Consider the following 62,676-nt stretch of genomic DNA (forward strand, 5'->3'; position numbering starts at 1 on the left):
TCTATTCATTTGTTTTTGGAGGCACCGGTCTACCACCAAACTGCCTTTTACCACTGATCAGCTGTAGGGCGGCCCTTTGAAGCCCCGCAGCAAGAGTTTAAACAGCTTTTTTCCCTATAGCCCATCAGCTGGAACTCAGGAAGCAGCAATAGATTGGGTGTGGGGCCAAATAAAAGGTAAGAATAACGCGGGGAGGTGGGGGGGGCAGAAACGGTTCGGTGATGTCATATCGTCACTGCTACCGGCTCGGCCGAACTGGGAGGAACCCACCACTGGCCTATATCAGTGATGGCTAACCTTTTCCGGACCGAGCGCCCAAAGTGCGCACGTGCGCCCGAACCCCCAAGATGCAATGCATGTGCCCCCCACACACACAGCTGACCCCCCCCCCGCATGCCACCCCCCCTTGCGTGTGGCATAGACCCGACAACCAGCTGGCCCGCTGGAGGCACGCACACATGCACGGCGGAGCTGAACTGGGGCGATGGCTCGTGTGCCCACAGAGAGGGCACTGTGTGCTACCTGTGGCACATGTGCCATAGGTTTCCCACCACGGGCCTATATGAAGATTCTCAGTCATCCAGGCAGTAGTCGTCCCAAAGGTGCTTTTTTCAAAAGGCAACTGGACTTTTTTTTGTTGAAAACCTTTCACTTCTCATCCAAGAAGCTTCTTCAGCAAAACATTTTCAAGAAAAAAAAAACGAAATCCAAGTTGCCTTTTGGAAAAAGCATCTTTGGGACCCACCTATAATATCATACAAGGGGCTGAGCTATACAGGTAGTCCTTGACTTACAATAGTTCATTTAGTGGCCAAAGTTGCACTGAAAAAAGTGACTTATGACCGTTTTTCACAGGTACGAAGCATCCCCATGATCACATTTATTTATTTATTTATTTATTTATTGGTTCGATTTATATGCTGCCCTTCTCCGGAGACTCAGGGCGGCTTACAATGCGTTAAGCAAGAGTCTTCATACTTTTGTATATATCTGCCCATTGACAAAAATACGGCTGATTCCGGATCTCCGCACTTTCCGTAAGGCCCTGAAGACGTTTTTATTTCAGCAAGCCGGCCTGGCCTGAATAGGTTTTATGGGTTAGTTTTTTAATTGTATAGCTAGGGGTTTTAAATTGGGAGGCCGTTTAATTTAATTTATTTTTAATTATCTTAACTTCTATATTGTATGTTATTTTAATTCTCGCTGTTCACCGCCCTGAGTCCCTTTGGGGAGAAGGGCGGGATATAAATTTAATTAATATAATAATAATAATAATAATAATAATAATAATAATAATAATAATAATAATAATAATAATAATAAAAAGTGGGGGAGGCAGGAAGATGGGAACTGCTTTGTCTTTAAAACATGTTTCTCCATTTCTCAGCCAGGGAAACATAATATTCTGCCTTTTTAATATTTCCTAAAATATTTCATTCTTCTAGGAAAGGGGTGGGTGCTAACTTCCTACAATAGAATAGAATTCTTCATTCTTTACTGGCCAAGTGTGATTGGACACCCAAGGAATTTATCTTGGGTGTGTAATCCAGGTGAAGTTACCTGACCGTGCAAAAAGGGTTGCCAAAGTCTCACACACAGCCCTTTTAAACTGGGAAAGCATTAAAATAATAATAACAACAACAACAACAATAATAATTGAATTCAACAGGTGGAATCGACCTTGGCTGTTTCAGCGGGGCTCCAAGGGGTTAAATCCAGAGAGGCAGGGAGTCCCGCGTCCTAGAAAGGCCGAGCAAAGCGGAGGGTTTGCCGGGTTTGCCGGGAGTCTTTTGCAGCCGGACTGGTGGGGAAAAAAAAAGGGGTTGAGATCGCCGTGCATGGGGGGAAAAGTGAGTGGCGCAGCCCAGGGGAAGCGGGGCTAGGAGGGGGGATTCCTCACCCCCTTCCTTCCTTCCCCCCCACCAGCTGGGATCCCGGTGGGCCGTTTGCTCCGGGAAAAAGCCCCCTTTCCCCCCCTTTGCAACATTGGATCTTCGCTGCGCTTCTGCTCCAGGCTGGCTCGGTTCTGCCCAGCCAAAGCGCGGCGGGTTTACGATCGCGACCCAGCTCATCCCGAGGGCGCCTGGTTGGGGAAAGCTGGGGCAGATGTGCCCTCTGGAAGGCGGGCACAGGTCCCCGGCCTGGAAAAGTGGTGTGCAAATTAATTGTGTGTGTGTGTGTATACACACATACGCATGCACGCATGCACGCATGCATGCATGATGGATTTGGAGACGATTAGGACAAGCACCACGGTTTGCAAAAACAGCCCAAAGTTCAAAGGAAGCAGGGAGTCAAATATTTTGGGCATGTGCTTTAAGCAGATGTCAAACCAAACACAAACCAACCCACCCAATTTATGAGAGAGAGAGAGAGAGAGAGAGAGAGAGAGAGATGATAGGGATGGATAGATGGATGGGTAGGTAAGTAGGTAGGTAGGTAGGTAGGTAGATAGAGATGGATGGATGGATGGATGGATGGATAGATGATAGATGATAGATAGATGATAGGGATGGATAGATGGATGGGCGGGTAGGTAGGTAGATAGATAGATATGGATGGATGGATGGATGATAGATGATAGATGATAGATAGATAGATAGATAGATAGATAGATATGGATGGATGGATGATAGATGATAGATAGATAGATAGATAGATAGATAGATAGATGATAGATAGATAGATAGATAGATAGATAGATAGATAGATATGGATGGATGGATAGATGATAGATAGATGATAGGGATGGATAGATGGATGGGCGGGTAGGTAGGTAGATAGATAGGTAGATAGATAGATATGGATGGATGGATGATAGATGATAGATAGATAGATAGATAGATAGATAGATAGATAGATAGATAGATAGATGATAGAGATGGATGGATAGATAAATAGATAGATGATAGAGATGGATGGATGGATGATAGATGATAGAGATGGATGGATAGATAGATGATAGATAGATAGATGATAGGGATGGATAGATGATAGATAGATGATAGATAGATGATAGAGATGGATAGATAGATAGGTGATAGAGATGGATGGATGGATGGATGATAGATAGATGATAGATGATAGAGATGGATAGATAGATAGATAGATAGATAGATAGATAGATAGATAGATAGATAGATGATAGGGATGGGTGGGTGGGTGGGTAGGTAGGTAGGTAGATAGATAGATAGATAGATAGATAGATAGATAGATAGATAGATAGATAGATAGATTAGGCACTGGATCCTGTGAGGCTTTGCAGCGTTTCCAAGCTGCAGGGCTATCAAGTTAGGATCGGGCGCAGGTCACCTTGACTGCCTGTGGAAATCACTTGTGGCTCTTCCAAAGGGAGTCCGTATTTTCTTGGATCCCGTTTCCAGCTGTCCACACCATGGCTTCCTCTCCTTCCACCCTCAATCAACTATGGCCAAAATTGGGTGGCTTGGTTGGAGTTTGGTCCAGGGGTGAAATCCAAATTATTTTACTACCGGTTCTATGGGCGTGGCTTGGTGGGTGTGGTGTGGCTTGGTGGACAGGGGAAGGATACTGCAAAATCTCCATTCCCACCCCACTCCAGGGGGAAGGATATTGCAAAATCTCCATTCCCACCCTACTCCAGGGGAAGGATACTGCAAAATCTCCATTCACACCCCACTCTGGGGCCAGCCAGAGATGGTATTTGCCAGTTCTCTGAACTACTCAAAATTTCCGCTACCGGTTCTCCAGAACCTTCTGGATTTCACCCCTGGTTGATTGACATACCCAAAATATATGATTCCCTGCTTCCTTTGAAACTAAGACTGATGGGCTGTTCTTGCAATCCGTGGTGCTGGTCCTAATCCTCTCCACATCCATCATGCAAAGGCATCCATTTTCTTTGTCCTGCTCACTGTGTAAATTTCACAAGCTTCGGGGCTTAGCTGGAAACTGTTTGAGGCCGGTGTTTCTCAAGCTTGGAAAATTTAAGCTGGGTGGACTTCAACTCCCAGAATTCCTCAAATCGACATGCATGTGCAGAATGGCTGGGGAATTCTGGGAGCTGAAAGCCAGACTTCTTTAAATTCCCAAGGTTGAGCTGTATCTGGACAGCAAAACCTGTTTCTTCCTGTCTTTGCAGATATATCCAGCCCGGTACCAGGTGATAAGAAGCAGTGCCTTTGCAAAATTATAAATAAGCACATTAATTTTCATCATAGCCACTTTTCAATTTATACGTGCGATACCTAATTTCATGTTTGAAGCAAGGAGGAGTTGGGGGTTCTTTGAATAACTATGCATAGTTTTTTTTAATAGGCTCTGTAAATTTAATAATACAGCTTTATAATTTTGCCAACAAAATTTATTTAAGTTTATTTTTAATCATTGTGCCAAACTTTTTTGGGACTCTCTTCCTCGTGTCCCTCCCAGGTTGTTGTCCTTTGTCTCTGAATGTTCTGCCGTGTGCCGCCATCTTGGTGAAGATCTCCAAGGATGAAAATGGAAGAAGAAGGAACTCTTAGTTGTCTGCCAGGAGAACCGTCCAAACCAGCCGGAGAAATCCTTCACGGAGTTATTGTAGATTGCAAGACCAGAGTGGACTTCAGAGGACCAGGCAAATCTCTGGATGGAGATACAGGAAGATCATTTGGACAGGCCATCCTACCTCAGGTGAAGGGAGAATCAGAAGAGGATCTAACCCAGCACTGGGAAGTCCAATGGAAGACATTGTTGAGGACAATGGAGTCCTCTCACTCGGGCTGGGGAATGACCCATTTCCCAGAGGACCCTTCCTTGTGGGAAGACGCCAAGACCTTCCTGGGCTCCTTTGAGCAAGTGGCCAAGGCCTGTCACTGGCCCAGGGAGCAATGGGTAACCTGGCTCTTGCCCGCCCTCAATGGAGAAGCCAGGCAGGCCTTCGATAAGCTGGAAGCTGAAGACCGAGAGGATTATGGGAAAGTGAAGACGGCCATCTTGCGAGGGGATGCTCTGAGCAGAGAGAAGATTCGCCGGCGCTTCCGGCAGTTTGGCTACTGGCAGGCCGACGGGCCAAGGGCCGTCTATGCCCAGCTACGGGACCTCTGTCGCCAGTGGCTGAAGACCGAGAAGAACAGCAAAGAACAGATTGTGGAATTGCTAGTCTTGGAACAATTTCTGGCTATCCTTCCCCCGGAAATGCAGAGCTGGGTGTGTGAATGCGGCATGGAGACCTGTGCCGAGGCCGTGGCCCTGGTGGAGGATTTCCTCTTAAGGCAGCGAGAGGCTCCGAGGAAGGAAAAGCAGGTGAGTTGAACCTGTGGGCTGTGCTCTTCCACAAAACTGTGGGGTCTGCAAAGAGATGCTTCGGCTTTGAAGCAGGACAAGAGTTCGGATTTTGCATTTTCTATCAATGCACTCAGTCGTAGTACAAACCAAGTGGCGGTGTTTATGTATTGGTATATTTAAAAATATAGCCATTTAAAGTCTTGAACCAAGCCATCTTTTCATCAGCATCAAATGCAGATTGAAAGATAGTCCCCATTTACCAACTGGAGACTTGGTTGTTAAGTGAAGCCGTCACTAAATGAAACCACAAGTGAGATTGCAATCCGATTTTAGCTTTCCTTTCTTTGATAGACCTGTGAAGGTGATCCATGCAAGGATTGGTCATAAAAAAAATTTAGATACTATTGCAACTGCAAACAGTCACTAAAGAAGACAGTGGGTAAACAAGGATTACTTGTAATTTGGAACCACTGTGAATTTAGATTCTGACTGCAGGGCCTTCAAGTCTGTAATAAACATGGACAACTTGTGGTCTTTTCTGACGTGTTGGATTATTTCTCCCGTCATCCTTGACTCCTGGCCAGGACATTCTGGCTTTTGCTCCCAAATACTGGAGTTAGGAATGCTAGTATTGGGGATCTGATATGGATTTATGACAGGGTGGATAAAAATCAATGATTTTTTTTAAAAAATAAAAAAAATCAGATTTTTTTTTATTTAAATCGGATTTTTTTTATTTTTATCAAATTTATTTTAATAAAAAACTTTTGGGGTAAAAATATCGTAAGATAGTTTTCTATTTAAGATACATCAATAATTTAGTTTATTCAGCATGAAATGGAGCTTAGTTATGTAGCATGAGGCTGTATATTCTGCAACACTGGGACTATCGGTGAGTCAACAGTGGGTCAAAGGAGTAGCAGAGATGACAGTTGCTCGAGTTGATTTAAATCAAGCCTTTTTACTAGTGATTTAAATCATGATTTAAATTGTGATTTAAATCAACTGGATTTAAATCAAATCCACCCTGATTTATGATGTGATAAATGGCATTCTGATTTTACTGAGCCTCAGTGAATTTGATGTAATTGATTTAATGTTTTTATCTTTTGCCACCCAGAGAAAGCTGGGCAGCCATATAAATTGGAGAGAGAGAGAGGGAGGGAGGGAGTCGGGAGGGAGTCTGGATGATGGCAGCTGAGTTCCCACATCTGGAGGGTGCCAAATTCCGATCCTGCTTTTTCTGAAGGCAACTAGTTTTCTTCTTTTTCCTTGAAGACGTTTCGCTTCTCATTCATCCTGTCAGAATTGAAGAAGCTTCTTGGATAAGTAGTGAAACATCTTCAAGGAAAAACAAGAAAGCTCAGTTGTCTTTTGGAAAAAAAACACCTTTGGGACAACCATGACTTGGATGACTGAGAATCTCCATAGACATCCAGACTGATGGTCCATAAAATCCCAAAGGGTTGTTTGCACAGCTAATCCTCCCTTACTGACCACTCACTCAGAGACTTCCAAAGCTACAGCAACGCTGAATAAGGAATCTTACAATCGGTGTAGCTTTTGTAGTGTTCCCATGGTCATGTGATCTCAATTCTGGCACTTGGCAACCAGCGCTTATTTACAATGCTCACGGTATCCCACAGTCAGATGACTGACATTTATAATCTTCTCTGTTGGGTTCCCACAAGCAAAGTTACTGGGGAAGCCAAGAGGAAGTCGCAAGTCATGTTCACATCGCACTTAATAACCATAGGTGATTTGCTTAATGACCATAGACCAGTGATGGCGAACATTTTTTGGCACCGAGTGCCAAAAAGGGAGCATGTGCGCTCGTCTGGGCCACAACCCGGAAGAGGAGCTGCCCAGGGCGCATGCGTGCGACTGAAAATGAACTTCCGGTTTCAGTTACTGAACTTCCGGTTTCAGCCAGCTACCCTTCCGGGTTTCTGGCGAGCATGCGCACGTGATGATCAGCTGGCTGGTGCGCATGCTCACGCAGGAAAACGGAAGACCAGCACTTCTATGGGGATTTTGCAATATCCTTCCCCTGGAGTGGGGAGGGAATGGGGATTTTGCAGTATCCTTCCCCCGGAGTGGGATGGGAATGGAGATTTTGCAGTATCCTTCCCCCGGAGTGGGATGGGAATGGAGATTTTGCAGTATCCTTCCCCTGCCACGCCCACCAAGCCACACCTACCAAGCCACACCATGCCCACCAAGCCACGCCCACGGAACTGATAGTAAAAAAATTTGAATTCCCCCAGTGCAGCTGATGCTGTGGAGAGCGTGTAGCCAAATGCGACAGGGAGCGGTAATGTTTGAGCATTCCGAACCCATAAAAATGTCAGAAAACAAAAAAAATAAATAAATGCCGGTACCGGTAAGCGAATGACTTACTCTGCAAAATAAATGCCTTCTATTTCATATTTAAAATATTGATTTCTGAATTTGGGGTAAGAAAAGTTGGGGGAGAGCATTCTATACATGGGGAGGGGAGTGTCTTATACATGGAAAAATACGGGATCTACGACCCTTTAAAGGAGCTATGTCTTTTCCTGGAAAAGCAACAACCTTAATACATGTAGATCCATGAACTAAGCTTTTGCAGAATTTCACCTGATCTTCCAAAGAAGATCTCTAGGGTTCAGCAAACACCTCCTTTCTAGTTTCTAGTTTGGTGGAGTTCCAAGTACCAAGCATGGAAAAGGATCAGATTGTACTATTTAATGCCATCTGTGACTTGTTTCTTTTTTTATGGATCTCATAGGACATCTTGGAGGAAGCCCAGGCTGTTTACTCCTGGACTCCGGCTGAGCCCGGACAGAGATCCCTCTATGTCGAATCAACGCTGGAAGGCAGTGATGGACAGGCCACTTTGTTAGGTAAGGAGGATGCTGTGTTAGGTAAAGAGGATCCCAGTTCTCCGATCTATGGAGGGTCGTTAGCACTCTGTGATTCCTTCTCTCCCGTAAGAAAGCTGGAGAACTTCTCTTTTCCTGAAAATCACTGTTCTGACCTAGGCTTCCTGATATCGTAAAAAGCACATAATTAGTCCCCAAACCCCCCTTTTTTTTTTTTAATGGCTGAATTCCTTTCATTCACAGCACGTGCTGAATCACCAAGAGTTTATAAATAGTCCAACAGAAGTCTGCCACAGTCCTTCGGATAAGGCTGGTAAACACCCACCTTTATCTTCTTTGACACGCTGCCAAAGACCTAATTGGTAATTATCTTAGCAAGGCCACATGGAAACACAGAGTCAAAAATGGAGCTTCAAAGTACAAACCGACACCATCTACAATGTTGCTTCCTGCAAAGTGCCCACGTGCCTTTGCTCTTCCTTTATGTCTTATGGGAGGGGTCAATCATCTCCAACCCTTACTCCCGAGTCGTCCCTTTTGTTTTAACTGTTCTTGCCTTCTGGCAGCTCTGCACATGTGCACACTGGGAACAGGCTCCTCCTGTTCCTCTGCCTCTTTGATGTCTGACTCTGGAGGCTCTGGAGGCAGCACATACCTCCCAGATGGCCCTGGCCCCATATCTGCCTCCTACACAGAGCCCTCATCCAAGCTTTCCCCAGACCTTGATCTTCATTGTATCCCTCTGTTAATGCAGTTTAGGATTGCATTGGCTTTTTTGACTGTTGCTGCACACTGCTGGCTTATATTTAATTGGTTGTCCACTAAGACTCCAAGATTCTTCTCTGGGTTCCCCACGGTGCCTATTTAATTTGCACCCAGGCTCAGCATTCAGGAGGTGCAGTGTTTGCAATTCTTCTGTGACCTCATTTGCTTTCCCCATTCCCAAAGCAAACTTGCAGAAAGGCTCCCTTTTACAGGTTTCCCTCCATTTATGACCTCAATCAGACCAGCAAGCAAGCAAACCAGTTGTTAAGTGAATCATGACCTCTTTTTTTTTTTTTTTTGCTACGGTTGTTAAAATAAATCACTGCAATTACCAGTAAGTATCTTAATTAATTAATTTAATTTAATATCTCAGGGGCTGCCACAAAGAAGAGGGAGTCAAGCTATTCTACAAAGCACCTGAGGACAGGACAAGAAGCAATGGGTGGAAACTAATCAAGGAGAGAAGCAACTTAGAACTAAGGAGAAATTTCCTGACAGTGAGAACAATTAATCAGTGGAACAAGTTGCCTCCAGAAGTTGTGAATGCTCCAACACTGGAAGTTTTTAAGAAGATGTTGGATAACCATTTGCCTGAAATGGTATAGGATTTCTTGCCTAAGCAGGGGGTTGGACTAGAAGACCTCCAATGTCCCTTCCAACTCTGTTATTATATTATACACTGCTCAAAAAAATAAAGGGAATACAAGCAGAAGACATCTGAATGAAATGAAATAGCCTTATTAAATACTTTGTTCATTACATACAGTAGTTTTGTGTTCCCTTTAGTTGTTTGAGCAGTGTTATAAAATACTGTATGTAAAGAACAAAGTATTTAATAAGGCTATTTCATTCATTCAGATCTCGGATGTCTTCTGCTTGTGTTCCCTTTATTTTTTTGAGCAGTATATTATAAGTGAATCGTAGTTGTTAAGCAAGTCTGGCTTAACCACATTGACTTTACTTGTTGGAAGCTGGCTGGAAAGGTCACAAAACTTAGACTTAAGACTAACTTTATTGTCACATTAAATGTACCCTAATCAGCATACATTAAAATGAAATTTTATTGCACACATCTCTCAAAAGGGCCACCACTTCCAATATACACTACATACATACATGACAGAATAAATAAATAAATACAAAATTATCCATATACCCACAGGTATTATATAACACAGAGAAACAACACAGTCTAGTTTGGATGTACACTTGTACACGCAAGCGAAACGAATCTTGCGAGTTTACCAGACGGAGGGCATAGGGAACAAAGCTGTTACAGAATCTGGTAGTCCTGCTAGAAATACTTTGAAATCTCCTCCCAACTGAAGCAGACTATAAAAGTGGGTGTGAAAGTGGGTGTAAAAGGGGTCAAATGGTGATCATGTGATCCCTGGATTCTGCAACCATCCTAGATCCATACTGGTTGTCAAGCGATTGGATTTTGATCACGTGACTGTGGGAGTGCTGCGATGGACATAAGTGTGAGGGCTGGTTGTAAGAAGCTAACGTGGAATAAACCGGAGACCGGGGGTGTCAACCTCAAGGCCACCTTTGAGAGAAAATGAATCCATTTCTCATGAGAGAGACCCTGGGACTTCAAGGAATAAATACACAAGTCCTCCAAGCAAACCATTGTAGAGATACTGTGTGGGAACTAAAAAGGACATCTAGTCTAGCTCTTTGGCAAAGTCAGTTGCCTGCTGCTACAGGTTTCCTAAGAGACAGTATCATTAATGACAGTCCCAAAGGTGTTTTTTCAAGAGGCATCTGGACTTTCTTTTTTTTTTTTAAAAGATGTTTCGCTTCTCGTTCCAGAAGCTTCTTCAGCTCTGATTGAATTCCATTCCCCACCATCCAGTCAGAGTTGAAGAAGCTTCCTGGATGAGAAGCGAAACTTCTTCAAAGAAAAAAAACCAGCTGCCTCTTGAAAAAAAGCACCTTTGGGACAACCATGACCTGGATGACTGAGAATTTCCATAGATGTGATGTGATGTATTGTATTGTATTGTATTGTATTGTATTGTATTGTATTGTATTGTATTGTATTGTATTGTATTGTATTGTATTAGAATAGAATAGAAAAGAAAAGAAAAGAAAAGAAAAGAAAAGAAAAGAAAAAAAGAATAGAACAGTTGGAAGGGACCTTGGAGATCTTCTAGTCCAACCCCCTGCTTAGGCAGGAAACCCTACACCACTTCAGACAAATGGTTATCCAATCTCTTCTGAAAAATTTCCAGTGTTGGAGAATTCACAACTTCTGCAGGCAAGTTGTTCCACTGATTAATTGTTCTCACTGTCAGGAAATTTCTCCTTAGTTCTAAGTTGCTTCTCTCCTTGATTAGTTTCCACTAATCATTAACGGTATTTGTGTCCGTAGCTCATAGCCAAGGTGGCGCAGTGGTTAGAGTGCAGCACTGCAGACTACTTCAGCTGACTGCTAGCTGCAGTTTGGCAGTTCGATTCCTGACCCGCTCAAGGTTGACTCAGCCTTCTATCCTTCCGAGGTGGGTAAAATGAGGACCCAGATTGTTGGGAGCAATATGCTGACTTTGTAAAGCTTAGAGAGGGCTGTAACAAGCACTATGAAGCGGTATATAAGTCTAAGTGCTATTGCTATCATAGGCATTACTCAATGGCCATTCTGAGCTTAGATTAACAGGACAGGTGAGGTCAACAGATTCTTCTTCTTAAGGACTGAAATACTTGTCTACCATTAGAAATGTAGAAATTCACTCATATATCTGTATTGCTTTTTTGTCATCTGCAGAAAGTCCACTGTTACCCCAAAGTGATGTCTCTTGGCTGGGAGAGAAAAACAAGACATTTTTTCAGAGTTCAGAAGAAGGAACACCTCTAGGTAAATGGACATCTGCCTTCTTTAGCAATTTTGAATTGCTGTGAGATTTAAAAAAGTGAGTTGGGGGTTTTGTTCACGTTAGAGTCGGATGCCCCTGAATATGTATGTAAAATTATAGATTTTGTAACCCCTCGTAATTTGAAATCTCATGGTTATGCAAGAAGCCATGTGGCAGGAGATTAAATGCAGACCAAAATAGGATGTTAGAAAAATAATAAAACTCATAATAAAACTCTTCGTTAAACACTGCCACGGGTATTATGATACGCTCTAAGATGCAGAATATAAAATGAGATTAGACTGATTCATGGAAGATACGTTTATTAGTAATTCACAACCAGAATCAATGTTTAACTTAGGTAAGAAAATTTGAGCTGGGTTTAATCAATCAGGAAAGGTGTGAATTCCTGTGAATTCCCACTAGACTCTGGGTCTTAAAAATCCTTCTTTATCACTCCTTTTCTTAAAGCAGGGACTACTTGAAAAACTAAGCAGGCTCACAATAGGAAAAAAAACCTGACAGAATATTCTAATCACTCTGAAAATCCTGTATTTTTTTGTCTTGGGATTGGAGTTTGGAGTTAAGCAGGATTGCTCATGGATGGGAGACCACCAAGAAATCACAGGTCTGCTGATTAGATTGGAAAATTAAAAGAGTTTTGGATATGTCCATGAAATCCCCAGGAATCAAAAAGAGGTTTTGCCTATACACATTGTCTCCTTAGAACTAAATGTAGAATGGTCTTGGGGAATTGAATATTTCTGATTTAATATTTAGTGATACATACACATACATACATACATAATATGGTACATACATACACATTTTGAACGTCATTCTGTTACAAGGTGAAACACTAAATGTTAAATCAGAAATGTTCAATTTACTGGGACCATTCTCTATTTAGTTCTAAGGAGTCTTATGTATGTAAGGAAATCATGGCAGTTATTCAGTTAGTTATATGGTTGTTAAGTGAATCTGACGTCCTCCTCTGATGGTCAGTAACTGAACTGTTGTAAGTCAAGAACTACTTGTATTTCATTTTGGTGTCTCTCTCCCTGCTCCAGAAAGTGTCTCCAAGAAGGAAGATGGAGATGAAACACGTAAAGGGTTAGAAAGAGCCAGATGTGAAGCTCTGAGAGAAATCGCCTGGAATCCGGATAGTTCACAGATGCAGGAAGTTGATCAGGCCGGAGAAAAGGATAAATCTCTGTCAGATCGGACCACTGATGTGGACGAGATCTCAGTTCCTCAGGAAAAGCAGCGGAAGAAGAGGAAAAACCGGTGCCTCGTTGTTATCCCAGAGGAGAGACCCAGTAAAAACTCAGCTTTCGGGAAGGGGGTCCCCCTCCATCCAAGACTCCATAGCCGAGAACTGCCCCATAAATGCTCGGACTGCGGCAAGGGCTTCGGTCACAAAGCGAACCTTACGTCGCACCAGAGAGTCCACCGGCTGGAGAAGCTCTACGACTGCTCCAACTGCGGCAAGACTTTCCTTCGCAAGTCCATCTTGGATATGCACCTCAGGATGCACACGGGTCAGAAGCCCTTCAGCTGCTCCGACTGCGGCCTAAGCTTAAGCGCCCATTCGAGTCTCGTCAGGCATCAGCGGATCCACACCCGGGAGAAACCCTACAAGTGTTCCGAGTGCGAGAAAAGCTTCAGTCAGAACTCGGACCTGATCCGGCATCAGCGGCTTCACACGGGGGTAAAACCCTATCAGTGCCCTGAATGCGGGAAGAGCTTCAGTCGGGGTGACTGCCTGGCTACCCATCAGAAAATCCACGCGGGGAAAGAGCAAGGCGGGAATCAGACGGTAGCAAAGGCTTTTGTGATCAATCAAGTCCTCTTCAGCGCTTGAGAATTTTTCACAGGGGGCGGCAAACCCAGTGGTGGTATTTAGCTGGTTCTATCCGGTTCGGGCAAACCGGTAGGGGTGACTGCGGGATGCCCCCCCCAGCCGCACGGACGTCATGACGTCCCATTTTTCCACTTTTTCGAGGCTCTGCGTGTGTGCAGAGGGCCTTGCGCATGCACGGAGACGGGCAAACCCCAAGCGACGCTCACAAAAGCAAGAGGCGATGCCCAAATCTTTTTCAAAATAAAAGGGACACGGTTTTTCAGGAGCATGAGGTGGGGTTGGGGAGCACATTCCTAAATTGGCAGGACTGGGACAGCGCCTTGAATATGATATCGTTTAAATCTGAGGGCAGTTGTTTTTTTCTCTCATCAAAGAATCCCCTGAGAAATAACAAGTCGAACTTTTTTTTTTTTTTTTTTAAGACAGTGAGCGAATGCAGCTCCCACTTCTCCATCTTAATAAAGTTGTGTAAATGCTTGGATGGTAATAAAAAAGACTTTTCAGAGAAATCTTGCTCGTCGTAGCCAATGTATGCTTGTGCAGTAGAAGGCTGGCCTGGCCTGGAAACATGTGTGTCAGTGTTTCTCAACCTTAGCAACTTTAAGATGCGTGGACTTCAACTCCCAGAATTCCTCAGCCAGTAAAGCTCGATCACATAGTTTGGTAGCGGAGCATGGATATTCAGCTAGTAAATTTAATAAATCTAGAGTAAGCTAGCAGTGTGCTGGCTGTGTGTATGTGTGTGTGTACAAAGTACACAGCATGTACGTTACGTTGCAACAGAAATTCTAGGTATTTCTTGTAAACTTGCCAGCCAGCCACCGATGGCCCACTTTTACTTCCTGCCGTTCTTTCTGTGCAACAGACCGCAAGTCTGTTGTGGCCACAGACAATAAGTCTTCGGGGGCTGGTTAAAGCAGGGGCTTTCCCCTAAGGATTTTTTTAAGGTCTCCATTTGCCTGGTTATACTTCCGCAAACTACAATATGAGTTTTCCCCAAATCTGCTGCTACTCCTCCTGTACTTCCTTTTACTCATATATCTTACCATGACTAGCTATTACATCTCTTGTTTATTTATTTACTTATGAATGAAATCTAGCAATGCACTCAACAATACAGGTACTCCTCGACTTGCAACAGTTCATTTAGTGACCGTTCGAAGTTACAACAGCACTGAAAAAATGGATTTATTAGTGTTTTTCACACTTCTTTGCAGCATCCCCACGGACATGTGGTTCACATTTGGATGCTTGACAACTGACTAACCTTTATGACGGTTGCAGTGTCCCAGATTCATACAATCCCCTTTTGTGACCTCCTGACAAGCAAACAGGGAAGCCAGGTTCACTTAACAACTAGGTTACTAATTTAAGGACTGCAGGGATTCACCTAATAAATTAACAAATTTTACGAAAGTCGTAAAATGGGGAAAAACTCACTTAACAAATTACATCACTCTCTCAGCAGCAGCAGCTTTCCAGACTCCTTCAAACTGTATAAAAGTACCAGTAGAAGACCTCCAAGGTTCCAGCTTATTCTGTTCCTATTCCTATTCTATTTACTTTTATAAATCCTTAATTAAGGCCACACCTGGAATACTGCATCCAGTTTTGCTCCCAACATTACAAAGATGTTGAGACTTTGGAAAAAGTGCAGAAAAGAGCAACTAGGATGATTAAAGACCTGGAGACTAAAACATCTGAAGAACGGTTGTGGGAATTGGGTATGGCCAATCTAGAGAGAAGAAGGACTAGTGGGGACACGATAGCTGTATTCCAATATTTATGGGGCTTTCACGAAGAGGAGGGAGATCAATTTATTTTCCAAAGCACCAGAAGTCAGGACAAAAAGCAATGGGTGGAAACTAATCGAGTGTTGTCCCCAATTCGGGTCAGAGCCTGGTGCCGAAGCCAATGATGGACGCCAGACACAAGGTGCAGGTTTTCTTACTGCTTTTTATTGGAGTACTCCAAGGAAAAGGGCTCCTGGCCAAAATGCCAAGAACCAAGAACAAAGGATTAAGAAAGATTTATTTATTTATTTATTTATTATTAAATTTATATCCCGCCCTTCTCCCCAAAGGGACTCAGGGCGGTGAACAGCCGAGAATTAAAATAACATACAATATAAAAGTTAAAATAATTAAAAATAAATTAAACAGCCGCCCCAATTTAAAACCCCTAGCAATACAATTAAAAAACTAACCCATAAAACCTATTCAGGCCAGGCCGGCTTGCTGAAATAAAAACGTCTTCAGGGCCTTACGGAAAGTGCGGAGATCCGGAATCAGCCGTATTCCGGGAGGTAGCTCGTTCCAGAGGGCGGGTGCGCATTTTCACTAAAAGAAAAGGTGGGACAAGGCGAGATAATAAGAAATATCATCTAATAAACATTTTAATAATAATTCTACAATTTGTTCTATTGGTCTCTAGCTGTCCCTATTCCTAAGCCCATGATGGCGAACCTATGGCACGTGTGCCACAGGTGGCACGTGGAGCCATATCAGTGGGCACGTGAGCGTTGCCCTAGCTCAGCTCCAGAGGGTCTATGGGGGTGTGGGGAAGGCCAAGAAAGCCTCTGGAGCCTGGGCAGGGTGAAAAACGGGCCTACCGGGCGCATTGGGCCCACCATGCTATCACGTACCAAAAGTGAGGGGAGTGGGGGGGATCACACACGCATGCACAGGGGGGGCGTGGCGCATTGAATTATGTGTGTGGGCACGCACACACATGACCCCTCCATACTCCCCCCGTTTTTGGCACACAACGGCAAAAAGGTTAGCCATCACTGTCCTAAGCCTTGGCTAATGAATGCCCCAAGAGTTCTCTAATACACATTTTATTGGCTGCAGGCCATCTGTATTCCTAATTTTTAGCTGAGGCCTGCAAGTTGTCTAACTTGTTACTTTTATCAGCTTTCTAACTACCCAGAATTGTTACAAGATTTACACATGGCATATTTCCGGTAGATAAGCATTCTTTGTTCTTGCCAGACACACTCCGCAATTACAGGCTTCCTGATTTACTTTCAAGTGTGTGTCATGACCTGGCTTTATTTTAGCATGCAGGCCATCAAAGGGGCTTCTCTCCATCAAAGGAGAGAAGCAATACAATAATATGTATAACAGATAAAGAAATATATACAAGGGAACCACAAATATATGTAAAGATGGGGAGGGGAAAATGGTGAATTTTAAAAGAAGACCGATATGAAACTATTGTAAAATGGAAATTTATGTTTTGTGTGTGTTTCTGTTCTTGTTTTTTAAAGAAAAAATAATTATTATTTTTTTTAAAAAAGAGAGAGAAGCAACCAGGAATTAAGGAGTGAGAACAATTAACCAATGGCGTGAGTTGCCTCCAGAAGTTGTGGGTGCTCCATCATTGGAGACTTTCAAAGAGAGTAGACAGCCAACTCTCAGGGCTTCCTGCTTGACCAGGGGATTGGACTAGACTAGAAGACCTCCAAGGTCCCTTCCAGCTGTAATCTGATGGTAAATGTTGAATTCCTGAGCCAGCACAATGGCCCCTTTAATGACTTGTGGACTTCAACTCCCAGAATTCCTGAACCAGTGTGGCTCATAAGCATGGCTGGCTCAGGAATTCTGGGAGTTGAAGTCCACAAGTCATTAAAGGGGCCATCGTTCCCCACCCCTATTGCTCTATATGGCTTCTCTCCTTGACACCGTCCCCCCAAGTCCCCGCTTCTGAAGGAAAAGCGCCTTCTTTTGCGGCGGCTCCGCTCCGTTTCCTGAGGGCTGCAGAGCTCCAAACCCCTCCCTTCTCCTCCCACCCCCCTCCGGGCTCAAGCGCGGGGTGGGGGAGGAGGGCGACCGCCATGATCCCAAGCCCGTCCACGCTTCTCCCGGGAAAAGGGGCGGGTTTGAAGGGCATGAAAAGCAGACGAGTTCGGCTGCCTAGAATAGACGGCGGCGGTTTGTATATGTGTGTGTGTTTCTATGTCTGTGGGGCGCCGGGGGGCGGGGGCTGGGGAGCGAGCGCGCGCACACCCTCGGGGAAAAAGAGAGAGAAGGACCTTTTCCTGTTTCTCCGCGCGGAGCCGGAGGGCTAAGGCGCGCGCGCCAGGTGACAGCCGAGGGAGGGAGGGAAGGAGGAAGGAAGAGCCGCCCCGGGAAGAGCCTAGAGAAGTAACACCCCCCCCCGACTTCCCCCATTCCACCCTGTTCATATATTATACACCATTCGCGTTCGGGTCCGACGAGCCCGTCCGGCTGGTCCCGGCTCTGACCCGTTGCAACCCGTCCGGTCTCCCTCGACCCGCTCGCTGCCCGGTTCTTGGACGGTTCTTGGGACGGCCCTTCCCACCCACAAGTGTCCGCTGTGAGTGCGACGGCCGTCGGGTCCAAACAGGAGGGGATCCGCTGGGAGGGAAAGAATTAGGATGGGCGTTGGAAGGCTGCAATTGCATGCCTGCACACGTGTAAGTGCATGCCTTGGTGAGGCCGCACCTGGAACACAGGCAGTCCTCGAACTTACAACGGTTCGTTTAGTGACCGTCCAAAGTTAGAAAAAGCGCTGTAAAAAGTGACTTCCCTACCCCCACCCCACCCTTACGGGCCATTGCAGCGTTTCCCATGCTCAAGGGATTGACATTTGCATGCTTGACACAAGTGACTTGCCTGTATGACGGTTGCAGTGTCCCGGGGCTCATGTGATCCCCTTCTGACAAGCCAAGTCAGTGGAGAAGCCAGATTCGCTTCAGCGCCCTGTTACTAATTTTAACGACGGCAGTGATTCACTTAACAGCGGTGGCAAGATAGGTGGTAAAATGGGGCAAAAACTCACTGAGCGAATGCCTCGCTTAGCAGCATAAATTCCAGGTTATAAGTTGAGGACTCTCTGTACTGCATTCTGTTTTGGTCCCCAGATTACAAATGAAGAATAGTATAGGGATAGGGATAGGGATAGGGATGATAGGGATAGGTAAGGGTAGGGTAGGGTAGGGTAGGGTAGGGTAGGATAGGATAGGATTCTTTATTGGCCAAGTGTTATTGGAAACACAAGGAATTTGTCTTTGGTGCGTACGCTCTCGGTGTACATAAAAGAAAAGATACGTTCGTGAAGAATCATAAGGTACAACACTTAATGATAGTCATAGGGAACAAATAAGCAATCAAATCATATTAGGAAACAGTCAATATAAATCATAAGGATACCAGCAACAAGGTTACAGTCATACAGTCATAAGTGGAAGGAGATGGGTGATAGGAACAATGAGAAGATTAACAGTAGTGCAGACTTAGTAAATAGTTTGACAGTGTTGAGGGAATTATTTGTTTAGCAGAGTGATGGCGTTCGGGAAAAAAACTGTTGTTGTGTCTAGTTGTTCCGGTGTGCAGTGCTCTATGGTGTGGTTTTGAGGGTAGGAGTTGAAACAGTTTATGTCCAGGATGCGAGGGGTCTGTAAATATTTTTTATTTAAATATTTTTTATTTAAATATGTGAAGACTTTGGAAAAAGTGCAAAGAAGAACAACTAAGATAATAATAAAAAAAGGCCTGGAGACTAAAACATAGGAAGAACGGTTTGTAGGATTTGGGTTTGGCTAGTCTAAAGAAAAAAAGGACTGGGGGAGACGGACAGACGGACATGATTCTAGTATCTGAAGGGCTGTCACAAAGAAGAGAGGGTCAACTTATTTTACCATTAATAATGGTAAGATGGCAGCACTAAGTCTTCAGTGCTCCTGTTGAGGCTTTTTGGCACCTCTTGTGATAATCCATGGTGTGTTTAACTAAGTTTGCTCAATTCACTACCATATAGATCGCATGCGAACTTTAGGAGAGTTTGCAAATCACTCCCTATTAAGCCCAATATCAGTTGAGATGATCTGCAAACACCGTTTTTTTGCATCAGGATGGTCTAACCAGCCTTTTTTGTCTTCGTATCTGAAATATGCAAAGTGGCTCATTTACCTGAGCTACCTAGGCTAGCATCCCCAACCTTAGTTTTCTGCCATAGAGGAGTTTACAATGGCAGCTGGGATCTTCTTAATAGAAGAGAATTCTTTATTGGCCGAGCGACAAGGAATTTGTCTCCGGTGCAAAAGCTCTCAGTGTACATACAAGCAACCATTGATAAATCAGGATCATAATAATAAAATAATGGCTGCCTCCTCAGCATGTACTGCAGAGGAAACAAGTTGGGAGGAGGGAGGAAATCATCTTCTTTTTGGATGGATTTTTATCTTACCTTTTCCCCAAAAGCTCAAAAAGTTTGCCTTTTGTTGTATTGCCAAAATGTGCTTGTGAGGTAGGCTGAACTGAAGGAGTTGCCCCAAACCGTCCAATTTTGATGGCTAAAAATGAACCTGAACTTCGCTCTTCCTATTCCCCAGATCAACTTTCCCCAACAGGTACCCCTGTTGGACTTCAACTCCCATGATCCTTATCCAGCAATGTGGCATTTTAAGTGCTCCCGGCAGAGCATTCTGGGAGTTGAAATCTCTCACAGATAGCAGAAGATTAAGAGAAAAACTGCTTTTATTCTCAGAAGATGCTATTAGACTAACTCCACCAAGGCTCTGAGCATTGCAGACAGGTTTCCTCTCTGTGGAATGATGCTTTCTTTCACTCCCTTTGGATGACATTTTTATTCTGAATTTGTATAGAAAACCCCTGTATCTCTTTTGAGATAGGAAAACAGTGTCACAGGAAAAAAACGAGAGAGAGTTTTTCCACGGGGCATGCTGGAGGATTATCCAGCAACGTGGTTTTTGTTTTGAATGTACTGTCATTTTATTGTTCCAATTTTAACACAATTGCAAACTGCCAGGAGCCAGCTGAAGCTAGCAGTACATAAAATAAACAAGGAAAATACTGGACTACCAATATAACTTTTAAGCCACGAGCTTAAGACATATGGCTGTTTAAACGGCCTAGCCTGGACTGATGGGGTCTACTGTTTTAAATTGGTTTTAAATTGGTTTTAATTTGTTTTAATATGTTTTAATGTGTATTTATTGGGATTGTTTCGCTGACGTGAGCCGCCCTGAGTCCTTTGGAGAGAGGGCGGCATATAAGTCCAATAAATAATAATAATGATAATGATAATGATAATGATAATAATAACAATCCTCCTTCTAAAAATGTGTCATCGAAACAATGGATCACATCTTAAAAGTGCTTAGTATTGATAAATGTACAGTAATGAAGGTGGACTGCCTTGAACTCCTGAAGAAGTGAGATATAAATGAAATAAAACACGAATGTTGTCTATGGAGATTCTCAGTCATCCAGATCATGGTTGTCCCAAAGGTCCTTTTTTTTCAAGAGGCAACTAGACTTTCTGGTTTTTCTTTGAAGATGTTTCGCTTCTCATCCAAGAAGCTTCTTTAGTTCGAGTAAAGAAACAAAGAAACCAGTTGCCTCTTGAAAAAGCACCTTTGGGACAAGTAAGTGTTATTTGAAGTTCTTAATATGTGTTATTTGAAGTTCTGTGAGTTCTCCACTGCTGGAAGTTTTTAAAAAGAGGCTATAGTATACAGGATCTGGACTGGAGGATGGTTTGACTGATTTTCGTCTCCGTTACAGAGGGTTGGCTTGACATGCTGGTTGGGGAATTCTGGGAGTTGAAGTCCACATACCTTAAAATTGCGGAGGTTGAGAAACACTGGTTTACACGATCTTAGTGGCCCCTTCCAACTCCACAATTCAACCATTCTACCTTTTTCCATCATGAACGATAGAAAAATAAAACAAGTCAGTTTGCAAATGATTCTTATTATAGACTTCATTCTAACAATCTAACTTTCCACTCCATCATCTAGGTTGCAGTGGCGTATACACAAAGCTTAAAAATAAATCCAGTCAACCTTGGTGGGAGGTGAAGCATTCAGGAGTCCAGCTGAAAGACGATTGGGAACTGCAGCCCAACCGCATTTCAGGAATCGGCAAAAGAACACAAAATGGTAATGATCAGATTCACCTGGCTTCTCTTTTAAGCTTCAGTCCTAACTTTTAACATTGAGTATCAGTCTTTGTTTATTCAAGGCACCACGCAGAATCTCCCTCTTCCCGTTTTCTCCCCCACGACAATCTTGTGAGGTAGGCTAGGTTGAACGTGAGTGGCCCAGAGTCCCGTCTCCCCCCGAGCATCTGGGGCTGTGGTGGCGCAGTGGTTAGAATCCAGGACTGCAGGCTACTTCTGCTGACTGCCAGCTGCCTGCAATTTGGCAACTCGAATCTCACCAGGCTCAAAGCTGACTCAGCCTTCCATCCTTCCGAGGTCGGTAAAATGAAGATGTCAGCACTTCAAGCTGCATTTACTCTAGTGCTGACATAAGAAGGAGAGGCGGAGGCGTCTGGAAAGGGACGTTTGACTTTTCACCTACTTATTTTCCCTGGAGATAATATCCCCTAGGAGATGGGATGGGAGGGGGGAAATTCCTTGAGCTGGGGCAGTAGATTAGGGGTAGAGTGACTTGGAAGATGGCCAATGAGTGCAGGGGAGTGGGGAACGGAAAGGGAGGGTTTTGGGTCTGGAAGTCAGTGTTGGCTGCAATTGGAGTCGGATTCAGAATGTCGTGCTTAATAAATGGGAGTTTTACTTCAAAGATTTTGTTTGAAATGCAATTTATTTGAGACGACCTCGAAACCTGACAGAGGACCCAGATTGTTGGGGACAATAGGCTGACTCTGTAAACCGCTTAAAGAGACCTGTGAAGCGGTATATTCAGTGGTGGGATTCAGGCAGTTCTCACTACTTTGGGAGAACCGGTTGTTAACTTTCTGAGCAGTTTGACAAACTAATTGTTGGAAGAAATCATTAGGGCAGAGAATCGGTTGTTAAATTACTTGAATCCCACCACTGGGTATACACCATACTTTTTGGAGTATAAGACACACCTTTTTCCCCCCTAAAAGAGGGTGGAAATGTTGGTGCGTCTTATACACCGAATACAGCCATTTTTGGCGTCCCGAAACCCTGCCAAAAACAGGCCCGTTTTTTGCAAAAATAGGGCCTGCAGAGGGTTTGGGAGGCCTGCAGAGTGCTCCTGGGGGCTGGGGAGGGCAAAAATGTGACGCGTGGGGGATTTGGGAGGCCAAAAATGGGCCCGTTTTTCGCAAAAACAAGGACGTTTTTGCCCTCCCCAGTCCCCAGGAGCACTCTGCAGGCCTCCCAAACCCTCTGCATGCCCCGTTTTTGTGAAAAACGGGACGCACAGAGGGTTTGGGAGGCCTGCAGAGTGCTCCTGGGGGCCGGGAAGGGCAAAACTTTTTTTTTTTTTTTTTAATTTGATTTCTCCGGAGACTCAGGGCGGCTTACAATGCGTTAAGCAATAGCCTTCATACTTTTGTATATTTATACAAAGTCAGCTTATTGCCCCCACAAACTGGGTCCTCATTTAACGTACCTTAGAAAGGATGGAAAGCTGAGTCAACCTTGAGCCTGCTAAGATTCGAACCTACAGAAATTGCAGGCAGCTGTGTTAATAACAGGGTGCATTAAACCACTGTACTACCAAGGCTCCTTGTTTTCTTGTTTACCTCTTCGAAATCTTGGTGCGTCTTATACTCCGGTGTGTCTTATAGTCCGAAAAATATGGTAAATATAAATGCTAATGCTAAATGCTAATCTGTAGCCGAGATGGAAAGTAAAGTTGGGTTTTCCCTGTCCTAATCTGATCTCTCAGTTGTTGCCACCCAGTGGCAAATCTGAAAATATCTACCTGGTTTTTTTTTGTTTTTTTGTTTTTGTTTTTTTATGCTAAATAGGTTCTTAACTCAACTTTGCTGGCTGAATTTGGGCAGTTTTGCGGGAGTTTCTCATTGATTTCTTCTGCGATCTCTTTTCACGTCCCACAGCTCTGGATTCCCAGGGGCCCCCATCCAATAGCTGGATCCGACCTGGCTTCACTTCCACGCTCTAAACCGCCCCCCAAAACTTCTGCTCACTCGTTCCAATTACAGGTAGTCCTCGATCTACCTGTTAACGATCACAAAATTGAGCCCAAAATGTATATTGCTAAGCGAGAAATTTGTCTAGTGGGTTCTGCCCCCACGTTATGACTTTTCTTGCCACATTTGTTAAGTGAATAATTGTGGCGGTTCAATTAGTCACACGGTTGTTAAGTGAATCTGGCTTCCCCGTTGACTTTGCTTGTCAGAAGGTGGACAAACGGGATAATGTGATCCCGGGACACTGCAAGTGTCATAAATGTGAGTCAGTGGCTAAAGCATCCAAATGTAAATCAGGTGACTCTGGAGAAGCTACCATGGTCCTAAGTGTGAAAAATGGTCATAAAGTCACTTTTTGCAGTGCCATTGTAATTAAATGAACCGTTGTAAGTCGAGGACTACCTATACGTCACCAAATCATCGCATCCTCCCCTGTGTCTTTTGCAGCCCCCAGTGGCCAAAAATCATAGGGTAAATTTAGCCTGGTCCCAAAACTAAGTTGCCCGATTCCGCGTTTAAGTGGAGGGTGCAAGGCAGGTTGAGGTCTTTAGATCTGGCTGAATTTCTCTGTCATTGTAGGAGTCCAGAAGTCCAGATTGCTCCAACGCCACCCAGTCTTTCTGGGACTCTGAATTGGGGCTGCTGCGTGTCATCGTCAAAGAGGAAGATGACAGCGAAGAGGCCCTTCCGTCAGGTAAAGAGGAATAACACAATTTGGGGTGGGAGAACCGAGGGGTCTTGAATGTCCCTGAAATTCCTTTCTAGGCCAGGCTTAGCTTGGCTCCCTTGTGGGTTTCTGTTCTGCCCCAGCTACGGACCCCAAAGAACGCAGCACACATAAAGTCTGTTCAAACCTTAGTTTACTAAATAAACCAGTCTTTTACAACAACGGCTGTTAATTAACTGCATTAACAGCCGCCAAGAATTCGAAGACTAATAACTGAAAGCTTACTATGGTTGGCAGAATGCCCAGCAGCAATTTGCAGGAAGCTGATAAGATAAGCAAGACAAGACAGGAAGGTATGTGAACTAAGTTGTTCCCTGCAAATTGCTTCAGTCAGCGGTCCTCCTTAAATAGACTAAGGGAGTGGCCAATTAGCCCCAAGCCTTACTCTCGAGGAGACCTCCTCCTGAGGAGCCACTCCTGCCTTTTGGCAGCTATGTGCGCCCATGCATTGAGAAGAGGCTCCTCCTCTCCGTTCTCTTCACTTAAGGGAGCTTCTGGGGGTTCTGAAGGCCCTGGCTGAATCTCCACCTCTGGCACCACATCTTTTCCAGCCTCCTCATTGTCTGACTCGAGTGCCAGCTGCACAGGCTGCTGGCGCAGCACCACACCAGCCTCCTCGCTGTCTGAATCAGCTACAATCCGCACAGGCTGTGTACGGGCCACAACAGTTCCGTGGTCCATTTCCCTTGATAACACAATGCAGACATCCCTAATGCATTCAATTGGAATTTTAGACTTTCGCCAAAGTGATTAGAAAGTTGTTTACCTAATTATTTTTAATTATGCTTAACACCGTTCAGGAAAAGATGAACCTGAAATGTTTTACATTCATTTTTTTTCATTTTTTTCCTCCTGAAGAAGACTGGATGGCAAGATCAGCCACAGAGGGAGGTTTCCTCCCTGAAAGCTTCACTTCACAGCATCAGCTGAAACGTTCACCAGGAAGTTCTCAAGACAATAATTTTCCTCCAGTGGAAGTGGGTGAGTGTAATATCTACCCTCTTGTGAGGATATCCAAGAGATCAGCTCTCTATCCCGGGGAACTCATTCTCATGTCCAAGTTCGAAAAATTAGCTCTGGAGCCTGCAAGATTCAACAGAAAAAGCCAAGCAGAGTAGTATAAAAATAGAAATAATAGAAACAGAAATAATAGAAATGGGGTGGGATGGGATGAGATGAGATAGTTGGAAGGGACCTTGGAGGTCTTCTAGTCCAACCCCCTACTTAGGCAGGAAACCCTATGCCAGTGATGGCGAATCTTTTTTATGTCGGGTGCCAAAAGTGCGTGATTGTGCGTGTGTGTCCACACCCCTAATGCAATGGCCCCCCTGCGCAGGAATGTGCGACCCCCCCCCGCGCTCCCCCACCTTCCGCGCATGCGCGCAAACCCCCCGCGCCCCATTTTGGGCCTAGCAGGACTCCCTGAAGCCTCCAGAGGCCAGAGCCTTGGTGGTGCAGCAGACTAAAGTGCTGTTAAGTAACACCCGCTGCCTGCAATTACTGCAAGTTCAAATCTCACCAGCTCAAGGTTGACTCAGCCTTCCATCCTTCCGAGGTAGGTAAAATGAGGACCCGGATTGTGGGGGCAATAAGCTGACTTTGTACAAAAAAGAACACCGCTTTGGGGGGGGGGCAAGAGCCCTACTAAGCAGGTATATACAAAAGTATGAAGGCCATTGCTTAATGCATTGTAAGCCGCCCTGAGTCTCCGGAGAAGGGCGGCATATAAATCGAATTAATAAATAATAATAAAATAAAATAAAATAAAATAAAATAAAATAAAATAAAATAAAATAAAATAAAATAAAATAATAAAATAAAATAAAATAAAATAAAATAAAATAAAATAAAATAAAATAATAAATAAAATAAAATAATAAAATAATAAAATAAAATAAAATAAAATAATAAAATAAAATAAAATAAAATAAAATAATAAAATAAAATAAAATAAAATAAAATAAAATAAAATAAAATAAAATAAAATAAAATAAAATAAAATAATAAAATAAATGACCCGTTTCCAGACTTCTGGTAGACCTGTTTTTCGCCCTCCACAGGCTCTGGAGGCTTTCCTGGAGCTTCCAGGAGGGCAAAAACGGCCTCTCGGAGGCCTTCCGGAAGCTGAAAATGGCCCATTTCTGGACTTCCGGTAGGCCTGTTTTTCGCCCTCCCAGAGCCTCTACGTGAGCCCTGTACTTACCTGGCATCTAAAACAGGCCACATGGAGACTCCTGGGAGGGGAGGGGTGGCATGGGCATGCGCATACATCTCCCGCATGCGTGGCAGAGACTCAAAAATCAGTTGGCTGGCAGAAGGCCCGCGCATATGCGCGGCGGAGCTGATCTAGGGTGACGGCTCGCGTGCCTACAGAAATGGCTCCGCGTGCCACTTGTGGCACACCTGCCATAGGTTCACCATCACGGCCCTATGCCATATTCAGCAATAATAGTTGGATTCTTCCAATCGTGGCCTGGATTGTATCTTGGATTAAGACCAGTGTGGTTTGTTCTCGACTCAGAATGGCTGTGAAACTGATCACGGTGTGGGATGAGGTGCCTACAGTGCCTACAGTTCCAGCCATCAAATCTTTGCTTGAGAGTTTCTGTGAAGGGGAGTTCATATACAGGTAGTCCTCGACATATGACTGTTGTCAACTTGCAAAGCTTTCAAGTTGCCATGAGCAGGAGGGAGGGAGAACTGATAGAGCTGATTGATTTCCCTAGCTGAAGTGCATTCCATACATTCTTCCTGACTGCAATCAGAAGGAGGGTGTTGGATTTCACAGCCAGCCAAAGTGGTTAATTGGAGAATGTGATTTATGACATGGCTAGAGAGGAGGGGTGAGACAGGGTCATAGGGGAACGTAAATCTACGTGGGATTAGTTCTAACTGCATCCGAATATTGCCGAAATGGTGCTCCTAATAAATGACTGTATTTCTTTTGAAGTTCGGCTCATGGCTCATTAATTAATTAGGGCATCTTTCGGAAACTTCACAACTGTAATGGAGCCTGACCATTATGGTCATATGTTATAACAGTCATGACAAACCCAATATTATTACCTTTCTTGCAATGGTTGTTAAACAAATGATTGGCTGTAGAGTGACTGTAACAGTCATTAAGCAAAACACCATAGTCGTTAAGCAAACCAACAGTTCACTATAGGCGCAGTTTTGCCAAAAACTGGGAGTGTGGACTGTAAATGCGGCCGTGTCACCGATTGCCCGAAATTTGACCCTGTGACTGTGGAGGGGGACCCAACTGTCAGAACTTTGAATCCAGGTCCTAATTCCCTTTTTTAGGTTGGTTGTAACTCAAGGACTACCATAGAGGAAATGGCCTTGAAGGACAGAAGGAGGAGGAGGAGGAGGAGGCAGTGGTCAGATAAGAGGGACATGAGCCCCTGGCCAAGAAAGTAATTTGAGAAAACGTTTCGGGCAAGCCCCTCCCTAGTTCTTAAAAAGATAAAAGGCGGGAGAGGGAAGCCCACTCAAGACTTGCCAGATTATGTTATTGAGTGCTCCCTGAGCTTGGTTGTTTTCTCTAGACGTTTCATTACCCAGCTAGGTAACATCATCAGTGCTTCAAGGATTTAACAGATGAACAGAGTTGGAAGGGAATGGATCTAGGTCATTAGTTCAACACCCCCCTCCCCTGCCCAAGCAAGAGATCCTACACCATTTCTGACAAATGGCAGTCCGATCTCTTCTTGAAAGCCTCCAGTGATGAAGCCCCCACAACTTCTGAAGGCAACTTCTGTTCCATTGGTTGATTGCTCTCCCTGTCAGAAAATTTCTCCTTATTTCCAGGTTGAACCTCTCCTTGTTCAGTTTCCATCCATTATTCCTTGTCTGGCCTTCAGGTGCTTGGAAAATAGCTTGACCCCCTTCCTGTCTGTGGCAGCCCCTCAAATATTGGAACACTGTTATGTCTCCCCTGATCCTTCTCTTCACTAGACTAGCCGTGCCCAGTTCCTGCAACCGTTCATCGTATGTTTTAGCTTCCAGTCCCCTAATCATCCTGGTTGCTCTTCTCTGCACTTTTTCTAGAGTTTCAACATCTTTTTCATAGTGTGGTGATCAAAACTGGATGTAGTACTCTAGGTGTGGACTTACTAAGGCTTAGTTTATAGAGCGGTGTTAGTACCTCACTTGATCCTGATTGTATCCCTCTGTTAATGCAATTTAGGATTGCATTAGGATGATGAAAACAAAACATCTGCAAGAAAACCACCAACCTCAGAGGCACCAAGGGCCCCTCATTTCAATCCTGAGCTACAAATATTGTCCTTTATTGAATTCTGTTACTTTAACAGTAATCCTGGCCTGTAGGGGGTTGGCTTTTTAATCCGGTTATCTGACAGGGCCTAAAACCCAACCCTTTTCCAGACTCCTTTTTTTTTTTTCTCCTGCAGAAAACATCCAGATTAAGGAGGAGCCCGCAGAGGTGTCTGTAACGGTACTCGAGCATCCGAACACCGAAGGGACGAGTGCGAATAAGTGTGCCCTGTGTGGGAAGACCTTCAGTTGCAAGTCGGACCTCACCAGGCACCAGAGGACTCACACGGGCGAGAAGCCCTTCCGATGTTTCGAATGCGGGAAAAGCTTCAGTCGCGGCGATTATCTGATTTTGCATCAAAAGCTTCACCGGGGGGAGAAGCCGTACAAGTGCTCGGAGTGCGGCAAGGGCTTCTACCGAAGCACCCGGCTGATTTCCCATAAAAGGGTCCACCTGGCCGAGAAACTGTACAAGTGTTTTCGTTGCGGCAAGAGCTTCGGCGACGAGGCCAAGCTCGCCCAACACAAACAGGCCAAGCACACGAACGAGAGGCCGCACACCTGTGCTGAGTGCGGCAAGAGCTTCCGTCGGAGCACCCACCTCACCAGGCACCAGAAGATTCACACCCGCAAAGCCCGGTATCGCTGCCTGCAGTGTGAGAAGACCTTCACTTGTCGAAAGCATCTCCTGTCCCACGAACGGACTCACACGGGGGACAAACCGTACAAATGCCTGGATTGCGGCAAGAGGTTCAGTTTCAGCGGGAACCTCGCCTCGCACCTGAGAATGCACACAGGGGAGAAGCCCTACCTGTGCCTCGAGTGCGGGAAGAGTTTCAGCCGGAGCGCACACCTCACTTTACACCAGAGGACCCACACCGGGGAGAAGCCGTACACCTGCCTGGAGTGCGGGAGAGCCTTCAGCCAGAGCAGCAACCTCACGTCGCATCAGCGCATCCACACCGGGGAGAAGCCGTACGAGTGTCCCGTCTGCGGGAAACAGTTCTCGCGCGGCGACTCGCTGGTCTCACATCAGAGGATCCACGCCGCGGAAATCATCTGATCCGGGGTTTAAAGGGCATTTGGCGCAACGGGAGACCACTCTGCAATGAGCTTCAACTGCGAAGGAGGAAAAAAATGGGAAAGAGAGCTGACTCTCGTTTCATGTCAAATAATGTTTCAGAAGCTTCTTCGTTGTCATCTTTGGAGGTTGTGGTTTTCCCAAAGATGCTTTTGTCCAAAAGACAACTGGACTTTCTTGGTGGTTTTTTTTTTTTTCCTCCTTGAAAACGTTTCGCTTCTCATCCAAGAAGCTTCAGAACGGAAATTCTTCAAAATTGAATCTTCTTGGATGAGAAGCGAAACGTTTCCAAGGGGGAAAAAAACAACAAGGAAGTCCAGTTGCCGTTTGGAAAAGCACCATTGAGACCTCTTCATTTGTTACATACATGGACGAACAGAATTAGATAACTATAGTCAAGGATAGTGTGTTATATGTTATAGAGAAGGGGTGTCAAACTCGAGGCCCAGGGGCCAGATCCGGGCCGCGGGGTACTTAGATCTGGAAACAGCAAAGAATTGGCCCGTGATGCCTTTGCCAACAAAAACGGTGCCTGCAGCCCTCCCGAGCTCCATTTTTGCTGCTAGAGGGTTGCAGGACGCTGTCGCAGCCGAAAATGGAGCTCGCGAGGGCCGTGGGCAGCCTCCCGAGCCCCGTTTACACTGGCAGAAGGTTGCAGGAAGCCGTCGCAGCTGAAAATGGAGCTCGGGAGCCCATTTTTGCTGACAAGAGCGCTCAGGCCACCACAGGCACCCCTGACACAAGTGATGTCGAGCTGGCCACGCACCCCCTGCCCCCACCCCGAGATCAAACACAACCCTGATGCGGCCCTCAATGAAATCAAGTTTGACACCCCTGTTATAGAGGTATATAAGTATCTAAGCAATGACCTGCTGGATTGGACCATCTTCTTCGCCCAAGGAAGCCCTCAGGTCTCCCAGAAGATGGCCTTCAGAGGCAGCCATCCTGCCATCAAGACCAAGAGCCTTCCTTCGTTCAGTCGGTGATTTAACTCTCCTTCTCATGGATGCTCTGAAGTAGAGCACCCTGAGAAGGAGCATTCTATCTTAACGAACAAATGTATCTATCAATCTGCCGTCTGTTGAAATGTTATCGTAAGAACCTAAACTGTGCCCTGCTGGATTGAGATCCCTGGCCCATCTGATCTCACAGCTTGTTCTCCCAGTTGGTCCACGAAAACACCCAATGTCAGTGCTGGGACGCACTGGGTGAACCACCACTGATCTTCATGATGGCCTTCTAAGAGCCATAATCCACAGGGACTAGGTAGGTAGGAGACTGTTATGCCCCAAATCTCTTCGAACCCAGAGAGATTCCATAGTATCCATATTTTCTCTCTCTCTCTCTCTTTTTTTTTGGGGGGGTGGGTAAGTCAAAAGCTTGTTGGTTGTACAAGGGGCGGGGGGCATGCTATATTTTTTGGTCTCTTCCTACCAGGTTGTATGTCATATATCTATGGCAACCGATGAGACTGGCTCATCGGCCCACAAGCCATTTTGCAGTCCTAGGCAGTGGTGGGATTCAGCTGGTTCAGGCAAACTGGTAGTCAAATTGCTGGCTGGCTCTGCCCCTCCCCTCCTCTTCCAGGAGTCCCCACGCACCCCATTTTAGCTCCCAGGTAACTGCAGAAAGGCCGCCTAGGCCCAAAACGGGGTGCGGGGGGGTGTGCCCCCCCGCATCCCATTTTTACTCCCAGGAGGCTTTAGGGAGGCCGCCTAGGCCTAAAATGGGGTGTGGGGGGTGGCCCATTTTCACTCCTAGGAGGCTGCAGGGAGGCCGCAGGTTCAAAATGGGGCACGGGGAGGCGGCGTGCCCCCCCCTCGTGGCCAATTTTCATTCCCAGGGGGGTGCAGGAGGCCCAGTGCTGCCTGTCACACCCCCTGGCCACGCCCACCGTGGCCACGCCCACCCAGCCGGTCATTAGGGCAGAGAAACCGTTTTTAAATTATTTGAATCCCACCACTGGCCCTAGGGGTTAATGAACTATTATTGCTTTGTCCTTAAGGGGAGGTCTGCGGGTGATAATTTGAAAAATCCTCCTGATTGATCTTGAAGGAAGAATCCAGAGGTGATTGCTGGATTCTTGCGGAGCGTGATAAACTTGGTTGAAAATACGGAATAAAACATTACCTTTGTGGATTACACACATATGTATATGTATTATATATATATATAATAGTATATTATATATATAATATACTATTATATATATATATCCCACCGTCTTCCCAAGGAGACCAAAACAGGACACCCCTTTCCCCTGCTTTCTGGTGGGGGGGTTTCTTCTTAAACCTTAAACCACAACATCCCTGACAAGGCAGGCCAGACCAGACATGGAGAGAGAGAGAGAGAGAAAAGGGGGAACTGGCAGAGTCCCTTGGGAGTTGGGCGGCATAGAAATGCGACAAATAAATAAATAAAAACACTTTCTTTTCGGAAATGGTTGTGGGAATTCCTTGCTCTCCTGGTCCGACAGCAATCATTCTAATCTACATGTGAACCCAACCTTGATTTGAGATCCTTTTATCGCCCTGGAAAAGAAATGAATTTGAATCCAAACTATTAAGAGTTGAAAGGGACCTCCGAGGTCATTTAGTCTGACCCCCTTGCCCCAAGCTCTGTTGGAACATCTCTGACAGATGACTGACCATCCAGCCTCTAAAAGACCTCCAGTGAGAGAGACCCCACTATTTGGACGGTGCGTGTGGAGGCTCTTCCCACTGCCTGACAGGAAGCCGGGAGGCCGTGATCCCGTAAACCTAACTGTGAAGGGAATGTCTCTTCTAATACGGCATCATCACCATTTGGTCAATTCTAAGTAACATTTCAGCCTGCTTTCTAGCTTCCAAAGGTTGGAAAACCCACCCTCTTCCCTCCCGGTCCTCCATTTCATTCATTTCTTCTTTCCCCTAGTGCTCAAGGCAGCCAATTTGGTTTTCTTTCTTGCACCAACAGTTGTGCAAGGAAGACCGGGTTGGAAAGGAAGAAGCGGTTGTGAGTTTTAAGAATTTGACCCTGGATTTCCCCACCCCACCCCCAAAAAACCCACCAGAAATTTCAGCAAAGCTCAACTAGTGTTTCTAGAACTGTGATCCTCAAAGCATTTGAAGATGTTTTGTGAGTGGATCCCACAGTCCAAGAAAAAAAGGATTGCTTTTTGGATCAGTTTCTCTAGCCAAAAATATCCTTGCCATGACTGATGGAGGCAGACCTGAAAAACCAGGTTGAGGGGAATCAGAGAAAATTTTAACAATCTAAGGGTGTAAGGCTCAAATCAACACATTGGCTCTAAAAAGTGCATGTCTACACATTTCATGTCCGTGTCAAGAACGCTGAGGGCATTTAGCAATCCGTCTTGTATTACCGCGGTGTTAATCCAGTGTTATTTCACTACAAGGAAAGGGCTGGACAAGATGATCTCCAGAATCCCTTTCATTCTCTGAAACCTATTGTCCCCACTTCTTCCTCCATGCTGTCTAGACAAAACAAAAAGTTCAGGGGACTTTCCTGATTTTATTATATTATAGGTTATATAATTCTTGTAATTGTATTCTATTATCTATCCTGATGGCAGAGCTCTACGGAATGAAGCGCTTAAATTTGTAACATTTCATTGATCTTTTAACAGCTTTTCTCTAAACCATGTACTTATGAATTGATAAATAAAACGGAATCAAAACGTGGTCAGTTTGCGGGGGTACTATTTTTTTTTCCCCAATCATAAAATGTATATAAATATCCGTGGTTTCGGGGTGGAGTACCATCAGTACGCTGACGACACTCAGCTGTACATCTCCACCCCGGATCACCCCAACGATGCCCTTGAAGTGATGTCCCGGTGCCTGGAGGCCGTACGGATCTGGATGGGGAGGAACAGGCTCAGGCTCAACCCATCCAAGACTGAGTGGCTGTGGTTTCCGACGTCCCGATATAGTCAGTTGACGCCATCACTGACTATTGGGGGCGAATCATTGGCCCCCACGGAGAGGGCTCGCAACTTGGGCGTCCTCCTGGATTCACGGCTGTCTTTAAAAGAGCACTTGACGGCCGTGACCGGGAGGATTTTTCATCAGGTTTGCCTGATTCGCCAGTTGCGTCCCTTTCTGGATCGGGACTCTTTACGCACGGTCACTCATGCCCTTGTCACCTCCCGCCTGGACTATTGCAACGCTCTCTACATGGGGCTCCCCTTGAGGAGCACCCGGAGGCTCCAACTGGCGCAGAGTGCGGCCACGCGGGTGGTAATGGGAGCGACATGGCGTTCCCATGTAACACCTCTCCTGCGCGAGCTGCACTGGCTCCCGGTGGTCTTCCGGGTGCGCTTCAAGGTTTTGGTTACCACCTTTAAAGCGCTCCATGGCTTAGGACCCGGGTACTTGCGGGACCGCCTACTACCACCAATAGCCTCCCACCGGCCGGTACGCTCCCATAGAGAGGGGCTCCTCCGGGTGCCGTCAGCCAAACAATGCCGACTGGCGGCCCCCAGGGGGAGAGCCTTCTCTGTGGGGGCACCTACTATCTGGAATGAGCTCCCCCCAGAGATACGGAGGATCCCGGATCTGCGCACCTTCCGCCGCGCCTTAAAGACCTTACTATTTCACCAGGCCGGCCTGGCCTAATTTTCCCCCTCTTTTATAAAAGATTTTTAAAATTTTAAATATCTTTTAGTATTTATATATTCAATTTTAAATTGGTTTTAAAAGTTTGGGGTTTTAAATTTGTCAGGGCCAAAATTATTTAATTTGATTTTATTCTATTTTTTAAATTTTGTATTGTATGTGTTTTTATTGTTTGGCTGTGCACCGCCCTGAGTCCTTCGGGAGTAGGGCGGTATAGAAATCTAATAAATAAATAAATAAAATAAATAAATAAATGTATATTTTTTAAAAAATTGTTACATGCCCTGGGGACCTAGTGGTTAGCATGCAGTATTGCAAGCTTAATTCTTCCCACTGCCAGGAGTTCAATTCTGACTGGCTCAAGGTTGGCTCAGCCTTCCATCCTTCCGAGGTCAGTAAAATGAGGACCAAGATTGTTGGGGGGCAATATGCTGACTCTGTAAACTGCTTAGAGTGGGGTGTGTGTGTGTGACAAACTCAATTTCATTGAGGGCCACATCAGGGTTGTGTTTGATCTTGGGGGCGCCATGGTAAACGTGGCCAGTGTGGGCGTGGCCAGCTTGACATCACTTGTGTCGGCACCTGTGTTGGCCCTTGTGTTTTGCCAGTGAAAATTGGCTCAATTTTCAGCTGGGATGGCCCCCTGCAACCCTCTGCCAGCAAAAACGGAGCTCGGAAGGGCCTCCTGAGCTCCATTTTCGCTGGCAGAGGCATCATGGGCCAGTCCTTCGCTGTTTCCAGGGCAACCCCGTGGGCCAAATCTAATCACCCCATGGGCCGGATTCGGCCCACAGGCCTTGAGTTTGACACCCCTGGCTTAAGAGAGGGCTATATAAAGCACTATGACGCAGTATATAAGTCTAAGTGCTATTGCTACATGAACTACCAAGAGCCTTGGTAGTACAGTGGTCTAAGGCACCCTGTTATTAAGCTGGTTATTAAGACCAGATGCCTGCAATTACTGCAGGTTCAAATCTCACCAGGGCTCAAGGTTGACTCAGCCTTCCATCCTTTCTAAGGTAGGTAAAATGAGGACCCAGTTTGTGGGGGCAATAAGCTGACTTTGTATAAATATACAAAAGGATGAAGGCTATTGCTTAGCGCATTGTAAGCCGCCCTGAGTCTCCGGAGAAGGGCGGCATATAAATCAAATTAAAAAAAAAAAAATGGGGCTAGTAATGGACCAGATACCATCCCTGTGAGTTTCTCGAGCCAAATCTGCACTTAAGTGCAGACCAACAACTATCGGAATGTTATATTTCACTTCCCACATCCGAATCCAGTAAGAGAAGTGTGGTTAAAATCAATATAATTATGATAAAGATTCAAAATGCCATCCAAAGCATAAGAACGAAAGGAATGCAGCCTCCGGGATGAAATACTAGATGACCATGCAAAAACACATATATAGTATATTTTTTAAAAATTACGTTTATTGGAAAAACAGGACAGACATGAGTTAAAAGCAGCTATCAGGAGACAAATTCTGACAAACTTGCTGACCTGTAACACACACACACACCCCAACACATACACACACACATATATACAAACAGGCAATCTCAATGGGACTCGCATCACGGGAGAGCAATTTGGCTATAGAAGACAAAGTCTAATGAGAAATGTAGGCAATCCTCGACTTGCAGCCATTCGTTTAGTGACTGTTCCAAGACATTGAAAAACGCGACTCATGACCATTTTTCACACTTACGACCACTGGCAGCTTCCCCCATGGTCGCGCAGTTAAAAATTTGGGATGCTTGGCAACTGGTTCATATTTACGACGGTTACAGAGTCCTGGCGTTACGCGATCCCACACTTTTTGCGGCCTTCTGACAAGCAGACTCAGCGGGGGGGAGCCAGATTTGCTTAACAACCGTCTTAACCACTGCAGGGATTCACTTAACAACGGCAGCATGGAAGGTCATAAAATGAGTCAACATTCACTTAACTGGCCTAGAAATAGAAATGTTGGGCTCAGTTGCAGTCGTACCTCGAGGGCTACTTCTAAACTGGAATGGGAATTGTTGAACTTGCCAGTTTATTTTAATAAAAACACACGCTCCATTTTTTTTTTCATCCTGCCCCACCCATCCACCCCAATCCCCAGTGATTTTTGGTGCCACCAAGTGGTTTTCCACCTTCAGGTAACTAACTGTGTTTAGAGTCACTAAAACACGTACAAAGATGATTTCTTCTGAATTACAGAGGCGCCTTAACAGGCATCAGTAAAATTAAGATGGAGCCGTCACTGTGACAGAAGCCTTGCCTCTTTCTTTTAAAAAGTTTGTAATGGTGGCCCCCTTCTTGACTTTTTTTTTTTGACTCCTTTGCCCTTTTAAAGCCATGCCGACTTAGCAACTATCAATCCTGTCTAAAGCCTTTGGCAAAATCCTGCTTCATTATCAATTGAGGTTAATGTAGGCCGGTGTTTCTCAATTGTGGCAACTTCAAAATGGGGGTGGACTTCAACACCCAGAATTCCCCAGCCAGCCATGCTGGCTGGGGAATTCTGGGAGTTGAAGTCCACCTCCATCTTGAAGTTCTTCCAAGGGTCGCTTAGGCAAGATGCAACGGGGAATTCCAAAAATGACATCCTTTGAGACTTGAAGGAGGATGTTTTAGGAAGGAAAGAGAAAGAAAGGAGGAAGTTTACGTTTCAGAATAAGAGACGGAAGGGACCTCAGAGGTCATCTAGTCCAACCCCGTGCCCGGGCAATAGACTCTTATCCGGTTTCAAACAAATGGCTGTCCAGCCTCTTCTTTAGCGGCAGTGGCATTCTCCAAGGTTGAAATTGTGGGAAGGTGGCAACTTGTAAGGGAGAAAAAGAGAATGCCACTTAGCTGGAGAAGCCAAACAGGAACAGAAAACGGAATTTAGGAAATTAATGCCCCTAGAGTAGTGATTCTCAACCAGGCTTGTTTCTGTTTGTGCCATGAGATTGTCTTATTCTATTTTTTTTTCAATATTTCAATAGGGTGCCTGATTATTTTTACAAATGAACTCAAGGTGGTGAACCTATCCAACTCATCCTCCTTCTCTTATTTTATGTTTCTGCACCGAGTATGTTCAACGGTGGAGATCTTTTCAGAAATGTTCATAATTTCCCCTCAAAACCTTGTCAGGCTCAAGGTTGACTCAGCCTTCCATCCTTTCTAAGGTAGGTAAATTGAGGACCCAGTTTGTGGGGGCAATAAGCTGACTTTATATAAAATATACAAAAGTATGAAGGCTATTGCTTAACGCACTGTAAGCCGCCCAGAGTCTCCGGAGAAGGGCGGCATATAAATCAAATTAAAAAACAAAACAAAACCGGATCCTGGTGATAATGATGGTTACCCAATTCAGTTATGATCAGAAGTATTCAGCCGGTTCGGGAAAACCGGTAGCTCCAATGATCAGTTGGCTCCGCCCACCCGCCCCCATTTTATCCTGTCCTTTATTTCCTGCTTTGTAGGTCCTCTCAATTATGTGGCACAGCTGATTTCCCTCCCCCGCCACCTCGCTGTTCTATTTACCGTTGCTGACTTGGAAGGTAAGCAGCTGAGCTTCTAAATGCTCCATTTTCAATGCCGCGTGGAAGCACCTTAGGCACGTGCAAAGCGCACGCTCACCGAACCGGTTATTAAACCGGCAGCATCCCACTACTGGTCGTAATGACTTTTGGCGATTCTATGGACCAGGCCTCGCCACATCTTCCAAACTTGCGCTATTTGAGTTGTTCTACGCTCTGATTGGGGTCAGCTTTGATGGTGTCCAGCCGCCGTGTTCTTCGGCGGCCTGGTTCCCTTTTACCGCTAACTCCTCCAAACATCATTGCTTTCTCCAGTGAATTCCCCCACCTGACATGGCCAAAGTGAGCACTTAAAAATACAAGTAGTCCCCGACTAACAACAGTTCATTTAGTGACCGTTCAAAATTACGACGGCACTGGAAAAAAAAGCCGTTTTCCACACTTAAATCCATGGCAGCATCCCCACAATCATCTATAATGATTCAAAATCCAGACACTTGGCAACTGACTCGTATTTATGACGGTTGCAGTGTTCCAGGTCATGTTATCGCCAGTTGCGCCCTTCCGATAAGCAAAGACCACGGGAAAGCCAGATTTGCTTAACAATCAGGTTGCTAACTTAACAACTGCAGTGGTTCACTTAACAATGGTGGCAAGGAAGGTCATAAAACAGAGGGGAGAAAAAAATCACTTAACGTCTTGCTTAGCGATAGATATTTTGGGGTTAATTGTGATCCTAAGTCGAGGTCTACCTGTATAATATTCAACATTTTCTGGTGTGCCAGAGAAGTACTGGTATACTGAATACTATATGACAGCGATCCTGGCTTGGCCTGCTGCGGGGTGGCATGGGGGGGCAAAGGGGATGGTTCCGCAGATTCAAAAAGATTGAGGACTATCTCCATGGCACACAGGACGAGAGCAATTCAAATGGTGAGAAGAGGCTGGGAGGAAAGGGAGTTTAGTCTATTAAGAGTCCTCAGAAAGGGGTGTTCCTGGATTGGTTTTGCGTGTCAGCTGCACACTTCCCTGGGATTTTTCTAAACTTGTGATCAAAAACACAAAATCACAACGATGCACAGGGCAAACAATCCCAAGGATCTTCTTTGGGTCAACTGTAAGTTGCTTGGTGTATGGCATCCTTGGACTCCACAGATCAGTGTTTTTCAGCTTCAAGAGGCGTGGACTTCAACTCCCAGAATTCCCCTGCCAACCATGTCTGAGGGAATTCTGGGAGTTGAAGTCCAGATGTCTTAAAAGTTGAGAAATAGTTGAGAAACAGTTTTATGTCCTGTGCTATGGGTCACGTGACTAGAAGGGAGGGGGGGCTTAGAATGGAGGCCCAGAATCCTGCGAAATCTGCCGTTCTAAGCCCCTCCCTCCCTGATAGTCACATGACCCAGAACATATGAGAGAATTGGGAGGAAGATTATTCTTCTCTGGACTCCCCAACCTTATCTAGTTCATTTACAAACCTAATCTTTCTTTCATCAGTTTCTGCCCTCAATTTGGTGCCCAGCTGGTCCTTTTTCCAGAAAACAATGGTGCTGACGTATAATCTCCTTCACATAATTTCTTTCCCACCTTCCATTGGGTTAAAGCAAAGGCAACAGGGAAGAGCCAAGGATATTTGGTAAATCAGTGCATTTTTTACTGGTGACGTCGTTCTGTAAAACAGTGTTATCTCAAACGTGGCGACTTTTTAAGACGTGTGGACTTTTCACTCCCAGAATTCCCCAGCCAGCCATGTTGGCTGGAGAATTCTGGGAGGTGAAGTCCACATGCCTTAAAAGTTGCTAAGGTGGAGAAGCGCGGCTTAATAATCTTACGTTTGAGAAACACTGCTGTAAAAGTCAATATCCCATTCGGAAGATGGGGGTCCCGGTTTAATATGATCAGTGCCCTCAAACTGTTTTACCACTCTGTATATTTTATAGTTCAGGCTCTGTGTCCTTGGTGGATCCTTCCATAAAGACCAATTTGGTGTGTCCCCCAAATGTCCATACCAACTAAACATTACCATTCTCCCGCACCCACATTCCCCATGCTTGGATGACTAAGATTCAAGACACAACCCTCCAGCGGGGTATTCCTTCCCGTTTCCTATTTTTGCTTCTCGCAGTCATGGGACCTCTGATGTCTGGTAAGATTGGATCTTTGGCAGAAGCCTTGTCCACAGTCCGCGCACCGATACGGCTTCTCTCCCGTGTGGATTCTCCGATGGACAATCAGGTGTGCCCTCTGGCTGAAGCCTTGCCCGCACTCCACACACTTATGTGGTTTCTCCCCCGTGTGGGTTCTCTGGTGCACCACAAGGTGCGTCCTTTGTGTAAAACTCTGGCCGCACTCCGAGCAAGCGTAGGGTTTCTCTCCTGTGTGGATCCTCTGATGCCGGATGAGGTTGGATCTCTGGCTGAAACTCTGCCCGCACTCGACGCAGGTGTGAGGTTTTTCTCCCGTGTGGATCCTTTGATGGATCACCAGGTGGGCTTCCCAGGTGAAGGTTTGCCCGCACTCGGTGCACTGGTAAGGCTTCTCTTTCGTGTGGATTCTCTGATGAGCCACAAAGTTCTTCCTCCGATTGAAGGTCTTCCCGCAATCCAAGCACTGACGAGGCTCTTCACCGGCGTGGATTTTTTGATGGCGGATGAAATTCGATTGCCAGTTGAACATCTTCCCACACTTCATGCACTGATACGGATTGCCCCTCAGGTAAATCCTCTCGTGGCTCCTGTGGCCTGGCTCGAGGCTGATGCTTACCCCATGATCCAAGCTAGGGTGGTAGGAAGCCTTCTCCTCCGCGTGGACTTTCCGATGTTTAATAAGGTGCGGGCTCTGCCGAAAACATTTCCCACAGTCAAGACAGGCGAAGGGTTTTTCCCCGGTGTGAATCCTCTGATGGCTGATGAGGTTTGCCCTCTGATTGAATCTCTTCCCACACTCGGAGCACTTGTGAGGTTTTTCTCGGGTGTGGATGCTCTGGTGTCTCAGAAGGTTGCCCCTGCGGGTGAATATTTTCCCACACCTGAAACACTGATAGGGTTCCTCCCCCGTTTGGTCCTGTCTGACATTACCGGGCAGCTGATGGAGGGCATTGTCCCCCGTGTGAATCTTCTGATGCTTGAGAAGATTGGATTTCTGGCCGAAGCTCTTCTCACACTCGGAACATTTGTACGGCTTCTCCCCCGTATGGATTCGGAGATGCCTCACCAGATTGGACCGCTGGCTGAAGCTCTGCCCGCAGTCAGCACATTTGTGCGGCTTCTCGCCAGTGTGCAAGCGCTTGTGGATGATCAGATGTGCCCTCCACCGGAAACTTTTCCCACAGTCCGGACATCGGTACGGTTTCTCCCCGGTGTGGATCCTTTGATGCGCATTCAGGTTGGTCCTCTGGTTGAACCGCTTCCCGCATTCGAGGCATTTGTGCGGCTTGTCTTTTGTGTGGATGCTCTGATGCCTGAGGAGGTTGCCTCTCCGGGAAAAAATTTTCCCACACTTGAAGCACTGACAGTTGTTTTCTCCAAGGGAATCCCTGTCCAATCTCTTATGATTGGACCTCTGACCGAGTCTCTTCCCATTAGCCGAGCGTCGAGGTGGCTTCTCTCCCAAGTGGACACTCTGATGCTTGACGAGGTTTGATTTCTGAGTGAAGCTTTTCTCGCATTCCAGGCATTTGTAAGGTTTCTCCCCAGTGTGGACTCGGTGGTGTCGAACGAGATTGGAAACTTGGCTAAAACTCTGCCCGCAGTCTACGCACTGGTGGGGTTTCTCTCCGGTGTGAATCCTCTGATGAATGATGAGATTTGCGCTCCGACTAAAGCATTTCCCACAGTCAACGCAGGGATAAGGCTTCTCGCCGGTATGGAATCTCTGGTGTCGCATAAAGCTAGTTTCCCACTTGAAGCTTTTCCCGCATTTTAAGCATTGAAATGTCTTTCCTCCCACATGGGTTCTCTGATGCCGGTTGAGGTTGGATTTTTGAGTGAAGCCCTTCCCGCAAATAGCGCACATGTGTCTCCGCTTTCCTGTTTGCGCTTTGTCCTCCAAGACATGTTCCCGGGAGATCCCGTTCTCGCCGAGAATGGCGTTATTTCTTCTCTTGTCTATGGGGAATCTCTGCTCCCACCTTGGTGCCTCTTGTTCTCCAAAGTTTTCTTCCAGGACTTGAGTTTCAGCTTTTTCCAATAAGGCTTCAAACACGGCCTCTTCGTCCTCACTCTCCCACTTATCTGTCAAGATTGAAAGAGAGAGTTAGAAAAGCTAGAACTAAAAACAAGTCACAATGGTTGAAACAACACATATTCATTTTCTGCGCTAAGATCCTGTTTTTTCATTTATTTGTTTTACCATTCTAATGTGTGACCACAATCAGTTTTTAAGATAATTTAATCACAATTTGTTTCAGGGCAGTCAATTTTAATTTGAAAGTTAGTGGCTTCCTGTTTCCTGAGGCTTTGCATAATGTGAGAAAAAGGGATATATTTGGTCACCACAATGTGAAAAAGATGTTCAGACTCTAGAGTCTAGAAAGAATGCAGAGAAGAGCAACAAAGGTGATTAGGAGACTAAAACATATAAAGAACAGTTGCTGAAATTGGGGATGTCTAGTTTAATGAAAAGAAGGACTAGGGGTGACATGATAGCAGTGTTCCAATATCTCAGGGGTTGCCACAAAAGAGAGGGAGTCAAACTATTCTCCAAAGCACCTGAGGGTAGAACAAGAAGCAATGGGTGGAAACTAATCAAGGAAAGAAGCAACTTAGAACTTAGAACTTTAGAACTAAGGAGAAATTTCCTGACAGTTAGAACAATTAACAAGTGGAACAACTTGCCTCCAGAACTTGTGAATGCTCCAACATTGGAAATTTTAAAGAAAAGATTAGATAATCATTTGTCTGAAGTGGTGTAGGGTTTCCTGCCTAAGCAGGGGGTTGGACTAGAAGACCTCCAAGGTCCCTTCCAACTCTGTTATTCTATTCTATTCTATTCTATTCTATTCTATTCTATTCTATTCTATTCTATTCTATTCTATTCTATTCTATTCTATTCTATTCTATTCTATTCTAATTCTGACTTCTTTCATGGCTTCCTCAAGCCATGCAACGTGATTCTATTCAAATACCTTGTTTTTATTCTTTCAGTGCAAGATTCATTGTCCTACATCCTTCAGGAGACAAGCAATTTCTATTCTGAAAATTAGTGAGACAAACTGCAACTTTTAAAAAATCAAATCAGGGATAAAAAAATACGTGCTAGAGATTTACAGATCAGTAGCAAGCATTGATCTGATGTTGATATGGTCAGATATAGATCTAATTCTTAAACATATAGACTGTAATTCTAGGATTACTTATGCCCAGCAACGGCGAGAAAGTAAGAGAAAAAATAAAAAATAGAGTGTAAGACTGTCAGAGCTGACAAAGCTTCTTGGATGAGAAGCGAAAAGTCTTCAAACAAAAAACAAGAAAAGTCCAGTTGCCTCCTGAAAAAGCACCTTTGCGACACAATCATGCAGCAGAAAGTGTAAATCACAGTCACGTGACTTTGCGTTGCTGCAAATGGCCATAAATGAGGGTTGGCTGCTGAGTGCCCAGAATGCAATCATGTGACTGCGGGAAGGGAAACTTCAAATTCATATTGTAGAGTAGCCCTTGAGGAGGTTCATCGTAACTTCAAATGAAGTCTGGACAGCGGACATGGCAACACCCGAAGATGACAGAAAGGAAGAGAAAGAACTGGAAAATCGAGTCATTGCAGAGGACAGATTAACTTAATAGTCGTGGTGTTCACTTTACAATTGTGGCTGTTCACTTAGTGACTGCCACAAAAAAAGATCATAAAATCAGATGCGGTCGCATAGTGACCTGCTTAATGACTGGCATGACTTAGGGCCGCAATTCAAGGCTCAATGACGGTTGTAGGTTGAGGATAGCGAGATGGGCAGCATATAAACGTAATAAAAAAAATAACTAAAGAAATAAAGAAACAGACGGCAAAGCATCCGTACCCAGCCAATTGGCCTGCTCTTGTTTGATTTCCCGACAAGGCTGTTTTTCGCCAGCGTCATCTTCTCTCGAAAAACTCATCGCTACTTCTTCGAACTCTCCCAGCACCTGGAAGATAAAAAAAAGCAAGAACGTGGGTGGCTGCAAATCGGAATGAGGAAGGGAGCATCACCTGCTGGTTGTGGCCCTTTGGGGGATGTACGTGTGATGTCACAATAACACACGTATGAAGACGGTGGGTGTTTGCAGCACAACGGTGCAACCCGTTCGGTCGAGGGGAAAAAACTTCACCATAAACGCTGGAAACCTACTGAGTGTTTAGTGCAAGATCGGGAGATGTGGTGAGCAGCGTTTCTCAACCTTGGCAATTTTTGGGAGTTGAGGTCCACAATTCTTAAAGTTGCCAAGTTTTGTCTACACTCAAAAGAATGTGGGACAAGACCCAGGCCTGGGAAATATTAAACAGGCAGTAAGATCTGGAGAAAGACTGGAAAATTAATTCATGGGTGTCAAACTGGCGGCCCGCAGGCAGGATGCATCACACGCTGGCCACACCCACCTCCATTTTAGCGAAGGGGGGAAAAAAAAGTCGGAATATGTCACGTGATTATGCGAGTTTGACACCCCTGAAGTGGGAAGGTCAGAAAGACCGAAAGCTTTTCTGGTGAAGAGATCGGCTTGTTTACATTACATTCAGGCTGTTGGTTCACTGATATCCTTCAAGGGAGAAATTCAAAATTTCAGGCACAAAGTTTATTGCTGACTGGAAAGCTTTATAAACTTTTTGGGCGAAACAGTACGAAATGAACTTGTGATAGATGCTTTTGATTAGCAAAAAAATAATTACAGAAAAACGAAGAGCCTGCTATCACCACAGAATAAGAGGTAAAGTTATACTTATAATTGCTGTAAAGAAAATTGGAAGCTATTTTTCTTATATATTTTCTTTCCTTTTTTCCCCCTCTACCATTTTGGTTTTCTCTTTTTTCCCCTTGCTATTCTGCCTCCTTTTCTTCAATGATTCTAAATATATTCCGTCAAAATATCATATTTCTTTACTAAAAATCTTAATTATGTTATATCAACATTCCAGGCGCATGACCAAGGCAAAGTGTCCATCCCTCAGCTGAGGAGGCTGCAGCCTCGAAAGTGTTTAAAAAACAACAACAAGCTAATGTCAGCCAACAATACAGAATTTCTCAACCTCAGCTGCGTTAGGATTTATGAACTTCAACTCCCAGGATTCCCCCAGACAGCCTGCGACCTGGGTAGTTCTGGGAATTGAAGTTCACACATCTTAATGCAAGCTTGGCTGCGGAACTCTGGGAGCTGAAAGCCGACAGATCTTAAAAGCAAACGGGCTGAGGAATTCCGGCAGCCAGACCGCCGTACGCACAAAAATGGAAGGACGCTTCGATTCTCACCATGGATGATTGGCTACAAAAGTCGATGGACTTAAGAGATGGCTAAATTGACTGTTTTTGATCAAAGAAGACAAGGACTTTTGTTTCTGCTTGGAAACCGCTTCTGGACTTTGTGCTTGAGGTGGAAAAAAAATTAAGCTTTGATTTTGCTGATTCCATTGATTTGTCGGTATAGAAATGGCTAGTTTATACTACTATAGAAAAGTAAAAAGCTGAGGTTCTATGTTAATGCTTTATTTTATTGCAACAAAGGGAGTCGGAGGAAATCAACACTTTTTTTCCCTCTTCCCCACTTCTTTCTTCCCCCTTCCCTTCCCCTCTCTGTCCTACTATTTGCTTTTGTACGGGAGCCTGATTTCACGTGCTGCCTGCATCCCATGGATGGGGCTTTGCTTGTTTTTGCGGCCTGGTTTCTGGCATGCCGCAGCCCAGTGCCAGTCCACAGACCAGAGGTTGGGGACCCCCTGCTTTACAGCCCTCTCTAAGCGTTTTAGAGAGTCAGCATATTGCCCCCAACAATATGGGTCCTCATTTGACTGACCTCGGAAAGATGGACGGCTCAGTCAACCTTGAGCCGGTCAGGATCGAACTGTTAACAGCGGGCAGAGTTAGCCCGCAAGACTGCATTTTATCCCCTGTACCACCGTGACTCTTATGAGATGAAGGACTGATGGACTCATCCCCAATTCCCCATTCCACCCCAGAATCCCCCCGCCCTTACTTCCTGTTTCCACCTCTCAGTTTCTTGCTGCCTCAGCAGAAAGTCCTCCACCAAGGCCACCGCCTGGGCACAGGTCTCCGGCCCGCTTTCTCCTACCCAGCCCTGGATGTCCTCAGGCAAGATGGCCAAGAACTGCTCCAGGACCACCAGCTCCACCATCCGTTCTTTCGAATTCAGCTCTGGCTGCAGCCAGTTGAGACACAGCTCCCGCAGCCGGGCGCAGACATCCCAAGGCCCTTCCGCCTCTTGGTAGCAAAACCAGCGGAAGTGTTGCCGATGCAGTTCCGCGTTGGAGGTCTCCGGGGCTTGGCCCTCTCCCTTCACCTCTCCATCATCCCCCCGTTCTGTGAGGTCTGCATCCAGGCTGGTCTTGAGGGGTCTCTCTGGTGGCAGAAGCCCACCTGCCTCTTCTTGTAGGAGCTCTTCACCAGCCCTGGTTTCAGCAGAAGCCAGAACCCCCGGGATCTGGGGGTGGCCCCACCCCGAATAAGGGGACTGTGTGTTCCTCAGGATATCCCGCCATTGGACTTCCCAACATGGCGACAGCACCCCTTCCTCAAGGTCCCGCTCCATTGGCTTGGCTGTCATCCGGCTAAAATGCTCCCCGACGGTGAAAGCTTGGATGACGTAAGGGCTCTTCCTGAATCGGGTTGGGCTGGCCAGCGCAAGGCTATTTCTTTCAAACTCCTCCATTTTGACTCCTTTTTCCACCCTGGTTTCGTATGGGTGGAGGCCCACAGAGGACACTTCCCGTCGCTCGGCCGCCATTTTGGCCTCGGTTCTGCTCAACTGCTCGCCTTCCCAGCCCAGCACTGGTTTCTTTCTGCGGACATGACCAAGGGGGCCTGAGTCCACGTTTGGGCAAGTTCAGAGTGGTACTTACAAGGGAGAGATGACGGGATTTCAGAGCTTCTCACCTACAGAAATACTGGGAGCGTCTTCTCTCCAACAAACTTCTTCCTGAAGGACAGACAGAGAAACAGGGATGAGGAGGAAGAAAAATATAACACTGAAAACAGCCACTCGCTGAATCGCAGAATCTCAGAGCTGCAAGGGGCCGCTGAGGTCATCCAATCCAGCTCCTTGCTCAGCACAAGAATCCAGATTAAACCATTCTCAGGAAGTTCATCTTGAGCAACCAGCGAAAAGGAGCATCACAACCAACACTCCCACCACAAAATGGCTGCTATTTTTAGGAAGTGTCTTCTAATGTTCCATCAGGATCTGCCCGCTTGTCAGTTAAATCCATGGAATGGAGTGGAATGGAATGGAATAGTGTTTCTTTAGCAACTTGAGGTCTTTGAACTATGGTGCTGGAGAAGACTCCTGCGAGTCCCTTGGACTGCAAGGCGATCAAACCTAGAGGAAGTCAGTCCTAGAGGAGATCAACCCTGACTGCTCTTTAGAAGGCCAGATCCTGAATATGAAACTCAAATAATTTGGCCACCTAATGAGAAGGAAGGACTCATTGAAGAAGAGCCTGATGCTGGGAAAGATTGAGGGCAAAAAAAGAAACAGACAGCAGAGAATGAGGTGGCTGGATGGAGGCACTGAAGCAGTCAGCGTGAGCTTAAATGGACTCCAGAGGATGGTAGAGGACAGGAAGGCCTGGAGGAACGTTGTCCATGGGGGGACACAAGTTCGCAACTAACAGCAACAACAAAGCAACTTTTAAGATGAGTGGACTTCAACTCCCAGAATTCCACAGCCAGCAAGACTGGCTGGGGGAATTCTGGGAGCTGAAGTCCACTCCTTTTAAAAGTTGCCAAAGTTAAGAAACACTTGCTGTTAGTGTTTCTTAACTTTAGCAACTTTTAAGATGAGTTGGACTTCAACTCCCAGAATTCCCCCAGCCAGTGTTGCCAGACTGGGAGTTGAATTCTGGGAGCTGAAGTCCATCCATAAAGCTGTCAAGCTTTAGAAATACTTCTCTAGGGCGGTGGCCCCCAACCTTTTGGGCACCAGGGACCGGTTGCATGGAGAGAGGTTTTTCTGTGGACCAGAGCGGGTGTGGTTTCGCATGCTGCCTGCATCCCACAGATGGGGCTTTGCTTGTTCGCGTGGTCCGGCTTGTGGCATGCCGCAGCCCTGTACCAGTCCAGAGACCGTGGGTTAGAGACCCCTGCTCTAGGGCAGGGGTCTGCAACCTTAAACACTCAAAAGAGCCATTTGGACCCATTTCCCACAGAAAAGAAAACACCGGGAGTCACAAAACTCTTCTTGTACCTGACTGTTTCTTGAGCAGCCACAAAACTAGCATATGTAGTTGAATTAAACGTTCTGTTTTCTTCTGAAACTTTTCTTTTCTTGGATTTATCCATGGTTGGCCTACCGGGGATTGAAAAGCTCAATAAATCACGTGCCGGCAGGGGTCGCACATTGGTGGTTGTGATGCATATTTTGAGTGACAGGGAGCCACAGCAGAGGGGAGAAAGAGGCACATGCGGCTCCAGAGCCACAGGTTGCTGACCCCTGCTCTAGGGAATAGGGCTCAGGTATGACACCTACCTGATGCTTTAGGAATCTCATACACTCCCAAAGCCTGGGGTTCAGTCCCTAGAACAGTGCTGGAGAAGCTTTTCGGCACCGAGTGCCCAAACTGGAATGCGTGCATGCGCACATGCATGTGCCGGAGCCCTGGAAACTCAAAAACAAGCTGGTCGGTGCACATCACGCGTGGGCCACCTTGTCTTCTGGATTCCGGCCTGCGCATGCGCACTGGCCAGCTGGCCTATGCACGCCAGAGCGCCGGAAACCCATAGACCAGGTGGCTGGTATGCGTATGTGCACTGGCCAGCTGGTCTTCAGGTTTCCAGGGCTCAGGCACACACGAAAATCAGCTGGCTGGCGCGCATGCGTGCACTGAAAACCAGAAGAGCAGCTGGTGACGGCACACGTGCCCAAAGAGAGTGCCCTGCATGCCACCACTGGCACAGGTGATGGCATAGGTTCGCCATCACGGCCCCAGAACCTCTCCAGAAGTTGCTATTGCCGTCACTGATAATGAAATATGTCAGGGATCATCCTATTAAATATATGAAGAATTGCAATAGATTAAAAAGAAGCTGGTGCCACTGTCTGTGGCACAGTAAAACCAAAACTCCTGTAAGTCCAACTTAGTGCTTTCCTGGCAAAAGTACAGAGTTAACTTCACTGCTTTCAACGTTGCTTTTTTGAACTTCCCAGTTTAGTCCTCAGCCCAGAGACTTCCTGATAGTTTTTCATTTGAGATACTTGTAATTAATTTCATTTAATTCTCTCCCCCCCCCCCCCGCTTAATCCCACAACTGGTTCCAGGTGGCCTTAGGACTAGCTAACAGAAGGCAAATGACCAGCTGTCTGCAAGAAGTATAAATCCTTCCATTCCCCACCATCCAGTCAGAGCTGAAGAAGCTTCTTGGATGAAAAAACTGAAAGTCCAGCTGCCTATTGAAAAAGCACCTTTGGGAAAATAGCGGATTGTCTCCAAGTATAATTTTAATGCAATAGAACATTTGCAGGTAGATTTGACCAGAAGCGTTGCGACAAGACAGTCGGGGAAATAGCGGGCTCCAACGAGCTCCGCGAAATCCTGGGCTGACAAGCTGCTGCCGAGGGGTCTTTGGACCGGAACCATCTCGTAGGGACGGAGAAGAAGGAGAGGCACCTCAGAAAACCAAGAGGAACAGGCAAGTTCCTCAAAGGTCAGAGGAAACTCTCTCCGACTTGGCAGTGGGGACGGCGGCCATTGTGACCGTCAAGAACCTGGGGCAACCGGACCAAGTATTGAGCAGGAGTGGTGATTTGAACAGAGTATGAACGCCAGGTGAGTGATTGCCAGCTCATAGGCAAAAAAAAAAAAAAAAAAAGAAAGAAAAAGAAAAAGAAAAAGGAAAAGGTTTTTAAATTTGTCAACAGAGCCAGCGGAATAATAGCAGCTAATGGGCATGGGGGAAAGGAAGGACGAAGGCTAAAGTGAAAATTTAAAGTGATAAAACCCGAAAAGAAAATTGACTTTTGGATTAAAATATTTGGAGAATTTTAAAAATTAGAAGAAAAACCCTATAACTGTGTAGAGGACTGGAAAGAAAATAAACAGATTTCTTTTTTGAATGTTGGAGAAAAACTAAAGAGAAACCTAAAATTAAAGCCCTATAATAGAAGTTTTGTACCAAAAAAAAAAAAAAAAGAGGGGAAAAACGGACTTAATAATTTGGACTGGACTTTAAATTGATTTGGTGTATATAAAGATAAAAAAGAAGAAGAGGGAAAAAAATTAGTAAAGATAGTTAAAGTGGATTGCAAACAAAATGGATACTTTTTTACAGGAGGAATACACTGAATTTTTGCTTTGGAAAAAACCTTGAACTTTGATAGTGATAACAGCTGTGAGAACTTCTAAGGAGGGTTTGTTTGTCTGCAAGCGGCTTGACTTTGATGATTAAAAAACGAGGATTACAACGCAACTTTAAATTGGAATAATATTAACTGAGAAAGAATAAAATGGTGCAGGAACTTAAGGAAATGATGAAAATGATGTACCTATCACTGAAAACGGAAGCAAGGGAAATAATCACAATGTTGCATGGAAAACTGAAACCTGATGATTCAAAAATTGTGTTAGAGTACACTCAAGCTGACAAGGAAATAACGAATGAGAAGCAAGAAAGAGAGATTGACAATAAAAAAGAAGACAAAGATAAAGAGATTGACTATGGAAAATTAAATGATTATGTGGGCAGTAACAATATAAAGGAGAATTTTAAAGATTACATTGGGATTAACAATGGAAAAAATAGAAAGGGTGGAAAGAGACAAAGAGGGGAAAAAGGGTGGAATAGAAAGAATATTAAAAATTTAAATAATTACACTGGGATTAACAGTGGAAAAACAAGAAAGAGGGAAAAGAGATGGGAAATAATGGGAAATACAGGGCAAAACAGGAGAGTTCCGGATTTTAAAGCACAAAAGAAAAGAAGGGGAAAGAAAAATAAAAAATAAAAAAAGAAAGGGAGAAAGCAATGAAAGAGGAATATGTTGTATACATTTAGAATTGAAATATGACTTGAAGTAAGATTTATAGATGTAATGAATGTTAGAAAAAAGAGGAGATTGTGATGCAATTTAAGTAATATAAAATAATGGAAAACTATATGGATGTATGAATGAATTGAAATAAGTTTTAGAAATATGAACAAGTTTGACAAATGAGATGGTAATAGTTGGAATATTTTTACCTAAAATTAGAGAAATTGTAACAATTGGAATATTCTCAATTGCATTGTTGAAGTTTATATAATGATAAGCTTTAGAAATATGAATACATTTGATTAGGGAAATTGTAACAACTGGAATATTTTTAACTGCATATTTGGAACCTAATCAAAAAAGAACAAAGGTGAAATGATATTGTACTATGAATTAATTAGATTGTGGTAAAAGTAGAAATGATTAAGAAGTTGTTTGAAGAGGTATAAATACATTTGTTTGACAAAGTAAGAGATAAGATTCAAGGAAATATATGGTATAAAATAATTTGGTTTATTATTATTATATAAAGAGAAAAGATTGTTATATAACTAACTGATTTTTATTAAGATGTTGGATTGTATTATTTGGAATAAGATTTAAGGAAATGTATGGCATAAAGCATTTTGGTTTATTATTTTGATAAGAAATGAATGATTGTAATACTAGGAATTATATTAAGTGAGATTTTAAATTTAAGGGGTTTAATATAGAGATGAAGGGAAAAATTGAATTTGGTTAAGATTAGAGGTAGGATGAAGGGTAATATTGGTATAAAAAAATAGAGAGAATAAATACTATGGCAAAAAGGGAATATATAAATTGTGTTGAAATGACTAAAAATTGTTTAAATTTGTGAACTGGCCAATACTCTGTTCAAAAAAAATACATTGTATGTTTGTTTGTGTAAAAACTAAACTTTTTAAAAAAGAACATTTGCAGGTAGTCTTCGACTTACGACCACAATTGACCCCCAAAATTTCCATTACAAAGGCAAGACAGTTGTTAAATGAATTTTGCCCCATTTTACAACCTGTCTGGCCACCGTTAAGCGAATCACTGAGGTTGTTAAGTTAGTCACACGGTTGTTAAGCGAATCTGACTTCTCCATTGGCTTTGCTTGTCAGAAGCTCCCTAAAGGGGATCACACAACCCCAGGACATTGCAACGGTCATAAATATGAATCAGTTGTCAAGCTTCTGAATTTTGATCACATGACCACGGGGCTGCTGCAAAGGTCGTAAATGTGAAAAAGTGGTCATAAGTCACTTTTTAAAGTGCCGTTGTATAACTTCAAACGGTCACTACACGATTGATTGTAAGTTGAGGACTACCTGTTTATCTTTACTCTTGGAACTATGGCTCTATAGGTAGTTCTTAATTTATTATCACACCAGATTTTCTACTGCTAAGCAAGGCAGGTGTTCAGTGAGCTACACCCGATTTTACGACCTTTTTTGCCATAGTTGATAAGCAAATCATTGTAGTCGTTAAGGGAATCATGCGGTTGTTAAGCAAATCCCGCTTCCCCCATTGACTTTGCTTTTAGGAAGTGGGAAGGTTGCAAATGTAATCACATTAGGGCGGCATATAAATCGCATTAAACTAAACTAATTAAACTAAACATGTCCCCGGGACTATGCAACCATTCAATCATTCAATCAGAATAGATCTGGAAGGGACCTTGGAGGTCTTCTAGTCCAACCATCTGCTCAAGCAGATCCTATACCCATGATGGCGAATCGGTGGCATGTGTAGCCATATCGGTGGGCTCTGGATTTTGGGCCTTCTGGGCCCACTGGAAGTAGGGAAACAGGCTGTTTCCTGCCTTGGGGGGGGAGGCCCGTTTTTCTCTTTCCCCAGGCTCCAGAGCCTTTCTAGGAGCTTGAGAAGGGCAAAAATGACCTTCCCCACCCCCCCGGAGGCCAGAAACGGCCTGTTTTCCAACTTCCGGTGGGACTGGAAGGCTCGTTTTTTGCTCTCCCCAACCTCCAGAGCCTTTCTAGGAGCCTGGGGAGGGTGAAAAACGGGCCTTCTGGGCCCACTGGGTGATCACGTGCCAGAAGCGGGGGGGGGAGGGTTAAGCGCGCATGTGCGGGGGCAGGGTACATAGAATTATGGGTGTGGGCATGCATGCGTGCGACCCCCCTTCCCTCCCTGGCACGTGATGGCAAAAGGTTTAGCCGTCACTGTCCTATACCATTTCAGACAAGCAGCTGTCCAGTCTTTTCTTAAAAGTCGTTGGCCCCCACAGATGGGGTTCGCAACTTGGGCATCCTCCTGGACTCACGGCTGTCTTTTGAAGAGCATATGACGGCCGTAGCCAGGAGGACTTTTTATCAGGTTCGCCTGATTCGCCAGTTGCATCCCTTTCTGGATCGGGACTCGTTACGCACGGTCACTCACGCCCTTGTCACCTCACGCCTGGATTATTGTAATGCTCTCTACATGGGGCTCCCCTTGAGAAGCACCCGAAGGCTCCAACTGGTCCAGAATGCGGCCGCGCGGGTGGTAATGGGAGCAATGTGGCGCTCTCATGTAACCCCCCTCCTGCGCGAGCTGCACTGGCTCCCAGTGGTCTTCCGGGTGCGCTTCAAGGTTTTGGTTACTATCTTTAGAGCGCTCCATGGCTCAGGACCAGGGTACTTACAAGACCGCCTCCTGCCACCAATAGCCTCTCACCGACCAGTTCGCTCCCATAGAGAGGGACTCCTCAGGGTGCCGTCGGCCAAACAATGTCGACTGACGGCCCCCAGGGGGAGAGCCTTTTCTGTGGGGGCACCTATCATCTGGAACGGGCTTCCCCCGGAGTTACGAAACATCCAAGACTTACGCATATTCCGCCGAGCCCTGAAAACATTTCTATTCCAACAAGCTGGTCTGGCCTAACTCTCCCTTTTTAATTGGCTTTTAAACTGTCTTTTAAATTGGGTTTTAAACCTCTTTAGATAAATTTGGATGTTTTTTTTAATCTTTGAGCCTAAATTACTTAATCTGTTTCTTAATAGTTTTTAACTTCTATATGTATTTGTATTTATTATGGCTGTTCACCGCCCTGAGTCCTTCGGGAGTAGGGCGGTATACAAATATGAAAAATAAATAAATAAATAAAAAAGCCTCCAGTGATGGAGCTCCCACGACTTCTGGAGGCAAGTTGTTCCACTGATTAATTGTTCTAACTGCTAGGAAATTTCTCCTTAGTTCTAGGTTGCTTCTCTCCTTGATTAGTTTCTATCCATTGTTTCATGCCCTGCCTTCTGGTGCTTTGGAGAGTAAGTTGACCTCCCTCCTTTTTGTGGCAGCCCCTCAAATACTGGAGTACTGCTATCATGGGGTACTGCTCTCTATATGGAGCTCCCCTTGAGGAGCACCCGGAAGCTCCAGCTGGTCCAGAATGCGGCCGCGCAGGTGGTTATGGGAGCGGCGTGGCGCTCCCATGTGCCCCCCCTCCTGCGCAAGCTGCACTGGCTCCCGGTGGTCTTCTGGGTGCACTTCAAGGTTTTGGTTACCACCTTTAGAGCGCTCCATGGCATCGGACCGGGGTATTTACGAGACCGCCTTCTGCTACCAATAGCCTCTCACCGACCAATACACTCCCATAGAGAGGGGCTTCTCAGGGTGCCGTCGGCCAAACAGTGTCGACTGGTGGCCCCCAGTGGGAGAGCCTTCTCTGTGGGGGCACCTACCATCTGGAACAAGCTCCCCCCAGAGATACGGAGGATCCTGGATCTGCGCACGTTTCGTCGTGCTCTCAAAATTTTTTTATTTCAGCAGGCTGGCCTAGCCTAACTCTCCCTTTTAAATTTTTTAAATTGTTTGATTTGTTTTATAAATTGGGTGTTTTAATTTGTTTTTCGGCCAAAATATTTAATAATTTTAATGGACTTTTAATGTTTGTATTATCTGTATTTTATCTTGGCTGTTCACCGCCCTGAGTCCTCCGGGAGTAGGGCGGTATAGAAATTTGATAGATAGATAGATAGATAGATAGATAGATAGATAGATAGATAGATAGATAGATAGATAGATAGATAGATAGATATCCCCCTTAGTCCTTCTTTTCCCTAGTCTAGCCAGACCCAAATCCTGCAACTGTTCATGTTTTAATCTCCAGCAACCGTTCATGTTTTAATCATCTTAGTTGCTCTTCTTGGTACTTTTTCCAAAGCCTCAACATCTTTTTTTGTGACCCAAACTGGAGGCAGTACTCCTGGTGTGGTCTTACTAAGGCTTTATAAAACCGTACTAACACTTCACGTGATTTTGATTCTATGCCTCTGTTTCAGGGGTGGGTTCTAAATTTTTTTACTACCGGTTCTGTGGGCGTGGCTTATTTTGTGGGTGTGGCTTGGAGGTCATGTGACTAGGTGGGCATGGCTAGCTGGTCAGAGTCATTTCTGGAAGGTCCTCGCACTTACGACCAGTCCTCGCACTTACGACCCGACTCATTTGTTTGCTTTTAACACTGATCAGCTGTAGGACGGCCCTTTGAAGCCCCGTGGCAAGAGTTTAAACAGTTTTTTTCCCTCTAGTCATCAGCTGGGACTCAGGAGGCAGCAATAGATTGGGGGTGGGACCAAATAAAAGGTAAGAATAATGTGGGGGGGAGGGCGGGGGGGGAGAACCGGTTCGGTGACGTCATATCGTCATCGCTACTGGCTCGGCCGAACCGGACCGAACCGGGAGGAACCCACCACTGCTCTGTTTATACAACCAAGGACTGTATTAGCTTTTTTGGCCCCTGCCACACATGGCTGGCTCATGTTTTAAGTATTCTAAAGACACGCTGGTTACCAAGTGCCCAAACTTTTGCTCACATGACTCTGGGGGATGCTGCGACGGTTATAAGTGCGAGGACTAGCTGTAAGTCAGTTTTTCAGCACTGTAACTCGAAAGGGTCACTAAACAAACGATTCTAAGTCAAGGACACCTCGTTTTTCTTCAGGTTCTGCTGTTAGGACTGTCTTGGTAGAAAAGGGGAAGTTTCTACTTCCCTTCAGCCCCAGTTCATACTGACATCTGCGACTTCCGCCATCTTTTCCCCTGGTTAAAAGCTGACTTGTGGGATCTTTGAATTTAATTGGCAGAGTCTCATAAATCTGAAATGCGCTGAACATCAATGAGAACGTATGTCTGGGTGGCTTTGCACTGCAGACCAAAAATTTCAGAATACTTTAACACAGGGGTCTCCAGCTTTGGCAACTTTTAAGACTTGTGGACTTCAACTCCCAGAATTCCACAGCCAGGTTTGCTGACTGTGGAATTCTGGGAGTTGAAGTCCACAAGTCTTTAAAGTTGCCAAGGTTGGAGACCCCTGCTTTTAACAAATACTAGTTATAGCAATGTTGTATTTTTTTTTCTTAGTTGCATTTGACCATGTTTATTTATATTCTCAATGTTCCACGCCTGTCAATGGGAATATTTACTGATCAGCTCCAGAAAGGAGCCATTGTGAAACCCATTGATCACTGGGGGAATCTGAGCCTATGATGTGTTACAAACAGCAGCTGCTCATAGAATATAAAAAAAAAAATCAAATAGCAATAGCACTTAACACTTAGACCAGGCGCAGGGATCAGCAACCTGCAGCTCTGGAGCCACATGTGGCTCTTTCACCCCTCTGCTGCGGCTCCATCACTCAAAATATGCGTCACAACTGCCAATGTGCAACACCCGTGCGTGCGGTCCCATTGTGAACTGGTAGTAAAGGTAAGTAGCACGCACCCCTGCTTTGCCCACACAGCCAAGTTTTTCTCAATATCCTGATCTGATGAAATTCCACAACCGGAGCAGTGTTTCTCCATCTCAGCAAATTTGAGATGTGTGAATTTCAACTCCCAGAATTCCCCAGCACAGTACTGAAGAAGCAATCTTCCCCTTTTGCACAAGGGGGAAAAAAAGGGAGTTATTGCTTGACCTCCAGGGCAAAAACAAAAGGAGAAGAGAAGATTGGAAAGAGGAACAACCTGGCAGGAAAAAAAAAAAAAGTCCATCATAGCAGAGAATGCAGAAAGTGGAACTGTGGGTCCAATCTGACCTCGAACAGTCGTTTTAATTTCCCTCTTATTGCTTGTATGTTTAAAATCTGCAAGCTAGAACCGAGCTGCCTGCTAATTACTTTTGGTTAAACCACTTTGAATTGGGGTGGGGTTTTTCCAGCTAAAAAATTGGGTAAAAACATCCCAGAATTCCCCCATTTCTAGATTTTGGAAGCTGTATAACCCCAACATGTGAGAAGGGTTGCAAGTCAGAGAACTTCTCTGGTCTGCTGGTTTCATCAGATAAGAATGTGTGAACGGTTTTGTGCTCTCCCTTTCTACAAGCAGGGGTGGGCTGCTGGGGGCTCGTTGTATTTTAATGTTTGTATTGTGTGTTTTTAATTTTGGCTGTTCACCGCCCCGAGTCCTTCGGGAGAGGGGGCGGTATAAAAATTTAAAAAATAAAAAATAAAATAATAATAAACCCCTAGGTAAGATTCTGCGCAGTTCGGAGAACCCCCCCAAATCCCATTCCTGGCTGGCCCCACCCGCCCCATCCTGCCCCTCCCAGGAGTCCCCACGTGGCCCATTCTGGATGCAGGTAATTGCAGGGCGTGCGCAGAGGCTTGGGGAGGACAAAAAACGGGCCTACCAGAAGTTCGGGAAGGCCTCTGGAACCTGGGGAGGCTGTTTTTGCCCTCCCAGAGGCTCAAGGAAAACCTCCGGAGCCTGGGGAGGCCAAAAAGCCCCCCTACACACCATGGTGCAGGCCACACCCACCATGGCCACACCTACCCAGTAACTGGGCAGAGAACCCCTTGCTAAAATTTTTGAAGCCCACCCAGGGCCGGATTTAGATGAAAAGAGGCCCTAGGCTATTCCACTTATGAGGCCCTTTCACCTATAGCGAAAGTGTAATTTTAATTTTGCTAACAATTTGAATGTAGGCCCCTCTTGATCTTGAGGCCCTAGGCTGAAGCCTAGTTAGCCTATAGGAAAATCCGGCCCTGAGCCCACCCCTGTCTAAAAGTAATCTTTGTTTCCAGCCTGGCAGCACAGAGCTCGTCTTGGAAAAAGTTAAGTGTGTTAGTATTGGGATAGGAGACCAAAAAGGTCCCAGGATTGCAGATTTGTCTGGGAAGTAAACAAAATAAATTTCCAGAAAACAGTAATGGTAAACGACTTCTGTTTGGCCTGCGAGAAAATGGTAGGATAATGAAAGCCCCCACAAGCTTAACTTAAAGTATTCCTGTGTTATGAAATAACCCAACTGCTTCACAGAAAATTGTTCTCCTAAGATCCAATCATCATAACTGTCTTTGAATATTCAGGCTCTGCTGAAACAAGATTATAGGTAGTCCTCGATTTACAACCACAATTGAGCCCCAAATTTCTGTCGCTCAGACATTTGTTAAGTGAGTTTGCCCCATTTTACGACCTTCCTTGCCACAGTCGTTAAGTGAATCGCTGCACTTAACCGTGCAGTGCATAGTTTGTAATTGTACTGTTAAGTTAGTGACAGGGTTGTTAAGTGAATCTGGCTTCCCTAGCGATTTTGCTCGTCAGAAAGTGACTGACAGTTACAGAGTTACAAAAAGGGATCACACGACCTCAGGACACTGCAACCATTATAAATACAGGTAGTCCTCAACTTATGACCACAATTGAGCCCAAAATTTATGTTGTGAGATGAGTGAGATGGGTTAAGTGAGTTTGCCCTGTTTTACGACTTTTATTGCCGCGTTTCTTAAATGAATCATTGCAGTTGTTAAAATTAATAACACGGTTATTAAGTGAATCTGGTTTCCCCATGGACTTTGCTCGTCGGAAGGTCGCAAAAGGGGACACTGCAACCGTCATAAACATTGTCAAGTTGTCAAGCATCCAGTGTAAGTAAATCAGGTGACCAAGGGCCTGCTGCAACGGTCATAAGTGTGAAAAATTGTCATATAAGTCATTTTATTCCAGTGCGGTTGTAACTTCGGTCATTAAATGAACTGTTGTAAGTCAAGGACTACCTGTACAGCAAAAGTACCCCCACCGAACAATGTCTTTTATTTAGTGAGATTGTTGTGACCTAGGCTTCCTGAATCATTAAAACACACGAGTAATACCAAAATCCTCTTTTATTACAACAGCTATGAATTACGTTCATTCATAGCTGAGTCCCAATTAGTTGCAAAAAGTTCTTCAGGAGAAGTCCTTTGGGATAATCACCAACCTTTATCTCCCTTGACACGCTGCCAAAGACCTACTTGGCCAAAGCCACAGGGAGTCCAGAATCACCGACTGGAAACAGAATTAACAATGTTGCTTTCCTGCAAAGAGCCCATGTGCCTTTGCTTCTCTTTTAAGCCTTAAAGGGGCAATCATCTCCAGGCCTTACTCCCAAGTTGTCCCTTTTGTTTTAATTGTTCTTGCCTTCTGGCAGCTCTGCAACAGGCTCCTCCTGTTCCTCTCTGATGTCCGACTCTGGAGGCTCCGGAGTCCACGCATAACTCCCAGATGGCCCTGGCCCCATCTCTGCCTCTGACACAGAGCCCTCGTCCGAGCCTTCCCCAGACTCCAGGACTGGCCCATGTTCCTCCCCAGCCTCCCCACTGTCCGACTCCGCTACCAGTTCTGGAGGCTGCTGGCGGACCACAACAGAGATGTACAACACTAAAGCAGGAACTCTTGCTGAGCAGCTATGAAAAATTTTGAGGAGGAAAAGAGAAAGACATACAAAAATGGCCCCCGGCCTGAAGCCCAGAAAGTACCACTCAGTCAAACTGAGGAACAGCTAAGGCCTGGAGAAGCTGAGAAGAGCCTTTCCCTGAAACCCTGCAGAATGGCTGCCAGTGAATGGCTCAGTTCACACAACCCATTAAACCAGCTATGAGAAAAGACCTAGAAGGTACATTTGGAAAACGAGAGCTTTACATTCTGTGGAACCCAGCTCATTATTTGCCTCTTTTCTGGCTCTGTGCATTTGCACAAACCTCCAAGTGGGTTAATTTGTTGACCAGGTTATAAATGTTGTGTGAATACAGCAATGTACACCACTCTTCTACAATTAAGGAGCCTATATTTCCTACAACCAGCATAAGGTTTGTGCTCACATCAACCAAACTGCAACCCAGTTACCAACTTTGAGGCTAGCGTGTTGTGCAACTGGCCCCATGTGTAGTTGTGTAGTTTGGTACATTGTGCAAAGGCTGGAAAACAGCTCCATTGAGGAAATCATCTCTAGATTAACCACAGATGTGTGAGTCAACCATAGCAGGAGAGTTAAAAACTACTCTACTGAGGGGGAGCTGGAGATCAGACAAGGCCGGGTAGACAATATTAAGTTAAATACCCTTGAGAATTAGGCAGCCTCCTAAGCTGCTAGTCCTCTGCAAAAAGACTGCAGATGAGCACTCTTGTTTTGCATCCCAAAGCAACCCACAATCCTTAAACTGCCAGAGACCCACAGGTAATCTTCGACTTACAACAGTTCAAAATTACAATGGCACTCTAAAAAGGGACCTACGAGCATTGCAGGATCCCCATGGACACGTGATCAAAATTCAAACACTTGGCAAATGACTCTTATTTATGATAGGCACAACATCCTGGGATCACACCAGGATGTGCGACCTTCTGACAAAGTCAGTTAACCACCATGTTACTAACTTAATGACCGCAACGATTGCCTCAACAACTGTAGGCAAGAAAGTCTTAAAATGAGACACAGCGCACTTAACAAATGCCTCCCTTAGCAGCAGCAATTCGGGGCTCCATTGGGGTCGTAAATTGAGGACTATCTATATCTCAAAATTTGGGACAACCTCTCGAAGTGTCCAAGAAAAAGGGATCCGGGGTCTGTCTGAAGACAAAGCAGAAGCCTAAAAAAATGGGACAGCCGGTATCCTCCCTTAAGGGGGAGAAATCCCTCTCAAGGGGGTTTTGCTATTCAGGTGGACTGGCACTCATCTGAACTGAATCAGAATAGAGCTGGAAGGGATCTTGGAGGTCTTGTAGTCCAGCCCCCTGCTCAAACAGGAGATCCTATATACCATTTCAGACAAGAGTCTATCTACTCTCTTCTTAAAAACCTCCAGTGATGAAGCACCCACAACTTCTTAAGGCAATCTATTTCACTGGTTCTCACCGTTAGGAAGTTTCTCCTTAATTCCAAGTTGCTTCTCTCCTCGATTAATTTGCATCTATTGTTTCTTTTCTTGCCTTCAGGTGCTTTGGAAAATAAATTGACCCCCATTCCCTCCTCTTTGTGGCAGCCCCTCAAATACTGGAATACTGCTATCACGTCCCCCTCAGTCCTTCTTTTCTCTAGACTAGCCAAACCCGAATCCTGCAACCGTTCTTCCAATGTTTTAATCTCCAGGCCTTTCATCATCTTAGTTGCTCGTCTTTGCACTTTTTAATCTTTAATTTTTTTTTTTAATTTGATTTATATGCCGCCCTTCACCGGAGACTCAGGGCGGCTTACAATGTGCTCAGCAATAGCCTTCATCCTTTTGTATATTTATACAAAGTCAGCTTATTGCCCCCACAAACTGGGTCCTCAAACGGATTTGTAAGCCCGGTCCACACTTTCCAAAAGAAGGCAAAGAAGAGCAACTATGATGAATGATGAAAGGTTGGGAGACTAAAACATAGGAAGAACCCTTGGAAGAAAAAAATAGGAAGAAAAAAATCTATTTTTTTTTCTCCAAACAAAGTCTACAGAGGAGATTATTATTATTTTTTTTAACATGGTGAGATTCTTGCAAGGGTTCTTCCTATGTTTTAGTCTCCCGACCTTTCATCATTCATCATAGTTGCTCTTCTTTGCCTCCTTTTGGAAAGTGCGGACCGGGCTTACAAATCCGTTTGTAAGCCTTCCCACAATCATCTTTTGATGTTAACCAAGTTAAATCAGAGATTGTCAGTCCTCCAGGTCATGGTTGTGTCCCCCCACCCACCCAAAAAAAACCCAGAAAGTCCAGTTTCCTCTTGGAAAAAAGCACCTTTTGGGGTTAAACCAGACATGCACAACCCAACAACGCAACAACAACCCAAAGCTGGCACAGCAAGTCGTCTGAACCCATCTTCCCCTCCCAAAAGGTGGATGGCTGTGGCTGATGGCCTTGGTTAGACCTACTTACCTCTAGGGTTGGGGATGGTGGGAAGTGGGCTGAATGCAGGCTTGTGCTCTTGCCTGCCCCCCTTCCCTTAAGGAGCCCCCAGCCCCGATGCACCCCTTTTCTTTTGCACCGGCGGCTCCGGTTCCCCACCCTGCTCCGCTCGCAGCCGCCGTCTCGGCTCGTCTGCGCACCAACTGCAAACTGCACATCCCCGGAGTGTCAAGAGGAGAAATGCGCCGCCCCCCCACTCCCTCCCTCCCCGCACGCCCACAAATTCCCACGCCGCTCTAGGCCTCCCGGCTCGTTGGTTTTAACCGCGGCGGCTCCGTGGCTTTGGGAAGTGTAAGTCCCTCCCATCTCCCTTCTCGCATTTCCGGCCCCGAGGGAGGGAGGGAGGGGGCGGAAGGAGGAAAGGGGCTCCTCACGTGATCCCCGTGGCGTCACGTGATCGCCCTCCCCCTGCGGGCGCGAGGGAGGCGGGGCGCAATCTGGCGCAGGGAATGCTCTTCTTAAACCAGGGGTCTCCAACCTTGGCCGCTTTAAGACTTGTGGACTTCAACTCCCAGAGTTCCTCAGCCAGCAAAGCTCTAGGGGGCAAAGCTGGCTGAGGGGGCAAAGCTGGCTGAGGAACTCTGGGAGTTGAAGTCCACAAGTCTTAAAGCGGCCAAGGTTGGAGACCCCTGTCTTAAACCCTG

The 62,676-nt window shown here is 45.3% G+C and overlaps 2 protein-coding genes across 2 annotated transcripts; one reads left to right on the top strand and one right to left on the bottom strand.

Moving 5' to 3' along the window:
- The first annotated feature begins 4,416 nt into the window (after positions 1–4,416).
- LOC139310006 (zinc finger protein 420-like) lies at positions 4,417–30,998 on the top strand. The gene is made up of 9 exons (XM_070934184.1): positions 4,417–5,262; positions 8,015–8,129; positions 11,641–11,730; positions 12,799–13,574; positions 19,951–20,012; positions 21,483–21,522; positions 24,092–24,206; positions 25,098–25,220; positions 28,658–30,998. Exons 1-9 carry the CDS (start codon positions 4,474–4,476, stop codon positions 29,581–29,583), a joined length of 3,036 nt encoding a protein of 1,011 aa, XP_070790285.1. The 5' UTR covers positions 4,417–4,473; the 3' UTR covers positions 29,584–30,998.
- Positions 30,999–39,602: 8,604 nt separating this feature from the next.
- On the bottom strand, positions 39,603–46,708 carry LOC139311831 (zinc finger protein 271-like). Its single transcript, XM_070936351.1, has 3 exons — positions 45,886–46,708; positions 43,743–43,848; positions 39,603–41,964 (listed from the first exon to the last, which is right to left on the bottom strand). The coding sequence occupies exons 1-3, from the start codon at positions 46,651–46,653 to the stop codon at positions 39,839–39,841; spliced, it is 3,000 nt and encodes a 999-aa protein (XP_070792452.1). The 5' UTR covers positions 46,654–46,708; the 3' UTR covers positions 39,603–39,838.
- Between the last annotated feature and the right edge of the window lie 15,968 nt (positions 46,709–62,676).

Source organism: Pituophis catenifer, unplaced genomic scaffold (assembly GCF_029215685.1).
Source record: "Pituophis catenifer annectens isolate HBS135680 unplaced genomic scaffold, rPitCat1.0.hap2 SCAF_2, whole genome shotgun sequence".
In the NCBI taxonomy this organism is placed as follows: Eukaryota; Metazoa; Chordata; class Lepidosauria; order Squamata; family Colubridae; genus Pituophis; species Pituophis catenifer.

What these genes read in the sequence shown, in the direction of transcription:
- LOC139310006 (XM_070934184.1), top strand. Translation starts at nt 4,474, where the DNA reads ATGAAAATGGAAGAAGAAGGAACTCTTAGTTGTCTGCCAGGAGAACCG. An exon ending in AGGCTTTTGTGATCAATCAA is followed by an intron (nt 13,575 to 19,950) that starts GTCCTCTTCAGC and finishes CCTATTCCCCAG; the next exon opens with ATCAACTTTCCCCAACAGGT. An exon ending in CGAAGAGGCCCTTCCGTCAG is followed by an intron (nt 24,207 to 25,097) that starts GTAAAGAGGAAT and finishes TTCCTCCTGAAG; the next exon opens with AAGACTGGATGGCAAGATCA.
- LOC139311831 (XM_070936351.1), bottom strand. Translation starts at nt 46,653, where the DNA reads ATGGCGGCCGAGCGACGGGAAGTGTCCTCTGTGGGCCTCCACCCATAC. An exon ending in CTGAGAGGTGGAAACAGGAA is followed by an intron (nt 43,849 to 45,885) that starts GTAAGGGCGGGG and finishes TTTATCTTCCAG; the next exon opens with GTGCTGGGAGAGTTCGAAGA. An exon ending in AGAGCAGGCCAATTGGCTGG is followed by an intron (nt 41,965 to 43,742) that starts GTACGGATGCTT and finishes CAATCTTGACAG; the next exon opens with ATAAGTGGGAGAGTGAGGAC.